This window comes from Choloepus didactylus, chromosome 3 (genome assembly GCF_015220235.1).
Source record: "Choloepus didactylus isolate mChoDid1 chromosome 3, mChoDid1.pri, whole genome shotgun sequence".
Classification (NCBI taxonomy): Eukaryota; Metazoa; Chordata; class Mammalia; order Pilosa; family Megalonychidae; genus Choloepus; species Choloepus didactylus.
Genome location: NC_051309.1, coordinates 94,712,698 through 94,773,256, shown reverse-complemented (window position 1 = coordinate 94,773,256; position 60,559 = coordinate 94,712,698). Strand labels below are relative to the sequence as shown.

At 38.2% G+C, this 60,559-nt stretch overlaps 1 protein-coding gene and 1 pseudogene across 1 annotated transcript; one reads left to right on the top strand and one right to left on the bottom strand.

The window, feature by feature from the left end:
- Positions 1-3,408: 3,408 nt before the first annotated feature.
- Positions 3,409-4,275, bottom strand: LOC119528719 (acidic leucine-rich nuclear phosphoprotein 32 family member B-like). The gene is given in 2 exon segments (XM_037829003.1): positions 3,409-3,740; positions 3,849-4,275. Coding segments are annotated over 2 exon segments (759 nt in total).
- Positions 4,276-23,402: 19,127 nt separating this feature from the next.
- Positions 23,403-40,307, top strand: LOC119530354 (annotated as a pseudogene).
- Positions 40,308-60,559: the final 20,252 nt, after the last annotated feature.

Below are 60,559 nucleotides of genomic sequence, written 5' to 3'. Positions count from 1 at the left end.
TCCCTGTAGTGTTATTTAACATATTCATCTGTTTCCTGTATTTCCTGTAAATTGGTAAAGATAAAGTCTTGATCAGATTCAAGTTCGACTTTTTGCAAGAATACTTCATAATGGTGGTATATACTTCCATCAGGAGATACATCATGTCTCTTTCTGTGATGTTAGGAGCCACTGATGATCATTAATTATTTAGGGGTAGCAAAATGGTGATATTCTATTCCTGTAATTCTTCCTTCATTTATTACCTGCAACAGATCTATAAAAACTTCTTCTCATCAACTCTTTGGTTACTTTGAGATCCAATTCATATAGGGAAAGGAAGTTAAATGGTTGACTGTTTCCATTTATTTAACAGCTTTTGAAATACTGAGTCGATTTCCTAATGCCCTCCAAAGATAACCAAGGAGAATCACTAGAAACTCATGTGATTGAACATAGTTGATATTGCAATCATTAGCCATTGTTATTGTTCCCAAGAGTGTTTTTGGTAAAACTGAAAAGGTGACTCTATGATGCATACGGAGTTGCTAAGGGTATAGAATAGACACTCATGAATGAAACTAGAGAGGAGGGACTTGCTTTAACAGATAAAAAGGCTTATTAGAAAGCTACAGAATTAAGACAAAGTGTTATTGGTGCAAGAGTTGACAAATGGACCAATGGAATGAATGCAGAACCCAAGCACAGACTCACACATGTATAGACATTTGATTTACAACAAAGATGGCATTAAAGGGAAAGACCAGTTTCCTTTTTCCTTTCCAAAAAATAATGCTACAATTGGATATCCATATAGAAAGCAAAATGATACTTGATCATATACCATACACAGAAATCTATTCCAGATGGATTGTAAATCTAAATGTGAAAGGCAAAACAGTAAAGTTTCTACATGACAGTGTAGAAGATTATCTTAATGACCTTGAGTAGGAAACAATTATTTGGATAAGATACAAAAACCTTGAAGGAAAAGTTTGATAAACTGAACTACATTAGAATTAAGAACTCTTATCACCAAAGACACCATTAAGAGCACTGAGGCAGCTTCAGAGTGGGAGATTTTTATAATGCATGCAATTGACTAAAGGTTCAATATAAAACAAATATAAAGAAATCTTAGAAATAAATAAGGAAAATAATGACAACCCAAAAGAAAAATTTGTAGTAGCCTTAAGTAGGCATTTACAAAAGAGCTATCCAAATGGAAACAAACAAATGAAAAGATATTCAACCAATCTGTATTCTGAAAATGCAAATCAAAACTGCAATAAGCCATCACTTCAAAATTGAAAAAGACTGACAGTACCATCAGTGAGTGAGAATGCAGAGGTGCTGGAACTCCTCTCATGCAATGCTGGTGTTGGTGTGCATTGGTACAATCACTTTGGAAAATACCATGGCATTATCTTTTATATTTGAAAAGATGCCTAGGGTGACAAAATAAATTTTTCTTCAAGCTAGAACATTTTGCAAAGAAAGGGGTGGGGGAGCTAAAAGTAATTATAATCATATAATGCTTGAAATATTTATTTCAATATTTATTGGCTAACAACTCGATTTTTATTATATTAGAAGATTTATGGGATACTTTTATTTGGAAACCATTTTCAAAAGTATTTTTTCCTAAGATATAAAAATAAGGTAAATTGTTTTTTTTGAAGCTTTCTGTGCCAACTTATTGTTTAGTAAGTGTGAAGCCATATGTATATTTGCTAATATATACTTTTTTTAAAAACAATTCTTCCAGTTTGTACTGAAATTTTAGTGAACTGTGTTTCTAGCAGATTTCAGAGAAAGAGAGGGAAAAAAAAAAAGGTTTTACTTCACTTGAACTTGTTAAAAAGGAAAAGACCAAGCTATATTCTTATACATTAAAATAAACATTTTAAAAAAGTGTTTATTAACCAACAATAGAGTATATAAATAGTTGTGGGTGTAAAGCATACAGTAAATTCCAAAACCACCAAAGGAAGAACTCTCAGAATATTCTATAGCAGGGTGGCTCAACTTCTAATTCCACAGATATTTCAGATCCAACAACAACATGCAGTTTCTCATATTCCTGTGGATTCTGCTTACTGGCTTCCTGCATCTCATAGCTGTATCACTGGCTGTAGCACAACTGCTCCTGACACCAGATGGCTGGTTGGAGCAGCATGTCAAATAATTCCCCTACCCTTCCCGAAGACTGGAAGGAGTTTGCTGTCTGTAGCTGCTAGTGTCCAAGGACACTTTGTTTCATCGTTGACTGCCCAGTATGCTTTCGTTGAAAGGAGCATGTTAGTTTTATTGTGTCTGAAAAGGGATGGAAAAAACAATTGGGTTATTGGTTAACATTCAGATTTAACCACATGTTAAAGGGAGAACTCTGTATATTGCACACATGTGTCACACAGTCCTGGATGAAACCATCTCAGCAGCTGGCAGAACAAAGTGGAGGTCTACTAAGTCCTCCCTGGCTTATTTTAATGCAAGTTATAATAATATTTCTTTGTATACATAAATAAATAAATAAATTAATTAATTAATTAAATAAATAAGGACAAATGCTAAATCAGCTAGGATGCTGGGATAAAAGACCTGGAGAGGACTGTCCCCAGAAAACTAGGTTAGATGGTCACCCTACTAATGACTTAGCTACTCTGCTCATTTGTATGTACACAAGAGAAATATAACACACAAGCACATTAACAGAAATGTACAAGAATGCTTATAGCAGCATTATTTGTGGAAGAGTGGAAATAGAATGGATAAATCTCAAAAGCATAATATTAATCAAAAGAGCCAGACACAAAAGAATACATACGTTGTGTTCCCACTAATATGAATAGAATAATAAATTATAATGTTAGATATAATAGTCACTTCTGAGGGGGAAGGGCAGATGTCTTTGATTAACAAGGCACAAGAAGTTTCTGAGCTGCTGGCGATATTTTGTTTCTTGACCAAGTTGGGTGGTTACATGGTATACTGGTTTGAGTCTGTTATGTACCTCACAGAAGCCATGTTCTTCTTCTTTTTTTAATGTTAAGATTTTATTACAAAGCTTTGTTGTACAGAAAGTAAAAATGCTGTTATAACCTCAGTGTGACTGGTAGCCACAGGTGGTTAGTAATCACTGGCCACAGCTAGCCATGCTACAGCAATTCTTACACAAAATCGTAACAATGCTTACAATTTTGTCAGGCTGAGGTCCCCAAGCTTGGTGGTAGATTTCCAAGAGGGTCTAAAAGGAGGAAAGAGGAATGTGTCAGGAACTGTTTTGGCTCTTCAGTTGGGTGGGTCTCCTGGAGTTTGTATCACAGCTATCTTTTTTTTTTTTTTTTTTTTTTTAAAAACAGCTACCGAATCCAAAGGAGCAGGCCAACCAATACTGAAAACTTCTTTTTTTGCAGGTTATTTGGGTTCTTAATCGTCTTCTCCTTCATCATCAGTTTCTCTCTTCCTCTTTTTGCCTTTTCCACTTTCTTCCTCCTCTTCATCTTCAGCTTCCTCCTCATTGTCTTTGTCTTCATCGACTTCTCCATTGTGGCCAAAATCTTTCTCCTCCCCACTGACTTCATCTTCATCTACTTCCCCTTCTACATCTTCGTCTTCATCTTCATCCTCTTCATCGTCAAACTCTTCATCCTCACTATTCTCATCCTCCTCATCCTCCTCATCTTCTCCTTCTTCATTGTCCTCCTCTTCATCCACACGGTCTACCTTGGCATCTGAGTCAGGGACTTCCCAGTCCTCTCAGTCATAGGAGCTAAGGGTTCTCACTTAGCTTCTCTGGGGCAAACTCTGTGATTCATCTCTTAGCTTAGCATCTCCAAACAACTTTCTGTCTGCATCTTCAAGCCTCTGGTCATAGCTGTCCAGGTAGGTCAGCTGGGGCAGGAGACTGAAGACGCTCTGGCTGCAGTTGAACAGGTCCAGGCTCTTCAGACAATCCAAATTTTTCAAAGGTTCCAAGGTGCTAATATCGTTCAGTTTTTTTCCACTGAAGTTTAGATGTGTGAGATTCGGAAGTTTTTCTGCTAACACGTCCAGACGTCCAAAGATACTATTGTCACTGAGCTCAAGCTTTTTCAACTTACGTAGTTTGAGGAGATTTGAAACTAAAATCAAGCCTACATTTATTAAGCTGAGGAACTAACCCCAAGTTCACAAATTCAGCTGTTTAACCCTCAGTTTTTCAATTTTTGATTTGCAATTGTCCAGGACAAGTTCTGGAACTGCCACTGGCATCTGGTTCCTCAGCTCCAGATGGATCCTCCTCTTCATGTCCATGGTTCCCTCTACCCCACCTCAAACAACTTTCCACGTGGGGGTGGAGTGGGGGGAGAGGCGTCCCAGCTGGGATTAGATTATTTTCATGGAGATATGACCCCGCCCATTAAAGGTGGGTCTTAATTCGTTTACTGAAGACTTTAAGGGTGCTCAGGGAGAGAGATTGCTCAGAGCTGACACAGACCCAGAGGCTTGAAGATGCAGACAGAAAGTTGTTTGGAGATGCCAAGCTAAGAGATGAATCCCAGAGTTTGCCCCAGAGAAGCTAAGTGAGAACCCTTAGCTCCTTAAAAAGAAAGCCACTGGAATCAGAAGCTGAAAGCAAGACAACCAGGGAACAAAAGACCAGCAGATGCCAGCCATGTGACAGAGGAGTTCCAGATGCCAGAAGTCTTTCTTCAAAGTTAAGGTATCTTTTTCTGGATGCCTTGATTTTGACACTTTTATGGCCTTAGAATGGTAAATTAGTGAACTAATAACCCCCCATTGTAAATCCAATCCATTTCTGGTATTTTGCATTTTAGCAGCTTTAGCAAACGGGAACACATGGTATTCATTTTGCAATTTTTCATTGAGTTCTACATTAACATACTACACATGTTGTACATATGTTAGAGACACAATAAAAACAAGTTTGAAAAACAAGTCCTTTCTGATTATCCCATCACCAGAGATTTCTTCATTTTTTTCTTCACCATGCAGTATCTATTGCCTGCCATCTTCCTAGATGCCCCTCTTTCTCCTCTTTTTTTTTTTTTTGCTTATGTCCTTTCTCCTTCAGAAACCTAGAAATAAAATTGGTCTCTCTTTGTTATTCAGAGCACTGATCTCTCCTTCGCCCCTGATACCAAATTTGAAAAAACAAATCCAACAAATCAAGGTGTTCGAGTAAAGAGTCCTCCATTTAATCAGTTCCACCTTCTTAGAAGGCTGTTTTAACCCTACATATACAAAATAAACTATTTGTCACATACAAAATCTTTCATTTCGGTACTTGTTGTTAATTGGTTCTGGGAGGCATGACGAGTACCAAAAATGATAAGTACTAAACAAATTTTTCCTATAAGGGATAATATACATAAATTTAATGCATTCTCAAACCAAAGACAATGACATTTTTAAGGCAATATGTAAAAAGATATGGCTGTATATCATTACTTTACCTGAGAAATAAACCTAAAAATCAATACATAGTTAGATTAAATAAAATAAAAACTTCACTTTACCTGTACTGAGAAGAGTCCGTGGCCTAATGGGATGGTGGGAGGAGAGTGGTGAGGAGGAGAGGGTACATGGAGTGTTGCTTGGAAGGAGAGTCCCCTCCAATAGAACATTGGGCACTTGTACTTCAGGTGTTCTTTCTCTTTTCTGCCTTTTTTTTTTCTTTTTTTAAACTTACACCACAGGGTCTGATACACTCTTTGTCACCTTCACTAAAAATTTATCCAGTGAGGACTCTTCTGCCTTTCTTTCAGAATTCCTCGAAAATGTGAAACTGGTCATTCAATAAATTCACATTTCTGCTTATCCGAGCTTTGTCCGGATAGTACTTCTCCACAAAATTTTGAACTTCTGCCCATTTTACACACATTTCTTTTATCAAGTAACTGGGGACATCCTCCCTTATCTCCTTCTCACCTGAAGAAATCTCTTCAGCCACGTCTTGTTGCTGCTCCTTCTGTAGTTCCTGAGGCTCCTCAGTGCTGAGTTCTTCACGATGTTCCTCCACTAACTCCTCAACATCAGACTTTTTTTTTTTTATCACTTGTTTATTCTTAGTAATGGTGGAGACCATTGTTCTAGGCATACTGTATTCCCTAGCAAGATCAGTAATGTGAATACTGCTTTCATATTTTCCTATTAATTCCTTTTTTTGCTCAATGGTGGTGTGAAGTAATTTTCTTTTCTGCTCAGTACTATCACTGCTCGTTTTCTTAAGACCCATCATGAGAAAAAAAGTGCAAAAATGCACAAAATGTCCACAGAAGCTAAGATAAGACCACAAGGGGCTGTGCACAGGGCAAGAGCTACTGCGTGACTAACACGTGACTCTTTGTTTCAGCTGGATAGGGTAGCAGGTCATGAGGCAACCAATGCCTGCATGTCAAGTACCAAACAAACGATGAGTACTGGGACAAAATTTTCATGTCAAAATGGATTGGATACCAAATATGATGAGTTTCAAAGTACTCATGTACCGAGGTGCCACTGTACTAATTTTTTATTGCAATTGTGTATAACCAAATGCACTACTAAAAATTACAGATACTTTAAAATCAATTTATCTAAATGAAAACGTCTATCAAGCAAGAAATGACTATTTTAATTTTTTCCAGTTTAGCCTAGACCATCAGCCAAAGTTAAGAACAGATCACAAGCAGAACTGTCAAGGAAATCCAGGAAAAATTTCAGAACACCGGACCTATTTTTGTTTGACTTGTTATTTTGTTTGTTTGCAATATAGTGTGATGGCTGTTCAATTTATTGAGCCACTTCCTTAGTCATCATGATGTTATTGCATTTATCAGGCTAAACCTCCAAAAAGCAGTTGTAATCAAATCATAAGTGCAAAATAAAATAGAGAACAGCTTTGGTATCATCCTAGTACTCATTCTTTTCAAGATTAAGTCTCCATTTTCCCGGATCATCCTTTTGAAGATCTTGGAGTGGAAATCCACTTCCCTCTTATTAACATCAGGAATTGAGAAGAAGTTCTGTTGCATTTTATGACAACAAATGAATAGCTGGTTGAAATGCTATAGTGTGGGAGAAAAAGGGCAGCTCTTCCTTACCCCCGGTTAATTATAGTTTAATACAGTTAATTAGTTATCTTAGAGGAGAGCAGCACTTTGAAGGATCTTCAAAGTTTCATTTTCCGGATTATTTACATAAGAACCACTTGATATGCCCAGAAGTTCTGAGGGAAAGTCCTATAAATTTCATTTCAACAGGTGCCTACAGTGATTCTTTCCTTTGCACTAGGGTTGGAGAATCTCGATGAGCTCTGGAGAATTATACGGTCTGTTAAGATTAATTCTTTTGGTTATTTGTGAGCAATCTTGGCAGCTCCTTGAGTGCCAGTAACTTAGAATAAATGCCTACCCCAACTTAATCTTAATAGGTTTTGAAGAATCAGACCCACGAATCATTGCACATACTCATTCTTCTAGCTATATTGGCTTCTGCTGTCTCATTAAAGGATTATCCATGGTATTTGCAGAGTTTTCTAAAGTCTCAGCTTCATGCTTATTTCCTTGCTGGAATGTGTGCTCCAGGAAGGCAGGAACATTTTCTGTTTTGTTCATGGGTGAATACTAACTACCTAGACTGGTTCCTGGCTCTTGGTAGGTGCTTGATAAATATTTGATCAGTGAATGAATAAATAAATGGGAGTTACCTACAGACTGAAAGTTGGTTTCTCATTTTGTTGATGCCCTAAGTGTATGCACAAAATTCAGAAGTTGTTCCTAGAATCTAAGCAAGGACAATGACTTTTTAAATAGAGCAGTTGTAGGCTTACAGAAAAATCCTGCAGGGGCTCCTGGAAATAGCAATTTCTCTGTTAGGGACCACATGCTCTCTACTCTAAGAGCAAGCACTTCAAATGCTTCAAGTACAGTTCGACTTCACTTCCAATGCCAGGGGTGAGCATGTGATTCAGTGCTGGCCAATCAGAGTAACATATTCCCCTGATTTCGTGATTGGTTCAGAGGCGGGCATGAAACATAATGGAGTTAGTGACAGACAACAAGCATTTTGCCAGGTCTGGTGGGATAAAACACTGGTGATTTCTTTGTAGGATTTGAACCTGGAGGGATGTAATTCTGGAGCTGCTGGCAACCATTTTGGGAGCTTACAAAGCCTAAAGGGGAAAAAGCTGTGGTTTTTATTTGTTATCCTTTTTGGCCACTTTTGAACAACGTTCCTATGTTGAAGAATTCCCCAATTTATGGGACCACCTCCCTCTGTAAAAGCTGAATTCTTACCTCCCTAGTTTATCTTGCCTTAGAATAGTGCATTCTAGGCTCTGCCGATCAGATCCACTTATGCCATGCTTTTAATCAGCGAGTCAAAGAAGGACTCCATTCTGGAAAGCCATGGCAGCTGAGTTCCATTTCTAGAAGCACCAATAGCAATGGTTGTAGCTGTTGCATCCAGTGCCTGGGGTTAAAAACGTTGAGATCAGTTTTGCTGGCTGTGGTCTCTGCAGTGAACTGGTTCTTTATGTGGTTTGGGGTTGTGTTTCTGACTGCAAGTCTCTAAATCTGATTCTCAAGCCCTCCCAAAGACGCTGTGAGCTAGCTAAAATTCATTAATAAATTGATTTTTCTTCTTAAACTAGGCATATCTGTTTTTTTTGCAACTGAAAACTTTGAGAAATGCAGAATTAAAAATCAAGATGAGCAGATTCAGGAGAGAGGGAGAGAAACCAAGTCCTGCTGACATCACATGGATTCATGGATCCAACCACAATTGAAGCCATCCCTCCCCTTGATTTTTCAGTTATATGAACCAATAATTTCTTCTTTTCCTTAAGCCAGTTTGGGTTGGTTTTTTTTTGAAACTTGCAGCCCTGATAATCCCAGCTATTACAATATATTGTACTTTTCTTCCCTACTGTATCATCCTATAGCTTTCTTTTTATGATTTTGTGAGGAACTTTAAAATGAATGCTACCTTAAAAAAACCACTGCAACACATAAACTTTGTGGAGGTTGTTCATTGCTTTGAGCTAAGATTCATTAACAGGGCCAGGCATTTCCTTGTTCTGTAACATCAAGTGAAGCCAGAACAGTATTTGACAGTATTAATTCAATTTTTTTCTCCCATAAATTCTTCAGTTGTTTTAGCTTTTTTTTTTTTTTTAAATTAACTCATGGGAAGTGAAATCAAATCCATAATTTTTTTCTATTTAATTTCTAAAGTTCCATTAACTTATAAACAAACTAGTTACTAACTTTACATATTTAAGCATTAAAAGCTCATGAAGTTGCATACACTTTTATAATAATCTGCTTATGTTGCATTATAAAAACACTAAGTACACATCCACTCAAACTGACATTCTCCTCCCAGTGGATATATATAAGTATTTTAGAGTGCAGCTTGTAATTTGCTAAAATGTTTATCATCAGATTCCTTTTTTTTTTAATCATCATAATTTCTGGCACATGCATTTTACATAAATGTTGGTCAAGGCATGTTCCTCCCCTCCTCCCCTAACACATGCAAAAGTTTGCTTCTAAAGTTTGTGAAACATAATTATAAACTTTATTTTTTTCAGAGCAGGGCCATGTGGATCAGTGAGTTTATTCACTGGCACGTGTATTTACATTTTCATTAAACCAGTCAAGCAAGATGAAACCAATATGGACATGTAACATTTCAATGACACATCAATGTTACTTAAAAAAAAAAAAGAAAAAAAACATATATGAGAGCATGTTGGCATAACACATTGAAACGAACATAATTATGGCCTTGTATTTATTCTTTGGATTGAAAAATGTAGTTGATACTTATGATTACAAAAGTATGTGCATGAACATTGATTAAAAAAAAGGGAAAATCCAAAAGGAAAAAACTATTTATAATACTGCCAGTGGACCTAAACATTGCTCATTTGGAATATTGTCTTTAAATCTTTTAATAGACGTATACAATCTATTTTTTTTTTTTTGAGATAATTTTGTCTTTGTAATTTCATATAATGCTTTTCAATTTGACATTATAATAATGTAATTTTTAAGCTTTGATTTTGCATCATTTGTTATTTTATCAAAACTTATTTTGATAAATCTTCCAAGTTACTATGAATGGTATATTTAAAAAAGTAGTAGTAGCTTAATTTTGGGGTTAAGCAGGTGCAGCGTAAGGAAAAACTTGGCTAATCATTGTCCTCAGTTCTTGGGGAAGCAACCTCTGAATCTGTGGAATTTCATTTGAAGGGAGTGTCTTTTTTTCCTCATGGTGGGCCCAGGAGAAGCCTTAGGGTGGGACTGGCCATACCAGAAAGACCAACCAATGTGATTAGGGGGTTGGGGGTTTGAGTCATGCCATATCAACCCACCTCCCTGAGCTCTGGGAAGGGAGAAGGACTGCAGATTGAGTTTGACAGTGTAAACATTGATTCCATCAATCATGCCCATGTAATGAGACCCGCACGTAAACTCAGGACATGCGAAGCCCCCAAAAGCTTCTGTGATTGATAAGATACATCCCTGTGCCAGGAAGCTGAATTGTCTTGACTCCACTTGGAGAGGACATGGAACTCTCCCAGACCTTGCCCTATGTGTCTTTTCTTTTGGTTTCTTCTTATTTGTATTCTGTTACCATAGTGAAACGATAACCATGAGTATAGCAAGTACTTCCAGTGAGTTCTCTGAGTTGTTCTAGCAAATTATCAAACCTGGAGTGGGGGAGGGTGGAACTCCTGAATTTCTAGCCAGTTGCTCAGAATTGTGGGTGGCATGGGCCCCCATACTTGCTACTAGTGCCTGAAGTGGAATCTTGTAGAGGATTACCCCTAACCTGTGGAGTCTGGCCTAACTCCAAGGAGTTGGAGTCAGGATTGAATTGGATTGAGTTACAGCAGTATGTACAGTTGGTGTCAGGAGCTGTGTTGCTGCAAACTGTAAAAGTTTTTGACACCTTTACAGTAGGATAGATTATACACTGCACAAAGTTAGAGGACCTGGCTTTTAACCCTGGCTCTACTCAAAATCGATGAACTCTATGACCGTAGTCAGGTGACCCTAATTTTAATTTCTTCAGCTCAAGGTTGGAGATTGAATTAGATGTGTGGTTCCCAAACTGTAGTATGTGGATCAATGTTCATTTTGGACAAAGTTCTGCCCAGTCTGTGACTAAAAAAGAAAACAAGTTGCTAAGTTTTTCAGGTAACCATATTTATTCAAATACATTTCTCTCTCTTTTCCCCTAAGATTAAAGACTTCTACTTTTTTTTGAGTTAAAATGTCCTTTCATTTATGAAACGATGCCAGTGGTTGGTAGTTGTTCATTCTGAATTTTTTTTTTTTTTCCGTATGTACCAAATGAAATACAAAGCTGGCAACTTTAAATCAGTTACCAAAAATTGGGATATTTTTACTATTTCAGACAATTTAAAAATTTGGGACCCATTGCATTAGATGATCATACCTGCTTCTAAAGCTCTAAGGTAAGATACAATGGACTCAGAGGTAAAACATGCACCTAATCAGATGGTCAGATAGATTAAAAAAATAAAAAAGGAAAATAAAGCACAAAACATATTATTAAGACAAAGAAATTGTGGATTTTTAGCCATTTTGGATTATTATGTCACCCAGCCCTCTGTGAACACCATAAAGGCAAGTTGACTGCAGATTCATAAAAAGCAGCTTCCTGTTTGGCTGGTAGACCTTACAGCCCCAGTTCTTGGCAGAAATTAACATTTAACATGACCTTAGTTGGGCCTACTGATTTCTCTCATGTTTAGGTAAGGTATCATCCAAACCAGCTTCACAAAACTCAACATATTGTTTAAATCTGATGGAGCAGGGTAAACAAAAAACCAGACCCTATGGAAGGAGTGAGGGGCCATTTTCTTTTTCCAAGCAGTTTTATGGCCCATAATTGAGCAGCACAAAAAGCTAAGGAAGGCTGGTTTTCCTTTTATTGTTGCTTTTTAAATTTGGCCTTGTGACTCATTAGGTAGTAAAAACAATCAGTAGCCCTTTGATAGAGTTTTTGGTGATTGTGTAGGTGAAATTATTACTGTAGTGACCTATTTGTAGGCAAGAGATGGGGTGAGCTTAAAGAGCTTTGCAACCACGGTTCAAATTAAAGCTTCAGTAAGGCTGCATTTGGGTAAATCAGTTACTTAACTGTCACCACTCCTTATGGATTATCCCCGTTCAGGGAGACTTCAAATTATTTCACTTAGATATAATATGTGTAATTCTTGAGGAGAATCCTTAAGAATTTCCCCCTTATTGCACATTAAAGAAAAGAGTTATAAACCTTAGAGTTTAAGATATTTTTCCAAACTAAAGTATATCTGCTTTCAGCTACAACATTATACTTTTGGGGTCTTCCAAAAATTTCCCTCTAATTGCAAACATGCTGAATCTCATTTTGGTTGATTGGATTCAATTCTGTATAAAAGGCACCATTAATCGTTATGTATCTAGATATATATTAATAAATATAACTGATATTTACTTAACAGTCCCAAGTTTCATTTTCTCATTCATCAGAAAATTCTCATCTTCTTATATAGCCTCTGTTTTTGCATATGTGCAACATAAACAGGTTTTGATTTTCTAGTTTCTCTCTCATTTTCTTCTTAAATATAGGTAACAGATACATATATTTAATCCTTTCTTGCCTGCATTCCCTTTTCCTGTACAGAGTTTCCATTCATGCTATTCACAAGCATTACAAGCACACGCTGCTTCAGGATATAGTTGTGTTCACTTTTGAGCTATAGAGATGACTTTCCTCTGAACTGGGATCGTAGACTCAATGGCTTTGGCTAAATGATGTCTTTGTCTGAGTCTTTCTGTTTAATATTTACCTCAGTTACTTTCCCATTAACTCTGGCTGAGTTGCAGGGCACCTTTGCCCAAGGCCACTTTCATAGAGGGAAACAAAGTTGGCTGGAGGGTAACTAAGAGACGTGATACCAAAGTGAGTCACACGTCTGGTTTTCCCACTGCAGTGGCTTTCACGAGGTAAATTCCCAGAATGAGTTAATTTTATCAGAGTTTAGGAGAATAAAGAAACATTGGAAGGCTATTAGAACCTAGCCAAAATCTATTTTCAATTTGCTTTGTTTATGACAAAGGGCGATGACAGTCAATTCAAGAAAAGGCAAGACAAGTAAGTGGTGAAGCAATCAACTATAAATAGAAGAGCCTCTGTTCATTCAAAGATAGTGTGTTCTCTAAAGAACTGTGACTATTTGGAATCTTGCAAAGAACTGTGTCTAGTTGAACTCAAATTTGCAAGTGCAGATGATAAAATAAAAGAAAAAGACTCAAGGAAACTTAGCACAACATGCTGGTGCTTTGTGTCCTTTTTTTTGTTTTGTCCTCATACAGTTCTAGTCACAGGATGGGAAATTACATTCCAGTGTGATGAGTGCTAGACACATAAGGTGATGTGGGAAGAAAGGTGAGGACTCAGGGTAACCAACTTGTCTCAATTTGCCTGGACCTTTTCCAGTTTTTGCACTGAAACTCCCATGCTCTGGGAACTCCCACATTCCCAGGCAAATCCAGATAGTTAGTTAGTTGCCTAGTTGGTAGCCAGTTCATTAGGACAGATGGGTTTAGTAATGGGAGGAAATAATACGGAGGTGAACTTCATCGAGAAGAGAAAATGTTTCAGCTCAGTCTGGAAGGGCCCAGGTAGAAAAAGTGGATATGTTAGGCTGAATAATGGCCTCCCAAAATATTCAAGTCTAATCCTCAGAAGTTGTGAAAATTACTTTATGTGGCAAAGGGGTTTAACAGATGGATCAAGTTAAGGATCTTAAGATGTGGAGATTATCCTGAATTATCTGGGTGGTCCCAAATGTAATCACAGATATTTTATAAAAGGGAGGCAGAGGGAGATTTAACAGCAGAAGAGGAGATGTGACAGTGGAAAGAAGTTGGAATGATGTGACGAAGGGCCCATGAACCAAGCAACGCATGTGATCTCCAGAAACCAGGAAAGTTAAGGAAATGGACTCTCCCGTAGAGCGTCTAGAAGGAACCGGCCCTACTGACACATTGACTTAGCCCAGTGAGACTAATTTTGGAATTCTGGCCTCCAGACATAAAGAGAATTGATTTGTATTGTTTGGCATCACTAAATTTGGGATAATGTGTTACAGCAGTAATAAGGAACTAATACAGTGGGGAATGCATAGAAGAGCATTCTAGGCTAAGGATAGAATGACAAAGACTATAAGAAAGCAAGGTATGTTCAAGATACCATAAGGAGTCAGTTTAGTTATTTTATTTGCAGCAAAGCATACATGGGAACATAGCAGGAGAAGAATCTCCAAAGATAGGCATAGGTTCATGAATGATATTGTAACGAAGGTTAAGGAGATTTTTTCTCCCTCTTGAAGACAATGAGGATACACCAATGATTTAAAGCAGAGCCATATGGTAATCACATTCACATTTTAGAAAAGTCATTTTGATAGAAAGATGTCAAGTGGATTATTGAAAGAGGAACCAAAGAAGCAGGAAAATCCAGTGAGAATGATTGTATTGCCCAGGCTAGAAAATATAAGAGTTTTGACTGCCAATGGTGACAGAAAGCTGGAGCAGTTTCTAGAGATACTAGAAGGTGGATAACACAGGGCTTGGCAACCACCACATAAGGCAAAGGAAAAGGGTGAAATTTTGACTTGGGTGCTGTGGAGGACACAGCTGTCCCTGACCGAGATGGGGGTGCAGGAGGAGCAGTGTGTACAGGGTGCAAGTGGAAGTGATAAGTTAGCTGTTAGACATGTTGCATTTGAGGAGCCAGTGATATATACAAGTAAAATGTTATAAGGACAGTGCAATCAAGAATTTTGAAAGAAGCATTGAAAATGGAAAGCTCTCATTTGGGACATGGGGAGCAAGAAAGGAGGTAGAAATGGACCAAAGACAAGGTCACTGATAATGTAGACTTAACCCTCATGCCTCATAGCTTTTTATCTCCCAGTATGTCCAGTCCATTTTTAGAGTACTAATATCCAGTGCATTATAGGTCATAGTTCAGATGAAAGCCTTAGTTGGGCTCCTATGTCTGGTTTCTTCATCTTTTACCTTGCTACTCTCCAGTTTGTCTTCATGTCTCCATTCCTTAAGCTCTGATTATGCCACACTTCCACTCAGAATTCTTCCATGGCTCCTCCTTGCAACTTTTCCAATCAGGTTCAACCCACCTTTTGGCTTCATTGCCACTATTCTCACCTTATATATTAAAATTATTACAATAAAGTATTGTTTAAAAATCCAACTATATATAAATGAAGGAAATAATTGTAAAATTCAAAATTACACATGTATTCCTTAAAAGTTACAATCTTTATTAATGCTGAGTACATTTATTACTGCTGAGTTTTTTGTGTAATGCTCTTTATGACCTTGCATTAGTGGGGAAATGGTGAGGCTCTAGTTATGTGCTAACTTCAAATAGAAGTTGTACATTAACTCCATCTTTGTTTGAATACTTTAAAGACACCTTTGTAAACAACTGTTGTATGTGCCAGAGTATGTGTCAGTATGTTTTTGAAGTTGTTCCAATTGATAACAAGCTCTAATTTTTGTTTCAAAGAAAGTGTTTAATTTCTTGGGCTACTCAGGCAAATACATGAAATGAGTCGGGTTAAACAATGGGAACAAACCCTCACAGTTTTGAGATTTGGAAAAATGTCCAAATCAAGGCATTATGAAAGTGATGCTTTATTCTGAAGGGCCGTGGTGTTCTGGGGCTGGCTGCTGGTGATTCTTGGTCCTTAGCGCCTCTGTCACATGGTAATGCACATGGCAGCCACTTCTGGCCTCTCCATTCACTTCTGGATTCTGTTTAATTTCAGCTTCTGGTTGCTCCCTGGGGCTTTCTTTGTCTATTTCTGAATTTCACTTAGCTTACAAAAGACTCCAGTAATAGGATTAAGACTCATTCTGATTGAGATGGACTACCCCTTAACTTAAGTAACTTCATCAAAAGGTCCTATTTACAATGGGTTCATGCTTACAGAAATGGATTAAATTTAATAACATGTTTTTCCGGGGTATACACAGCTTCAAGCCACCAGAAAAAAAGCCTTTATCTTCTTTAGTTCTTATGTGGAGACAGATTCTGATGCAAAATTGTGGATATCAGTTTAAATACTGCTATATTTATATTCCGGTTCTTCAACTAGAGTAAAAATATTCTTACAGTAGAAGCCTTGTTTTACCAATTGTGCCACTTTGTATGCATTGTGTCTCCCAAAATGCCATTTTATTTAATGCAAACTTGTGGGGGCAGACGTATTAGTGTTGATTATATTAGAATCCTTTGATTGAGTGTTTCCATGGAGATGTGACTCAATCAGCTATTAGTGAAACATTTAATTGGATTATTTCCATGAAGATATGGATCCTGCCCATTCAGGATGGGTCTTGATTTAATCACTGGAGCCCTATAAAAGAGCTCACAAACAGAAGGACCTCAGAGCAGCTCAGAGAGACATTTTGGAGATGGCCACTGAAAGGAGACTTTTGCTGACACTTTGGGGATGCTAGCCCAGTGTTTGCTCTGGAGAAGCTAAGAGAGGACAAAACACCCCAAGTGCAACATTTTGAAGAATGCACAGGAGCTGAGAGAAGAGCTGGAACACAACCCGGGATCAGCAGACACCAGCCATGTGTCTTTCCAGCTGACAGAGGTTTTCCGGACACCATTGGCCTTCCTTTGCTGAAGGTATATTTGTACTGATGCCTTAATTTGGACATTTTCCTGGCCCTCAGACTGTAACTGAATAAATCCCCTTTAAAAAAGCCAATCCATTTCTGGCATTTTGCATAATGCAGCATTAGCAAACCAGAACAGATTTTGATACCAGAGAAGTGGGATGCTGCTGAGTTTGTAAATACCAAACATGTTGGAATGGCTTTTTAAATGGATAAGGGGAAAATTCTGGAAGAATTGTTAGGAGCTTGATAGAAAAAGCTTAGATTGTTTTGAGGAGATTTGTTGGTAGAAATATGGACCCTGAAGGTACTTCTGATGAGGCTTTGAACAGAAATGTTGAATGTGTTGTTGCAAACTGGAAGGAAGGTGATCCTTGTTCTAAAGTGGCAGAGAATTTGGCAAAATTGAGTCCTGGTGTCAGATGGAAGGCAGAATTTGAAAGCAATGAGCTGGGATACTTATCTGAGGAGATCTCCAGACTACATGTGAAGGATGTAGCTTGGCTTCTACCTGCAGCTTATAGTACAATGCGACAGGACAGAAATAAGTTGAGAATTGAACTCTTGGGTATGAAGAAACCAGAAACTGATAGTTTGGAAAATTCCAGGCTTCCAGAAAGTGAGACCCCAGAGCCTACAGCCCCATGTGAGGATTTAACCATACATGGAACCCAACTGCTGTTTCAGTACAAGCCAGGATTGGAGATAAAGTTATCCAAAAAGGATTTGTGGAAAGTCCTATTATCTGATATTTTTGACCCTTGTAGGCTTCATGCCAAGTTAACAGATTTTTTGGCAAGATCTGTGTAAACAGAACCACTACCAGTCTGGACTGGAGGGGATGGAGAAGGAATAAATTGAAGGAAACACTTTTTCAAGGAAGAACGTTTTCATGTCCTTCAGACTGTAAATTTGTAACCAAATAAACCCCCTTTATAAAAGTCAATCCATTTCTGGTATTTTGCATAATGGCACCATTAGTAAACCAATTGTCAATTTTCTTTGTCCTCTTGAGGATCATGGATGAATGGAAATTCTTTCAAAATGAGTGTATCTTTGTTCAATCTAAAATTTTAATGCCACCTATAATTACTTGGGTACATCTCAAGACATGAAAGATAAAGATTTCATGAAAGATTAAGTGTAGAAATCAAAGTTATAGTATTATCCCACAAAAATACTACTGTTTCAATACTTAAAAATAGCATAGATGAATAAAATGTGGTATATACATATAATGGAATGTTATTCAGCCATAAAAAGGAATGAAGTTCTGATATATGCTACAACATGGAGGAAACTCAAAGCCATCATATTGAGTGAAATAAGCCAGGCACAAAGGGACAAATAACACATGATTTTGGTTACATGAAATACCTACAATAAGCAAATTCATAGAGACAGTATTACTAGGGATCAGGGAAGGAGGGAAAGGGGAGTTAATACTTAATGGATTGAGAGCTTCTGTTGGGGGTGATAGAAAAGTTTTGTAACGGATGGTGGTGGTGGTGGTGCAATATCATAAATGTAATTAAATCACAGAATTGTACACATGAAAGTGGTTAAAACATAAACACAATACAAAGTATCCTAAATAGCATGGTATACTTGAAACAGGCATTTCTATCTCCTGTTTTGACTGTTGGAAGAACACTTCTATTTCAAGGTTCTACTTCCCTAAATATTTCTCTTTTCCTCTACTGGAGTCAACCTACTCCTCCTCTGTTCTCTTAAGGTCTCCTGTGTTATAGATATTTTTATATTTATCTTATTTCTTCTTTTAGGGTGGTAGGCCCCTTAAAGGGAGGACCATGTTATATTCAACTTTGTATTCTCACACTGCCTATTACAAGTATCCACACATGGCTGCACTTGATAAACATTTGTTGAACTCAACTATTATTCATCCTCATAGCATAGTTGACTTCACATTTCCCAATAACCTGTTGTGCTTTTCTCATCTTATTTTTCTGCTGAAGTCACTTGGGTATAAAGGTATAAGGAACTACTTTGGTCGTGATAAGAATAAAAGTCTAGTTCTGTTCCCAAGTTTCTTTCTGACTTTTCCGCAGTTAAGTTCTTTTCAAAGTTATGGTAATTTCCATGAACTTTTTTTCATTTGACCCAAGAATTCTTTTATCTCTTCAGGAGTCTTCATGAAGGATGGAGAAAAACTACTGTCATGGAAAGATAATGCATATCCTCCCTTAATTTGTACACTGTGTTGAAAAATTCCTTAAAAACATACTGAAAAAAATGTGATTTTACACAATACAGGATGGCATGTTTCAATAAGTCCAGCTATTTAACACAGTCATTAATAAAGAATGTCATTTTGCTTGGGGACTTATATAATGTTTACTGGTACCACATCCTACTAAATCTTTCTTGATTTGAAAAATTTCAAAATGTTTTCCTGATTTGGACTGAGAAAGGATAAGATTGGCTCTTAAATGAATAATGATTCAAAAATAGTGGAAATTATTGCTATACAAAACTAGCAGTTGTGTTTGTGCCTATCATTACTTGACAATACCTATTAGAAATTTTATGGATGTGATTGGCAGTCATTAGATTCCATCTCAGAAGAAGCAATGAAATCTTTTTTAGATAAAGTGAAGAGACTTAAACTAAGATTACATATGGTCCCCTGTATGAAAAATAGATTTCCCTGTACTTCTACTTAATTATACTCCTTAAACTTGCAATTTGTTATTTCATATCTGTTCTCCCTGCAGTATTGTAAGTGCCAAGAGTTGAAGGACCACATCTGACTGTTCATGACTGTGTCCCACGGCAATGCGTATAGTAGGCATTCAATGATTATGGGAGAAGGGAATGGAAGAAAGGAGAAGGAAGAAGAGAGAGAAAGATAAAAATCTAATTTGGTCCTATTTTTATTTCAAATTTCCTTGTCATTCTACCATAATATTTGACCAGAGTTTTAATTCTGATTTCTTCTAAAAATAATATGGAGTCATATTGGAAAGTTTTCACCAATTTTTTAGAAATTAAGATACTTTCATTTGCTCAGTGTTTTGGTTTGCTAAAGCTGCAGAATGCAATATATCAGAAATGGGTTAACTTTTGACAATGGAGATTTATTAAATTGCAAGTTACAATTCTAAGTCCATGAAAATTTCCAAATTAAGGCATCAACAAGAGGATACCTTCTCTGAGGAAAGGCTGCTGGCATCCGGGGTTCCTCTGTCACATGGGAAGGCACATGGCAAAGTCTGCTGGTCCTTCTCTCCTGGGTTCTGTTTCAATGGCTTTCTCTCCCAGCTCCTGTGGGTGCTTGCTTGTTTTTCCTGGGGTGTTTCTCTCTCTTATCCTCATGAAGGAACCCAGTAAAAGGATTAAGACCCATCCTGAATGGACTGGGTCACATGTCAATTGAACCAAAGATCCCAACCACAATAGGTCTGCCCCCACAGGGATGGATTAAAAGAACATGGCCTTTGTGGGGTAAATAAAAGCTCCAAACCAGCACATTCAGAATGGGGTTAAAAGCCTGTAGTGTGATTTATCCATTTGAATATTGGCTATTCATCATGTCTTTTAATTTTATTTTCTGAACAATATATCCCCATCCCTATTCCTTTCTCTTGGCCACTATTAGGGGAATATGATGTGTGATGGTTTAAATCTATTATGTCTCCCCCAAAGCCATGTTCTTTAATGCAGACTGATTGGTCTGTTGATTAGGGTGGAACCTATGATTGAATTATTTCCATGGAGGTGTGGACCCTGCCCATTCAGGGTGGGTCTTGATTAGATCACTGGGATCTTTAAATAGAGCTCACATAGATTACAGAGAGGACAAAAACAATGCAAATGCTTGCTGACACTTAGAGATGGTTGGAGATGCAGATAGAGGACGTTTGGAGATGTTAAGCTAAGAGATGAACCCCAGAGTTTGCCCTGGAGAAGCTAAGAGAGACCCAGAGGCATTTTGGACAAAGTTATTTTGAAACACAACCTAGGAGCAAAGGACCAGCCACCACCAGCCACGTGCCTTCCTAGCTGACAGAGGTGTTCTGGATGCCATTGGCCACTCTTTGGTAAAGGTATCCTCTTGTTGATGCCTTAGTGTGGACACTTGTATGGCTTCAGAACACTAAATTTGTAACCAAATAAACCCCCTTTATAAAAGCCAATCCATTCCTGGTGTTTTACATAACAGCAGCATTAGCAAACCGGAACATGATGGAAAAAATAATTGTAAACAAATTTCTCACGGGTCAGTAGGATCTTTGTCATGTTTAAGGAACTGCATGCTACAGCAATGTATTTCAATTTGGGAAACAGGAAACCTATTGACATTCTGCCACTAACATGCTTTGACACTGAATAAAACTCTTCAGCACAGTTTTTTCTTTGGAATAAAATGCCTCAACTAAATATTTTACTTGGTAACTATTTTTAAATATATGGACATCTAGGAATAAAACGTTCTGTCTAGTTACAAAATACTATATTACTTACATTCTTTATAAAAGCTTATTTAGGAGATTAAAAGAATCAAACAGGCATCAAAATTCTCAGCTGAAGACTATGACTTTAATATAACAGAAGACCAGGTATTGTGTGATTCCATTTATATGAAATGTCTTGATAGGGAAAATCACTAGAGATGGAAAGCAGATTAGTGATTGCCAGGGGCTGGGGGCAGGCAGAATGGGGAATGATTGCTAAAGGGTGTGGAGTTTCTTTTTGGATTGGTGAAAATGGTCTAACATTAGCTAGTGGTGATGGTTGTACAACTTTATGAATACAATAAATCTACTGAATTGTACATTTTTAAAGGGTGAATTTTATGATATGTGGATTATATCTCGAACAAGTTCTACTAAAGAAAAAAAAAGAAAGAAAGAAAAGACCTGGAAAAATACACACTCACACCTAAAAAAAGTGTAGACTTTAAAAATTAGTATTTTCCTGTTTAAAATCAGTTCCAAGGCCTCACCGTGCCTTCATTCAAATGAAGTTAATATTGCTTACAAAGCAAATTTGAGCTCCTCCTTTTTAATTGTACTCAAAGCTGTTTCTCATTCTTTGAATAAACGCTTTGAGGGCAAGTTTTCATCCTGTTGGAATGAATTTGATATTGAAAATGGTCAAAAGTCATTGCAACCAAATGTAATTAATGAGGTGTAACTATAAAATAGCACTTTCTCTTGCGCTCATAAAATAGCTCTGAGTGTTACTTCTAAAAGTTATTCCAGAAAGAGTTTGAGCAAGGTCAGCATCTGTGAATTAAATGTAAAATCTCCCATGGTGACTCCTTGGAATTAAAACATTTACTTTTACTTCTATATTTTAATGTATTAGTTAAAATAAATCTTATTACTTTATAGTTATACCTCTTGTTCATGATAGATGATGTGACAACCCAGGAACATAATTAGAAAAATGTGCTGCTATGCAAAGTTTAAAGGTGCCCTCCACCTCCAGGCCTGCTGGGTTACAACAAATAAATTCCCTTCCTTTCTCCCATGAGAGAGGTGGTTTGGGATAAGCATAATGAGAGTCTTAGAAGAGCAGGCATGTGAGTTTCCAGGTTTTCCTCTATTGATGTTAAGGTGAGCTAACCAAAGAAAACTAGGTAGGTGACTCAGTGCCATAGGTGCATAGTCTCTAGCCCAAATCCTGCCCTGAGGCCTTCTATAGACTTAAAGCACCTGTATAGACTTAAAGCAGCTGTGGGATTGAGTTGTGTCAACTGGTGGTCAGTACTCTGCAATCGTAGATTGGACAATAGACTGAGAGCCCGTTTCTATACCACCTGCACTCCTTCCCTGTGAGAAAGCATATGTGGGTACCTCAGAGCCTGTAGGCCTAGTGCAATGCAGCAGCTGTGTCTGCTTATGTAACCTTCTTGAAGCTGGTTACATGTAGTTCAGTCTCAGAGTGACGCTGTGTTCATGGAGCATGGTTCTCACACAAACACATTATAAAAGGTAAATTTTGCATATCTTGAATGCATTAAAATGGATAAAATTTATGCCCTTCTTGAGTATTTCTTGATCCCTATTCTTCCTCACCCCATATTCTTTGACACCCCAGATTCTCATTTGCCGACTCTATTTCCCCCTTTCTTGCTAGGGAGATTCCAACTCCAATCTTCCCTCTCTTCTCTTCTTCCCTTCCTCTTGCCTCTTGGGTTCTTTAGTATTTTGTCTGCTCTCCAATTCTGCCTCCCAAAAGACTAGAAAAGAATTTGGCAGGGATAGACTGACTTCAGACATCAGGATTTAGATAGAAATTGCCCAATAAATTAGGACTCAATTTGACATTTTTGGGGAGAGGAGAACCTGTGAATACTCCCTTATCAAAAATGTTTATTGTGTTTAGTTTATAATTGTGACATCTCCCACCACAGGTTAAAGTGTCTGTGCTACTTTCTCTCTGTTGCTTGATACTTTCTTTCCATTTCCTGTGGTGTCCTAGCTACACCTCCACTTCCCAAAGTATTTTTTGGTTGTTCTTTAGATTACATCTTTTTAGTTCTCCACATCTCCGGCATACCTTTATTTCACTGCATTGTCTTTTTCTCCCATCACAGTTTAGTATATCTCCTCGGATTCAGATTATTGTATCCTCTGCACTAGCCTGCATTTCCCAAGTGCTGGGCAGGGATTGAACCAAAAGATAAGAGAGGGCAGAGAAGAGGCAGGGATAAAACAGGGGAAGATGCACCAGTACAGGAAAGGAACTGTCAGAACTCAAGGCCAGGAAGATGAAGATGCAGAGAACAGGAGGCAAGGATGGGAGATTCACTCCTGAGTAAGATATTCTAAAGACTGTGCCCCAGGCTCCTGAGTAATTCAAAGAGAAGAGTTCTAAAACATTGAAGAATGGAAGCATCACTGGAATAATCACCTTTCAAGGGGACTACTTTGAAGGTGAGAGAACCATTTACAGGTTATACCTTGTTTTGTTGCATTTTGCAGATTCTGTGTTTTGTTTATTTGTTTGTTTTTTACAAATTGAGAGTTTGTGGCAACCTTGCATTGAGCAAGTCTATTGGTGCCATTTTCCCAACAGCATGTGCTCACTTCATGACTCTGTGTCACATTTTAATTAAGGTATGTACATTATTTTCTTTTAGATATAATGCTATTGTCCATTTAATAGACTACAGAATAATGTAAACATAACTTTTATATGCACTTGGAAACCAAAAAAATTCATGTGACTTGCTTTATTGCAATATTCACTTTATTGCAGTGGTCTGGAACTGAACCTGAAATATTTCCAAGGTGTGCCTGTAAAGTTACCCATTTTCCCATGTATGCAACAAGGATCATTTCCATGACTTCATAGCCATATCTCCTACATTCTGTGCTATTGTCCTTCATATCTGAAATAAAGGCTGGCAGGCATCAGTAATCATGCAGTTAGGGCCATCTTTTTTCTTTTTTAACACAGTGCACATGAAAGATTAAACAATGGGCCAAGGCAATAACACATTTCCAAAATGTGTATTGGCTAGTGTTGTGGGTTGGATTGTGTCCCCAAAAGAGATATGCTAGAGTCCTACCCCTGATAGCTGTAAATGTGACCTTATTTGCAAATAGGGTCTCTGCAAATATAATTAGTTAAGGTGGGACCTAATCCAACTTAATGGTGTTCTTATAGAAAAAGGGAAATTTGGACACAGAGACACCTAGAAACACAGACAGGAAGGCCATGTGAGGACAGAGGCAGAGATTGGAATGAAGCACGTACATCTACAAGCCAAGGAACACTAAGCATTGCCACAGACACCGGAAGCTAGAAAAGGCAAGGAAGGATTCTCTCCTACAGCTTTCAGAGGGAGGATGGCCCTACAGACACTTTGACCGGTACTTCTAGCTGTTGTGCATTAAAATGGTATTAATGATCTTGAATCCCCAAAACATCATAAACCTGTTGACCACAAATTAGAACATAAAAAAATTGAGAAAAACATGTTTTTGGGTAACCACTGACAATCAGACATTGGTGCAGGGATAAAATATGGACTAACTTGATGTTTGCCAGGTGACACTCCCTCAATAAAGATATTAACAACCAGATCAGTGAGGCATAAAAACCCAGTGCAGATACCACTGCAGTGAGCATCGTGGGGAGGCAGTCTGACAGCCGGTCATTCTGACTGCCAGCTCTAATGCCCATGCCGTGCTGTGAGGCTTGTTGTCACCCTCGCTGCCACACTGTGACCAGCGCCTCCTGCCAATGGTGATTGATTGGACCTTCCACTGACACCACACTGACTCCAGAGACCTCTCGTTAAAAGTAACTGCCTGCCTTGGGTTGGCCCCTCGGTCTGATGTATTTAGAGACTGTGTTATCCTCTACCTTTGAATGTGTCATGTGCCCTTGACCAGTTTACTGCACATTGGTTGTGCTGGCAGCTTGTGATTAAGCAAGCACATAAATTGCATTGAACGTTCAAACTACTGTCACGCCAAATCTGATTTTGATTTGTGATATTTTCTCAGGTCATTTTATTACAATTATACAACATTAGCCTCCAGAACTGTGAGATGATAAATTTCTGTTGTTTTAAGTCACCTGGCTTGTGGTACTTTGTTATGGCAATCCTGGGAAACTAAGACAGCTAGTTACTATATAGGAAATCTAAATGCTCTTATTACTTTAATTCCTCATGCAGGGCTTTGAGAGTATTTCTTGCCCCACTGAAAAAACTGTGGAGGCTCCCCAGGAAGAGTCAACTGGCTAAAATATGTAACAAAAGAGCTTTCAGAAAGAAGGTTCCCAGGAACCTGAACAAGCTCCCCCTCATCTCTTCAGACCTGCTTCTCTTGGTTTCTCTGATACAACAAGCCTGTGCCAATTTGCTAATGCTGCCATTATGCCAAACATCAGAAATGGATTGACTTTTATAAAGGAGGTTTATTTGGTTACAAAGTTATAGTCTTAAGGCCATAAAGTGTCCAAGGCAAAGCATCAACAATAGGGTACCTTCACTGAAGGATGGTCAATGGCATTCGGAAAACCTGTTAGCTGGGAAGTCATGTGGCTGGCATCTTCTTCCTTTGCTCCCAGGTCGTGTTTCAAAACGGCATTCTCCAAAATATCAGTGTCAGCTTCCAATGACCATCGTCAAAATGTGATTTTCAGCCACAGCTCTGAAATCCTTTTGTTTGTGAGCTCTTTTCATAGGGCTCCAGTGATTTAATTCAGACCTACCCTGAATGGTTGGGGTAACACCTCCATGGAAATTATCCAATCAAAGGTCTTGCCAGTTGTTTCAGTCACAGCTCCATGGAAGCACTCAATCAATAGGTTCCAACCTAATCAACACTAATACATCTGCCTGCACAAGACTGCTTCAAAGAACATGGTGTTTTGGGGGCATAATACATCCAAACCAGCACAAAACCCATTTCTAGCTCTTTACTTTCATGTGTGAAGCAAATGTCCTTTAACCTCTTTTTTTTTTTTTAATTAAATTCAGTTTTATTGAAATACATTCACACACCATACAATCATCCATGATATGCAATCCACTGTCCACAGTATGATAACATAGTTATGCGTTCATCACCACAATCTATCTCTGAACATTTTCCTTACATCAGAAAGAACCAGAACAAGAATAAAAAATAAAAGTGAAAAAAAAACACCCAAATCATCCCCCCATCCCACCCCATTTGTCCTTTAGTTTTTATCCCCATTCCTCTACTCATCCATACACTAGATAAAGGGGCTGTGATCCACAAGGTCTTCACAATCACACCGTCACCCCTTGTAATCTACATTATTATATAATTGTCTTCAGGAGTCCAGACTGCTGGGTTGGAGTTTGGTAGTTTCAGGTATTTACTTCTACCTATTCCAATACAGTAAAGCCTAAGAGGTGTTATCTATATAGTGCATAAGAATGTCCATCAGAGTGACCTCTCGACTCCATTTGGAATCTCTCAGCCACTGAAACTATTTCGTCTCATTTTGCATCCCCCTTTTGGTCAAGAAGATACTCTCAGTCCCACGATGCCGGGTCCACACTCATCCCTGGGAGTCATACTCTGCGTTGCCAGGGAGATCCACAACCCTGGGAGTCGGGTCCCACGTAGTGGGGAGGGCAGCGAGTTCACCTGTCGAGATGGCTCAGTTAGAGAGAGAGAGGGCCACATCTGAGCAACAAAGAGGCACTCAGGGGGAGACTCTCAGGCACCATTACATACAACTTTAGACTTTCCTTTGTGGTAATGAGCTTCATAAGGGCAAGTCCCATGCTTGAGGGCTCAGCACATCAAACCACCAGTCCCAATGTCTGTGACAACATACGCTAGGGGATCAGCATCTTAAAGTTTAGAGATAGGCCTTACAATTCAGGGATAGAGTTAACTGCTGTAAGAGCTTACAATCTAGGGACTATTACAATTATTGTGTCCACGTTAGGCTATGTTCTAAGATTCAATTCTGAGTTTACACATTGTAGTTAGTCCATATTAGTGAGGCATCATCCCTCTCACCATGTTTTCTCCAACACTTTTACTCCTATATATATATTTTCCTACAATTTTATAGAGTTATATTCACATACCATACATTTATCCACAGTGTACAATCAGTTGTTCATGGTATCATCATAAAGTTGTACATTTATCACCACAATCAGCATTTGAACATACTGATTACTACAAGAAAAATTGTTTTTTTTTTTTTTTTAGCAATAAGAAAAAATGATAAAAAGAAAAATAACATGTCATACAATACAATATACTACTAAGGACAGCAAATAACACCACTACCAAGAATCCCGTATTACTCCCCTATATCCCCCTCTCATGTACATTTAGCATTGGCATATTGCCTTTGTCACATTTAATGGAGGTATATTACAATGTTACTGCTGACCATAGACTCAAGTTTGCTTTGATTATGTTTTTTCCTGAATACCATCCCTTTTTCAAATTTCTACATGGTTGACATTCATTTGCTTTCCCACATGCAAAAACATTTTTGTATTTGTATATTTAGTAACAGTCATTGGCCACTCCAGTTTTTGCCACGTTATACAGTCCCAGTCTTTATCATCTATCTTCTACATTCCCACCAACAATGAATAAGTGTGCCTTTCTCCACATCCTCTCCAGCACTTGTCATTTTCTGTTTTTTGGATAATGGCCATTCTGGTAGGTGTGAGATGATATCTCATTGTGGTTTTGATTTGCATTTCCTTAATAGCCAGTGAAGTTGAGCATTTTTTCATATGCTTTTGAGCCATTTGTATTTCCTCTTCAGAAAAATGTCTGTTCATGTCTTTTGCCCATTTTTTAATTGGATTGTTTGTCTTTCTGTTATTGAGATGCAGGATTCCTTTATATATTTGGGATATTAAACCCTTATCTGATACGTGGTTTCCAAATATCATCTCCCATTGTGTAGGTTGCCTTTTGACTTTTCTGACAAAGTTCTTTGATGTACAAAAGTGTTTAATTTTGAGGAGATCCCATTTGTCTATTTGTTCTTTGGTTGCTCGTGCCTTGGGTGTGAGGTCTAAGAAACCACCTCCTTTCACAAGATCTTTAAGATATTGCCCTACATTTTCTTCTAAGAGTTTTATGGTCTTGGTGCTAATGTTTAGGTCTTTGATCCACTTTGAGTTAATTTTGGTATAAGGTGTGAGATGGACATCCTCTTTCATTCTTTTGGAAATGGATATCCAGTTCTCCAAACACCATTTATTGAACAGACTGCTCTTTCCCAGTTGCTTCGGCTTCACTGCCTTATCAAAGATCAGTTGTCCATAGATGTGAGGGTCTACTTCTGAACACTCAATTCAATTCCATTGATCAGTATATCTGTCCTTATGCCAGTACCATGCTGTTTTGAGCACTGTAGCTTTGTAATATGCTTCAAAGTCAGGTAGTGTGAGACCTCCCACTTCACTCCTCTTTCTCAAGACATTTTTGGCTATTCGGGGCATCTTACCCTTCCAAGTAAATTTAGTTATTGGTTTTTCTATTTCTGTAAAGTAAGTTGTTGGGATTTGAATTGGTATTGCATTGAATCTGTAAATCAGTTTAGGTAAAATTGCCATCTTAACTATATTTAGTCTTCCAATCCATGAACATGGTATGTTCTTCCATTTTTTCAGGTCTTGTTCAATTTCTTTTTGCAGTTTCTTATAGTTTTCTATGTAAAGGTCTTTTGTGTCCTTGGTTAAGTTTATTCCTAAATACTTGATTCTTTTGGTTGCTATTGTAAATCGGATTTTTTTCTTGATTTCCTCCTCTTGTTGCACATTACTTGTGTATAGGAACACTACAGATTTTTGCGTGTTGATCTTGTAGCCTGCTACTTTGCTGTATTCATTGACTAGTTCTAGTAGCTTTGCTGTAGATTTTTCTGGATTTCCTACATATAGAATCATGTAATCTGCAAATAGTGAAAGTTTTACTTCTTCCTCTCCAATTTGGATGCCTTTTATTTCTTTTTCTTTCCTAATTTCTCTAGCTAGAACTTCCAGCACAATGTTGAATAGCAATGGTGATAGTGGGCATCCCTGTCTTGTTCCTGATCTTAGAGGAAAAGCTTTCAGTCTCTCCCCATTGAGTGTGATGTTAGCTGTGGGTTTTTTCATATATTGCCTTTATCATATTGAAAAAGTTCCCTTCTATTCCTATCCTTTGAAGTGTTTTCATCAGGAAAGGATGTTGAATTTTGTCAAATGCCTTTTCTGTATCAATCGAGATGATCATGTGGTTCTTCTGCTTTGATTTATTGATGTGGTGTATTACATTAATTGATTTTCTTGTGTTCAACCAGCCTTGCATACCTGGAATAAATCCCACCTGGTTGTGGTGTATAATTCTTTTAATGTGCTGCTGGATTCGATTTGCGAGTATTTTGTTGAGGATTTTTGCATCTATATTCATTAAAGAAATTGGTCTATAATTTTCTTTTTTTGTAGTATCTTTGCCTGGTTTTGGTATTAGGGTGATGATGGCTTCATAGAAAGAGTTAGGTAGCTTTCCCTCTTCTTCAATTTTTTTGAAGAGATTGAGCAGGATTGGTACTAATTCGGTCTTGAATGCTTGGTAGAATTCACATGTGAAACCATCTGGTCCTGGGCTTTTCCTTTTTGGGAGCTTTTTGATGACTGACTCAATCTCTTTACTTGTGATTGGTTTGTTGAGGTCATCTATTTCTTCTTGAGTTAATGTTGGTTGTTTATGCTTTTCTAGGAAGTTGTCCATTTCATTTAAGTTGTCTAGTTTATTAGCATATAGTTGCTCGTAGTATCTTCTCATTATCTCCTTAATTTCTGCAGGGTCGGTAGTTATATTTCCTTTCCCATTTCTGATTGCATTTATTTGCATCTGCTCTCTCTTTTTTTTTTGTTAGCCTAGCCAGTGGTCCATCGATTTTATTGATTTTCTCAAAGAACCAACTTCTGGTTTTGTTGATTCTCTCTATTGTTTTCCTGTTCTCAATTGCATTTATTTCTGCTCTAATCTTTGTTATTTCTTCCCTTCTGCTTGCTTTGGGGTTAGTTTGCTGTTCTTTCTCTAATTCCTCCAGGTGAGCAGTTAACTCTTCAATTTTTGCTCTCTCTTCTCTTTTAATATAGGCATTTAGGGCAATAAATTTCCCTCTCAGCACCACCTTTGCTGCATCCCATAAGTTTTGATAAGTTGTGTTTTCATTGTCATTTGCCTCAAGGTATTTACTAATTTCTCTTGTAATTTCTTCCTTTACCCACTGGTTTTCTAAGAGGGTGTTGTTTAGCCTCCATATGTTTGTGAGTTTTCTGACCTTCTGCCTTTTATTTATTTCCAACTTCATTCCATTGTGATCTGAGAAAGTGTTTTGTATAATAAAAATATTTTTAAATTTGTTGAGACTTGCTTTGTGACCCAACATGTGGTCTATCCTAGAGAATGTTCCATGAGCACTTGAGAAAAAAGTGTATCCTGCTGTTGTTGGATGTAGTGTTCTATAAATGTCTGTCAAGTCTAGTTCATTTATCATACAATTCAACATCTCTGTTTGTTTAGTGATCCTCTGTCTAGATGTTCTATCCATTGATGAGAGTGGTGTATTGAAGTCTCCAACTATTATTGTAGAGGTATCTATTTCTCCTTTCAGTGATCGCAGTGTTTGCCTCATGAATTTTGGGGCATTCTGGTTTGGTGCATAAATATTTATGACTGTTATGTTTTCTTGATGAATTGACCCTTTTATTAATATATAGTGCCCTTCTTTGTCTCTTTTAATTGTTTTGCTTTTGAAGTCTAACTTGTCTGATATTAATATAGCTACTCCCGCTTTTTTCTCATTATTGTTTGCATGAAATATCTTTTTCCAACCTTTCACTTTCAGTCTATGTTTGTCCTTGTGTCTAAAGTGAGTTTCTTGTAGACAGCATATAGATGGGTCCTGTTTTTTAATCCATTCTGCCAGTCTGTGTCTTTTTATTGGGGAGTTTAATCCATTTACATTTAGTGTTATTACCGTAAGGGCAGTACTTTCTGCTACCATTTTGTTTTTTGGAATTTATATGTCATATCTTATTTTTTCCTATCCTTTTACCTTTCCTGATAATCTTCATTTCTGCACTCTTCTCCAACTCTCTCTCTCCTGTCTTTTCCTATCAGCCTGTAGCGCTCCCTTTAGTATTTCTTGTAGTGCCGGTCTCTTATTCACAAACTCTCTCAGTGTTTGTTTGCCTGAAAATGTTTTAATCTCTCCCTCATTTTTGAAGGAAAGTTTTGCTGGATATAGAATTCTTGGTTGGCAGTTTTTCTCTTTCAGTATCTTAAATATATCATGCCACTGTCTTCTTGCCTCCATGGTTTCTGCAGAGAAATCTGTACATAGTCTTATTGACTTTCCCTTGTATGTGATGGATTGCTTTTCTCTTGCTGCTTTCAGAATCCTCTCTTTGTCTTTGACATTGGACAATCTGACCAGGAAGTGTCTTGGAGTAGGTCTATTGGGATCTATTCTATTTGGGGTACGTTGTACTTCTTGAATCTCTAATTTTCTGTCTTTTATAAGAGTTGGGAAATTTTCAGTGAATATGTCTTCTATTACTCTTTCTGCCCCTTTTCCCCTCTCTTCTCCTTCTGGGATACCCATAACACGTATATTTGTGCGTTTCATGTTGTCACTCAGCTCCCTAAGACCCTGCTCATATTTTTCCATTTTTTTTCACCATCTGTTCTTTTGTGTGCATGAATTCGAATGACCTGTCTTCCAGTTCACTGATCCTTTCTTCTGCCTGTTCAAATCTACTGCTGTGTCCCTCCATTGTGTTTTTCATCTCCTCCATTGTGGCCTTCATTCCCATGAGTTCTGCCATTTGTTTTTTTAAGTTTATGAATTCTTCTTTATGGTCAGCCAGTGTCTTCTTTATATCCTTCAGCTCTTTTGCTATATCTTCCTTCATTTCATCAAATTTATTTAGCATTAGTTGCCTCCACTCCTGTGTCTCAGCTGAGCTATTAGTTTGTTCCTTTGTCTGGTCCATGTTTTCGTGTTTCCTGGTATGGCTTGTTATCTTAAGTTGTCTAGGCATCTGATTCTCTTGATTAGTTTATTTTGGAGCTTGTTTTCTCTCTTTTACTTAGTGGTTTTCTTGTTGGTTGGCTTTGTTTTCTGGCCTCTGTTATTCAGTTCGACTTATTCTAGACCTCTAACTTAGGTTCTATTTAGTTGATCAGAATTTTTCCCCTCTTGTTTTTTCTGTTTCTTGCTCTGCCTCTATGTAACCTTTTCGTGAGTGGGTCTCCTCAGATGTGGTTGACCCTAGTCAGATTTTCCCAGTCTAGTGAGGCCCAGGTCTCATTGGGAGGGTATGGAGTTTTCCTGAGAATGAGACCCTCCTATGAGGCCTTTAGAATTGGTGCTTTTCCTCTCCTGTCCAGCAGGTGGCGCTGGCCAGCCCGCAGCTCCCCCACCAGTGTAAGGAGGTATGGAGCCTTTAGTTCTCCTGGTGACTCTGATCCTGTCAGGGGCATGGCTGACTGAAGCTGGAATTTGAATTCCAGCCCCTGGGGTCTGAATTCCCAGAAGGAGGACTGCCAGTTGAGCTGGGCCTCCCTCCACTCTCCCAATCCTCAGAATTCCAGTTGTCTCTCAGGGGCGCTATTCCCTTCTCCTCTCTCCTCTTTGGGGCCTCTCCAGGTAGATTCCTTGGTCAGCCTGAGTTGCCAATTAAAGATGGGGGTGGAGGCCTTCAGTAGTGAATAGGGAATTCAAAGACACTGTAGATACTCTGTCTCCCCTCAGGCCCAGCCTAGTCCCTCAACCTGGGCTTTCCGATAGAAAATAACCACATATATTACTTTTAGATTAAAAAAAAAAAAAGTAGAAAGGAAATCAAGAAAAAGAAAAAAGGAAAAAAAAAAAAAAAAAAAAAAAGAGTCTCTTTTAAACGTTTTTCCCCAGCCTGGAAGTTTTGTCAGTGTCAGAATAGAGCATTTAAAGATATGCTTTGGGCTATTGTCTGATAATTACTCTCCAACCGCTTCAGTTCCACCCCTGCCGGGGGTTATTGAAATGCAAAAAGATAAGGGATCAGCGAGAAGCCAGAAGGGACAAAATGTAAGGGAAAAAAAATATGGCTTTTTTGGAGTCTGGGAATGGGTGCCCGCTTTTACATGCCCCCACTTCTTGGAGCCCAGCCCTTCTTTAGCACCCCAGCTCCCAAAGTTAGTTAATTAATTTGTTAATTAATTCTGCAGTTAAGGCTGGTTTGAGCCTCCCTTCTTGCCCTCAGCAAATTGCTGTTTTTTGGTTTCTTTTTTCTCCCCTTTCAGGGAGCCGGCAGCAAGACAGTCTGTGAGGTCTGGGTGGGGAGGGGTACCAGACCCCTGGTCCGGGAAACTTACAATGTTCGCTGCGATCTCTGCTTTTCCTCCAATTCCAAACTTGTGTCCAATGTGTGACTGGTTACTGGAGATCCCGAAAACACTGTTTCATATAGTTCTTGGGTAACTGCCAGCTGCTCTACGGGAGAGACGAAATTCTGCTCCTCACCACTCCGCCATCTTGCCCTGCCTTCACTGGAGGATGGCCAACGGTGTCCGGAAAACCTCTGTTAGCTGGGAAGGCACGTGGCTGGCGTCTGCTCCAAAGTTCTGGTTTCAAAGTGGCTTTCTCCCAGGACGTTCCTCTCTAGGCTGCAGTTCCTCAAAAATGTCACTCTTAGTTGCACTTGGGATATTTGTCCTCGCTCAGCTTCTCCGGAGCAAGAGTCTGCTTTCAACAGCCGTCTTCCAACTGTCTCTCATCTGCAGCTTCTGTGCTTTCTTCAAAGTGTCCCTCTTGGTTGTAGCTCCTCTTCAGAATGTCACTCACAGCTGCACTCCTTCAACCTCTTTTTGCTCATCCAAATGCTTCCATTCTTTAAGGTCCAGATGAAATCCAAACTCCCCCAAGACTGTTTTTGACTGCCCAAGTTACATTAATACTGTTTTAGTTTCCTAGGCCACTTAAAGCAGATACCATGAAATGGGTTGGCTTAAATGATGGGAATTTATTAGTTCACAGCCTTGAGGCCATGAAAATGTTCTAATAAAGTCATCATCAAAACAATACTTTCTTCTTGAAGACTGGCTGCTGGTGATCCTTGGCTCCTCTGTCACATGGCAAAGCACATGACTGCACCTGCTGGTCTGCCCCTTCTCTTCTGGGTTTCATTGTATTCAGCTTCTTGCTTCCATGACTTTCTCTCTCTCTCTTTCTCTGTATTCATACCATCCTGAGTGAAGTGGGTCACACCTTATCTGAAGGAGCTTCATGAATAGGTCCTACTTATAATGAGTTTACACCACAGGAATGGATTAGATTGAAGAACATGTTTTTCTGGGGCACATAAAGCTTCAAACCACCATAAATATGTATTTTCTCTGAAATTCTATTGAATTTTGGTTCTTGCATCATTTGGAACTTGTCTCATAATTGCACCATAGATGGTAGTTTCATTTTCTTAACCACACTACAAAGATTTCTGAGGGCTGGAATTATAGTGCATCTTTTGTATTCACCACTCATCTAAAAATACTCAATGCATAATGGATCTTTGGAAAATACTAACCATGTATAGTTAAATCAACAAGCAAATATCCAAAAGCCCAGGATAACAGACTGTTCTTTGGTAAAGAAGAATTGATAAAGGCCAAAGTTGTGGGAGAACTATTCAAGATCTGGGCTTGAGAAAGCTAAATACTTTGTCAAATTCATGCTCATGCAATGTATATCTAGGTCAGAAAATATCAATCACAGTGTTTTGTTTTGTTTTTTAAATTTATTGTGGTAAAATATATATAACATAAAATTTGCCATTTTAACCTGTTTTTTTTGAGAGGATCTCTTTTTTCATTGTGGTAGCATATATAATTCAAAATTTCCTGTTATTAATAATTTCTAAGTGTACAATTCAATGGCATTAGTTGTATTCACAAAGTTGTGCAACTATCACCACTATTTATTTTCAAAAGTAATTACAGTCCTTTTTTTTAGAAAAAAAATTTTCCATTCATACTACATTCTGGGAAGTTGTTATCCAAATTATTGGTTGTTTTTCAACAAGAAAACAAATTTTGATATCTGTAGAGAATCAGTTATGAAAGATTTTACAAAATTAGATCTGGGGCCTGGAGTGAGCTCAGTTTGTAAAGTTCATTTTCCTCATGAGGAAAACAAAGACAATACTTTCAATCTGACAACTTGATCTTTTGACACACAGAATGTCAGTAAAATAAATGTGAGAAGATACAAATCTGGCATAATTGAAGAATGAAAGGAGTGAGTGAGACTTTGCCAACTTGTGTTGTTCATTTCTACATAATTTTATTCCATTTTTCTTATATTTAAGTGTAGACCTCTTCCAGTTTTTAGATCTAACCAGGGTTACCCCTTCTCTTAAGCAGTTAAGACATTACATTTATTCATAAAATGATCCTATGGAACATTAATTAGCTTAATGGGTACTGTGTGAAACTTAGTATAAGTACAAAACAGGCAAAGATCTGAAACACAACACAATGACAGGGTGAGGAACCAACAAAATTAATGTTGAATTAACACCAAAATTAAATATATATAAATATATGTATATATATATATATATATATATATATATATATATATATAAACTACATGGTTCATGTAAAAAAACTATTAAAAGCATATTGTAGGGGAGGAGAAAGAAGATGGCGGCATAGAGAAGAGTGGAAGTTAGTCCTCCTGGAACAACTAATAAACAACCAGGAACAACTAGTAACTAATCTAGAATAACTGCTGGGGGACAACCGTGACTGTCCACACATCATACACCAACCTGGATTGGGAAGAATGCCCGAGATAACAGCATAAAATCTGTAAGTAAAGACTGCAGACCTGAGCTGGGACGCCACTCCCCACTCCTCCCATGGCAGCCCAAACTGCAAAAACTCACCGCGCGAGAGAGCAGCCCTTTCAGAATAAGTGAATATATCTCAGTCCAGCTTCAACTGGGATTTTGATCAACAAAGTTGGACTGCTCAATACAAGCTACAAATCCCCAACACGCGGAGGCTTTTAGTGATGGCTGACCTTAAAGAGCTGGAGGAATTCTCTGTGCTGGGAGGGGGAGCCCAGAGGACCAGGTGCTGTCTCTAGCCAGCAGGTGAAGCCAGGAGACTGTCGGCTGCCCCTGAAGGGGTGCTTTCTGTTCCTTTTTCTCTCTCTCAACCTGGGCAGTTCAGTGGAGAAAGCCACAGGTGTTTTCAGTTCAGAGCTCTCTGACACAGACAAGGGTGGAGATAGCAGAATCAGAGAGACAAGGAATGTATTTAAATGCTGATGATGTCTCCCCAGGGGTTGTACCTTCCTGTTTTAGCTTGCTAATGCTGCTGGAATGCAAAACACCAGAAATGGATTGGCTTTTATAAAAGGGGGTTTATTTGGTTACACAGTTACAGTCTTAAGGCCATAAAGTGTCTAAGGTAACACCTCAACAAAGGTACCTTCACTGGAGAAAGGCCAATGGTGTCCAGAAAACTGCTATTAGCTGGAAAGGTACATGACTGTTGCCTGCTTGCCCCCAGGTTGCATTCCAAAATGGCGTTCTCCAAAATGTCTGCATCAGCTTCAAACGGCCATCTTCAAAACGTCTGTCTCAGTTCCAGCTAGCTATGAGCTCCTTCTGCCTGAGCTTATATGGTGCTCCAGTAAACTAAACAAGGCCCATGCTGAATGGGCAGGGCCATGCCTCCATGGAAATTATCCAATCAGAGTTATCATCTACAGTTGGTTGGGTCACATCTCCGTGGACACTGAACCAGTAGGTTCCAACCTGATTCACACTAATATGTCTGCCCCCACATGAATGCATTAAAGAATATGGCTTTTTCTGGGGGACATAAATATACAAACCAGCACACTTCCCTAAGAGGAAGGAGGTGGTGCCCAGCCCTACTACTGGCCTCCCATTCAGAACCAGACCCCAAAGCCTGGGGGAAAACAGCCAAAACAGAAATTAAGGACTAAGGGGGACAAATCTCCTTACCCCAGTCAGGAGTGACAGGCTGACAGGCGCCACCTGCTGGGCAGGTTAGGAAAAGCACAGTGGCTTGAGGTCTCACAAGGTGTGTCAATATTCTAAGACATACCCTCACAGAAACCTGATATTAACTATTGCCCCCTTCTGAGATCTGAGCCTGTTCTTGTCTGGGAATACCTGATTGGGGTAACCAAGGAAACCAGATGCCTATACAACAGAAAACTACAACCTACACTAAGAAAAATGAAGTTATGGCCCAGTCAAAGGAAAAAACTTACAATTCAACTGAGATACAGGAATTGAAACAACTAATGCTGAATCAATTCAAAAAGTTTAGGGAAGTTATGGCAAGAGTGATGAAGTGTATAATGAAAACACTGGGTGAATATAAGGTAGAAATTGAAAGTTTGAAAAAACAATTGGCAGAATCTACGGAAATGAAAGGCACAACACAAGAGATGAAAAACACAATGGAGACATACGACAGCAGATCTCAAGAGGCAGAAGAAAACACTCAGGAACTGGAGAACAAGACACCTGAAATCCTACACACAAAAGAACAGATAGGGAAAATAATGGAAAAATATGAGCAATGTCTCAGGGAATTGAATGACATGCATGAATGTCATGAATGTACATGTCATGGGTGTCCAAGAAGGAGAAGAGGAGGGAAAAGGGGCAGAAGCAATATTAGAGGAAATAATCAACAAAAATTTCCCATTTCTTATGAAAGACATAAAATTACAGATCCAAGAAGCTCAGTGTACCCCAAACAGAATAGATCTGAATAGGCCTATGCCAATACACTTAATAATCAGATTATCAAACATCAAAGACAAAGAGAGAATACTGAAAGCAGCAAGAGAAAAGCAATCCATCACATACAAAGGAAGCTTGATAAGACTATGTGTGGATTTCTCAGTAGAAACCATGGAGGCAAGAAGGAAGTGGGGTGATATATTTAAGATACTGAAAGAGAAAAACTGCCAATCAAGAATCCTGTTTCAGGCAAAACTGTCCTTCAAATATGAGGGAGAGTTCAAAATATTCTCTGACAGACAGTGACAGAGTTTGTGAACAAGATACCTGCTCTACAGGATATACTAAAGGGAGAACTACAGACAGATAGGAAAAGACAGATGTGAGAGGTTTGGAACACAATTTTGGGTGATGGTAGCATAGCAATGTAAGTACACTGAACAAAGATGACTGTGAGTACGGTTGAAAGAGGAAGGTTAGGACCATGTGGGACACCAGGATGAAAGAGGGAAGATAAAGACTGAGACTGTATAACTCAGTGAAACCTAGAGTGTTCAACAATCATGATAAAATGTACAAATATATTTTTACATGAGGGACAACAAATGAATGTCAACCTTGCAAGGTATCAAAAATAGGGTGGTTTTGGGGGAAAAATACAATCAATGTGAACTAGAGACTATAATTAAAGAATCATTGTATTATGCTTCCTTTAATGTAACAAAGGCAATATACCAAAGCTAAATGCATATAAGAGGGGGACATAAAGGAGGGGTATGGGATTCTTGGCATTGGTAATGTTGTCTGACTCTTTATTGTACTTTAGTTTAATGCTATCTTTCCTTTTGCTGCTTCCTAGCTATCATTTTTTTCTCTTTCTTTTTTTTTTCTTTTGTCTTGCTAACTTCTTTGACTTTTCCTCCTTCTTTGTGGAATAAATGGAGATGTTCTCATATAGATAGTGGCCATGGTGGTGAATGCATAAATACATGACTATACAGGGAACTATTGATTGTTTACTTAGGATGGAATGTATGGTGTGTGAACAAAACTGTGTTTAAAAAAATGGGTTGATGAAGAAAGCCTGAGGGCACCATATTGAGTGAAATAAGACAGACCCATAAAGGCAAATATTGCAGGGTCTCACTGATATGAACTAATTATAATATGTAAACTCATAGACATGAAATATAAGTTACCAGGATATAGAATGAGGCTAAAGAATGGGGAGCGGTTGCTTATTATGAGCAGAATGTTCAACTAGGTTGAACTTAAATGTTTGGAAATGGACAGAGGTGATGGTAGCACATTGTGAGAATAAATAACAGTGCTGACTGGTGTGTGAAGGTGGTGGAAAGGGTAAGCTCAGAGTCAGGTATGTCACCAGAAGGAAAGTTGGCAGTTAAAGGATGGGAATGTATAAAACAGTGAATCTTGTGGTGGACAATGTCTGTGATTAACTATACAAATATTAGAAATCTCTCTCATGAGCTAGAACTATAACTAGAAGTTCATAATAGAGGGGCATATAGGAAGAAAAGTATACCTATTGCAAACTATATACTACAGTTAGAGTATTTTAACATCATTTTGTCAACAGTAACAAATGTACAATACCAATACTATGTGTCAATAATGGAGGGGGGATGGTTAGGGGTATGGGAGGATTTGAGCTTCCTTTTTTTTTTTTTTTTTTTTTTTTTTATTTATTTCTTTTCTGGAGTAATGAAAATGTTGTAAAAATTGAAAAAAAATTAATTGTGGTGATGGATACACAGATGTATGATGGTACCGTGGGCAATTGATTGTATGCTTTAGATTTTTGGGTAATTGTATGGAATGTGAACAATCTCAATTTTTTAAAAAAAGCATATTGTGGGCTACTTGATGGCTGAAGAGGTGGCTGCAGCACCCAGGAGAGCCATGGGTCATGTGGCCAAGACCAAGTGTTTGTCTGAGGGACCCATTTCACATCCCTGGGAAGTGTACGAGACTCTAAAGGCAATCCTGAGCTACAGTCATTGAATGAGGTTTTACAGCTCTTTAACCCATTGCACGGGACCAGGAAACAAGTTTTTAAAAGTGTTGCCAGAGCATTAGAAGGAGCCAGAATTACGATAAATAAAGAATTCAAAAGTAATAAAGATGGGACTTCTCCTAAGAAAATACAAAAGCTAATGGAAAAAGGTTCTGATTTTAAATTGTTTCTCAGAACATGTGTCATACAAGGTATTCACACAGACCACAAAACACTGTAACTGGACCCTAGGAAGGACAATCTTGTAGAAAATGTGCCATATTGTGATGTTCCAACTCAGAAGCCATGAATTTTCTAGGATGAAATGAAATCTTTGTACTTTTTAATTTAAAAATATATCACTTTGACAAAAGTCTTGGAAAAGCAAATATTTTTCTCTGAACTAGCATACTGAAAATTAATGAATTAAAGTATAGCTTCATAATCAAATTTCAGGTTAAAAAGACATTATTGAGAACGACAGAATATAGTTAAGTTTCCAAAGGCCATTAGGTGAAAGGACTTTCCATTTTCATTGAAAATCAAACTTTATAAAGTGAAGTAAATGCTTAGGTATATCATAATAACATCTCTTTGACCCTGAAAATATTTCAAATATCTTCGTCTTACCATAACTTGTTGAGAAAGCATTTTTTGACAAGTTAGTAGGTTCTCCTCCAGTGTGAAATGAAACTATTAGATTAAATTGCTATTTACCAGGCCAAAGGGTAAAGGTTGAAACGGATTGCGTTTTAAAACTTCAACTTTCATATGAGACCAAGGGAATAGATATCTATTTGGTACAGGATCTAAATTTTCTAAACGGTACAACTCTACAGTCGATTTGTTCAAACACCACAATTGCATGGAACTTTGAATAGGAAGTGAGATACGGTAGGTTAGTATAGGCTGGAGTGAAATAGTGACACATCCTAGAGTAATTTGGCCAGATAATAAAAAATATATTTACAGCCTCCCCCTCCCCAGCCCCGAGGATCTGGGGGAAGGTGCGGATGTGTTGGACATCCTCACCTGGACTGGTGTTGATGTTGTCACAAACATTGGGACTGGCGGTTTGATGTGCTGTGCCCTTGAGCATGGGACTTGCCCTTATGAAGCTCATTACCACAAAGGAGAGTCTAAAGTTGTATGTAATGGTGCCTAAAAGTCTCCCCCTGAGTACCTCTTTGTTGCTCAGATGTGGCCCTCTCTCTCTCTAACTGAGCCATCTCGACAGGTGAACTCGCTGCCCTCCCCACTACGTGGGACCCAATTCCCAGGGGTGTAAATCTCCCTGGCAACGCAGAGTATGACTCCCGGGGATGAATGTGGACCCGGCATCGTGGGACTGGGAGTATCTTCTTGACCAAAAGGGGGATGCAAAATGAGACGAAATAGTTTCAGTGGCTGAGAGATTCCAAATGGAGTCGAGAGGTCACTCTGGTGGACATTCTTATGCACTATATAGATAACACCTCTTAGGCTTTAATGTATTGGAATAGCTAGAAGTAAATACCTGAAACTACCAAACTCCAACCCAGCAGTCTGGACTCCTGAAGACAATTATATAATAATGTAGATTACAAGGGGTGACAGTGTGATTGTGAAGTCCTTGTGGATCACACCCCCTTTATCTAGTGTATGGATGAGTGGAGGAATGGGGATAAAAACTAAAGGACAAATGGGGTGGGATGGGGGGATGATTTGGGTGTTCTTTTTTCACTTTTATTTTTTATTCTTGTTCTGGTTCTTTCTGATGTAAGGAAAATGTTTAGAGATAGATTGTGGTGATGAATGCATAACTATGTTATCATACTGTGGACAGTGGATTGTATATCATGGATGATTGTATGGTGTGTGAATGTATTTCAATAAAACTGAATTTAATTAAAAAAAAATTGCTATTTAGTCCCAGAAACATTAAATTGCTCAAATACATACCGTGTGTGTGCCAACTCTTCACAGAAGACAGACTTTGGTTCCTAAAGCACTGTAATTATTACTCTAGCTAACAAATAATTGAACTGTTTCTTTTTAAGTGGGAGAGAGTATCTCTGTGTTCTTACAAAGATATTTTTTAATCAGCCTTCTGCAGATAGATGAAGAAAATATAAAGATAAAAATGCATATTGTGGGTGATTGGTTAAATACATATCTGTGTGGAAAAGGCAAAAAAAATACTTCCCTTTTTCTTTCAATATGAAAGCCCAGGGATAAAAGGGGAGACTCTAAAGCACTGTGTTCATTTTTGTCTTGGTAGGTGGATTCTCTAACCAAAATGACAACAAACACTCGGAAATGGGGACTTACTCTATGTCATCTGTTCAAACCTCTTAAAAACAAGGGATGTTTTCCTGTCTGATGTATAAGCCAACCATGCACAAATTAAAAGCAGATGTCCATGGTTTGCCGGGAATATTTATAGCTCAGAGTCTCTACTTCCAGGTCATGTCTCTACAACAGAACATTCTGAAGAGGTAATGCACGTTTTGCAATAATGCACCAAATTTAGCAGATTTTGACTTCTCCATTTTGAAATTAGATGATACATTTTCTTTCCACAGTGGAAAAATATTTTTGCAAAAGGATCTTGAGGTATTTTCCATATGTCATATACCCTAATTACACGCTCACAAGATTTGGTATGTTAGCCAAAAGCAAGAGACAATTTTAGGTTTTTGTACTCAACTTCCGGCCTTGGTAAATTCATATATTTCAGCATAGTCTGTTTTTCAGAGTAATAGGTTGAAATGTGAAGGACCATACAGTGAAAAAATAGAATGTAAAATGTTAGGGTTTCCATTGAAGGAAATAAGCATGTCACTTGGATTTATAAATCTATTACACCAATATTTATTAGGTGAAATGGTCTAAGAGCAGGTATTATGGGAATTTAACAAAGAAGCACAATTGCTGCTCTTTGGCCTCTTTGGACTTGACATTGTTGTGGAGACAATGCTTCAGTGCATAAAAATTCACTAACAATAGAAAATAATGCAAACTATGTTGCCTGTATGTATACAGAAAATAGTAATTCAGGAGAGAGATTTTAATTTAGCCTGAAGTTGTCATTTTAATATTAAACACAAATTATATTAAACACAGAAAATTATGACAATAGAAATAGATTAATCAGAAAATGGCAATATCCTAAAATGGATAAGGCCCTGGACAGGAGTAGAGAACCAGAGGAGGAATGAGACACCAGCAGATAGAGGATGTGCCCATATACAATGGGTCAACCACTTTGTTTTCCAAAGTAATAGCTCCTTTTCTAGAAAATAATAGTCCTCTATGTTCTTGGCACCTTTTTTTCTAGGAGACATTTCATTCCTTGAGTAGATTTCTCTTAATTCTTCCTTTCCTTCCTTAAACTCCACCTCCTACATGAAGCCATTCCTACCAAACAAAGAAGAGCTGATAATGTTACCATCTCCCCTACAAGTGACCTGCTGGAATAAGCATTTCTTCAATTTGCTTCACTCTACCATCCAAAATGCTCTTACCACTTTGCTATTTCTGTTAGGTTGCCTTTCTCCTTTTTCAGTCTATATTAGTGTTCCTATTCAGGAGAATCACGGGCTCTTTATAGTGTTTAACACAGCACCCATTAAACGGATTAAGGCATCGGATAATGATTGAGGTAATGGGTATATATAATGCCTCAGACATTTAAAAGGGAAGGTTATTTTAAAATGTATAAGTCACAGCAGTGCTTATTCAGAAAATTTTCAACCCTGAAGTAAAATACAGGTATTGTCTTTTTTTTTAAAAATGAGACAGTTTCAGTCTTTTCTCTTGGCCAACTCAAGCAACTCAGAAATTTTTGAATGTATTAGTGAAAATAATTCAGTAGAAGTGAAAATTTGGGGGAAAGTAGGGGCACCATGGGGTTATGGACTGTGCAGATGTGACAACAGGATGATAAAATATCACAAATTATCTACTGTTTTCAGTGACCCCCAAAGCCTCCTTCCTCAACCATGAGCTGTGTGCATTCTGTTTTTTCCCCTCAGAAATTTAGGTTACAGTGGGAGGCAGGGTAGAAGCTACTCCTGCACCTCCTTCTGCAGCTCTCCATTTCCTGTTGGCCAGCAAAGTGTAACCCAGAGAAGTCCACAGCAAGGATAGTCCCTGAGGTAAGTGTCCCCTCTTAGTTTCACTGTAGTCTGAAGTTGTTTGAGGAGTTTCTTAATTAATTTATTTTTTCGCTGGTTTCAATATGCTGAAAGTTACTTGTAAGAACTCCCTCACCCCACCCCAATCCTGTGAAGAAAATTTAATGTGCTTGCTCTTAGTGTTGGGATTTCATAGGCTTTGGATTCAAGCTTGTGGATTTATATCCTGTCTTTACATCTTTCCAGATATTTGATTGTAAGCAACTGACTTTGCTTGTGGTGGTGTGTTAGTTAGTGTTCTTTAGGGAAACAGAATCGACAGTAAGATTTTATAAAAGTGTCTCACGCAACTGTGGGGATGCACAAGTCCAAATTTTGTAGGGCAGGCACAAACTAGCAACTCCAATGAAGATGTTTGATGAACTCCTCAGGCAGTGAACTGGCAACTCCAACGAAGGTGTTCAATGAACTCCTCAGGAAACACTTCACTGGCCAGCTGAAGAAGAAGTGAAGGTCCTCTAACTTTGTCGCTTAAAAGTTGTCAACAGATTGGGTTAAACCCAGTTTATTGAATTCTCTCATTGTGGAAGACATACCCTTCAGTGATGTATTCAGTCAGAGCTGCAGCCAATGACTGATGATTTAATAAACCAGCCTTCCGGTTTGTTAACAGCCACAAATGTCTTTGCAGTAATGGTTAGTCCAGTGCTTACTTGACCAGACACCTGGACACCATCACCTGGTCAAATTGACACAGGAACCTAACCATCACAGGTAGTGTCAGTTTATTTAATGAAAATTGTTAGTAAAATGGGGACAAAATAATAAAACAAGGAATTATTTTCTTTGCCTCAGACACTGACCCCTACCTAGCCTGTCTCTTTTCTTAACTTCTTACTTGTCTTCAGGAAGAATGGATTGCTCTGGAAAGACTTTATTTAAGTTAGTGTTAGAGAGGATGTTTTCCTGAGGTAATTAGTCTCCATGGGTGAACTTGAAAAAGAGTCTCAAGAAACAAAGTTGGAATCAGAATGAATTACTAGAGATCACTATCTGGCCCTTTTACAAAGGGTAGCTCCTCTAATTAGTGAGATACGAGGGCTCACAAAGATGCCCATTGGGAATCATGAATTCACCTGGGAAACTGGTAGCCATGTGCAAGTCCCCTGATACTCCTGGCCTCTTTTATTGTCCACACTTGGTTGAAACCACTGGTACTTTTCGGTTCACTATTGTGTATTGAAATGATACCAATAATTTTAAATCCCCCCGAAAGTATTGCAAACATGTTCTCCACAAATAGAATGTAAATAAATTGAGAAAAACATATTTTGTAGCAAGTGATAACCAGACATTTGTGCAAAGAAATGATATGGACTGACTTGACAGCAGGCAAACAGGGACTTATAAAAATCCAGTGCAGATGCCACTTTGGTGAGCATCAGATTGAGGTAAATTGACATCCAATCACTCACACTCCCGGCTTAAATGCCTGTGCTGTGAAGAAGCTCACGGCAGCTCTCAGGGCAGCGCTGGCACTGTAACCAGCCCCCAACTCTGCCCAGGGCTTTGGAACTGGCACTAAACGCCTCATCAGACCTGGCTCCCAGGACCTCTTTAAGGTATCTGCCTTCATTCCACTGGCTCCCAGGCCGATGACTTTAGAAACCCTGGAATCCTCCACCGTTCATTGTATTCTGTGCCCTTGACCTGGCTATTGTGTGTTGGGTGTATTGGCAGCTGTGGCTAACCAAGCAAATACCTTGCATTGAGCATTCAGACTAGAGTTGTGTCAGATCTGCTCTCAGGTGCTACATTTACTTTCAATTTCGATCTGCGTTCAGTTTGTTACCGCTACATTTACACAACTATCCCGCCTCTGTAGAATTTTCTTTCTTATTGGGAATAATCCTTCTTAAATATTTCTCAGTTAATCTCCTTTAGTCTTTTCTTCGTCTATCAGGACTTCATATACACAAAAATGATAGCGTTCTGTTAATGATATTAGTCATAGTAGTTCTTAGTATGTAATAATAGCAGTACCATAAGTAGCTGAGACTTATATATTACTTACTGTGCCAGATACTCTGCTTCATATATATCAACTTTTTCAATCCTCCCAACAAACATCTGAGGAAGGTACCATTCAAATCACCATTTACAGAAAAGTTAGGGCAGTGGAACTGGGATTTGAATCCAGGCAGACTGGTTCTCAAATCCTTACTCTTAGCCTCTATGATGTACAACTTCTTTATTAATAATAACAGCTACTATTTATTATGTGCTTCCTTTGGGCCCACCACTATATCTAAGTAATTTGTATGCAGTATTCTTTACAACAAACCTGTGGGAATGTTTTGCTTCTATTTTTCAATGAGGAAATTAAAGCTTAGAAAAGTTCAATGTCTTACCCAAGGTTACATAGCTAGGAAGTGGCAGAACCAGTATTCTGCAAAATCCTTTACCTCAAGCTGTGCAAACTGTCCCAAATGTATGTTCTTAGTTTTCTTAAAACTGAATGGAAAATTCCATTTAAGTCATTTATGTTACTTTTTATAACCTCTCCATAAAATCATTTCAGAAAGATATCTTTAAAATAATCTAAGGCAAACAATATTTTTGAATTCAAATGTTTATTCATAATTTATAATTGGAGAAAATGCTTTCTGAGTAGGAAGGGATTGGTATGTTCATAAACAAAAGTTTGGGGAATGTGTGTTTTGACTGGAGACTGTGGAGGGCAATACATCTTGAAATTAGACAAGAGATAAGTCTGGAGAGGTAGGATGTGGGCAAACCGTGGAGGGCCTTAAAACTCTGGTTTGCATTTGTAATCAATTCTATAGACAGTGAGGGGCCCACTGAGAACTGTGAGGGTAGCCAGGACCCAAGCTGACATAGAGAGCTTCCTTGGATGGTGATGTGTATGTCAGATTGAAACAGAGAAGTAAAATAGGAAGATTAGGTAAGATTATTGCATAGTTCTTGTACATGCACCAGTAGCACTTCATTCATGATATCAGCTTTATTCATAAAATCCATAGAATAGAATAATATATAGCAACAAAAAGTTCCTGTGCATGCACCAAAAGACATGCAATTGTGTTTATAGCACTTCATTCATAATATCAGCTTTATGCATAAAATCCATAGCAACAAAAAGCAATTAACTGCTGCTGTACACATCAATATGACTGAATCTCATAGACAAGGCTAGTGAAAGAAGCCAGCATAAGAGATTGCAAACTATTTTCCAAAAAACATGAAGTTCAAGAAGAGGGAAAACAAATCAGTGGTGAAAGAAGTCAGAATAGTTATTTCTGTGGGAGCAGGTGGTATTTATTGACTGGGAAGGGACATGAGGGAGCCTTCTGGGGATTGTAAATGCTTTATATTTTGATCTGGGCGGGGCTACATGGTTTTATACACAAACGCACACATATGCATATGTGCGTACATATGTATGCAAGAATTCATTGAGTTGCTCACTTAACAATGTATGTACTTTACAGTATGTATGTTATACCTCAATAAGAACATTCTCAAAAAGATTATTGCATAGTTCAATCCATTCTATCAATAATAATAGAAACTTCCCAGGGGCAAGTCCCCTTTTATTTTTCTCTAATTAAAAAAAAAAATAAAAAGAAGGACATGTCTTCTTCTCCAACCCAAGTTAAGATTTTTTCCTGACTGGGGGGCGACTGCATCCAGTCAGTGATTCACTGACTCGGTGGTAAGGACAGTGGGATTCGGTGAGAGGTGGAGAAATGAGAGAAGGCTTCCCAGGCGACTGGAGAGAGGGAGGAAATGAATCAACCTCTTGGGGCGTGATGCAGTGCAGGCTGTACCACTTGGAGGATGGTGGTTTCTCCTCCTCTTATGATGATTTCAACATAGTTTCCCTGTTTTCATTTCCCTCCACCAATGCCACTGTTTTTTGTGAATGAAAACAAGGCAGGTCACTGTGAGTAACTCATTTTCACACCCGAAAAACAAGTGCCCAACTTTTTTTTTTAACTGGATGCTGATTGGTAATTCATATGCAGAGCATAAAAAGGGGTTGGTAAAATTAGGTCATATGAATGCCTAAAAATGTGTAACTGGAAAACAAGATGAGATTTCTTGCAAGGGTACCTATATATGGATATTCATGGACCTGAAATAAGTACATGCTTTTGTAAAGAAGCTGGTGCTAGCAGACTCAGGTAAATTTAAGTTTTTTATAATGAGTGGATTTGAAAATTCTTTAGTATACAACCAACATTTACATCTTTGTGTAAGACAGGGCACTGTTGTGGGGAAACCAAGAAAAATGAGGCATAGTTCCTCTCCCCAAGGAACATGCAGTCTAGCAGAGAAGATCAGTCTAGTTCCAAATAGCTGGCTGACAAGACAGTCCATGACAACTACCACTTGAAAAATAGGGCTCTTAGCTGTTCAGAGACAGGCGGGTAGAATTTCAAGAGACAAAGATGTTAGTAGCTACTATTTCTATATGCTCCACTGTAGAAGACACTACCACATGATTTCTCATTTAGTCCTTAGAACAACTCTGCAAAATAGCTATTTAACGTTAGTCTCTGTCTTGATGAGCAAATTGAAGTACGGAGAGGTAGTGATTTATCCAAATCACAAGAGCCAGGATGTAAATCTACATCTCCCTGGACCCATGGTCCTTGTTTTTTAAAAGCAGGCAATATGCCCCAAATAGTGGTAAGTATGGATGCTTGAGTCAGACTACTTGGCTTCAGATCACGACACCCCTCCTTCCTGGTGTGGGGACTTTTTGCAAGTTAACTTTTCGGTGTGTCATTTTCCTCATCTGTAAACTGGAATAAAAACTCAAAAACATACCTCAGTAGGATTCAATGAGCTTATCTATGTAAAGCATTTAGAACTGTACTTGCTACTACTATTTTTTGAAAAAAATCATTATACAAATAGTATATATTCTATACAAAACTGGCAAAAGACTTAATAAAAGATTTTAGCATACCTGTTAGAGGCAAGATAAACTCCCCCAAATAAATAATTTTCCTTTATCTGGCATTGATGAATTTGAAAATGTATTAGGGAAAAAAACATACAATCCAAAATAGCAAAAAAACTATAAGGTATTAAGGAATAAAGCTGATAAAAATATGCAAAATGTTGATAGAAAGCACTTGGAAACTACAGAAAAAAGTCAATAGGAATCCACTGGGGGAAGGAAATGCATTATAGAGCAAGGGAATAATAAAAGTAAAGACAGAAAGTAGGTGTTTCCAGGAAATGGTTTGGTACAGGGTGGGATACATATATCAGAGAGTGAGGTTAAGGCAGAAAAATTCATTTTGAGCAAGGTCATGGATACCTTTGAATGTCAGATTAAAGACTTTGCAATTGGTTTAGAAGGTATCAGGGAACAATTACAGATTTGTGAATGGAGTATGGGACTGACCTCAGCACAGAAAGATACTTCAGGAGAAAATAATTTAAATAATCATCTGGGAATTGCCTAGATGTCAGAAAAAGACTAAAATGTATTGATTACAGAATGGTTAAAAAGGAAAAATGAACCCTTTAAAAATAATTCTAAATAATAACTCAATCTTTTTGACTTTTTAGTCTTATCTGTGAATTACCTACTGCTTTTAGAAGTGTATTGAATATGAGTAATCTGAGTAAATTCTTACTTGGTTTATCGACTAAATATCTTTTTGGTGATTAGGAAATATAAACTTTGGGGTTTGCATTTATTTTGGTGTATCTAGAGAATATGGTGATGCAATTGATGCATTTTCATGTTTTCTGTATGAAATTATGAATAGTTCTACTAAAAAAAAATTCCTTAGAAAAATTGTAGCCATTCAGAGGTAGCAATGCTAAAGAGTAATATTAGTAATTTTTATCTGATGATCTGGAGTATGAAAGGTAGTGTTTACATAAGGGAAGGAAAATGAAAATTTATTGAATGATTACTACATGCTACATGTTACAGGATTGGCTAACTTAATTTTGACAACAATATGGTAAGGCAGGAATTATTATCTCCATTTCACAGACAAGGAGTTAAACAGATTGGCTTTAAATTCCCCCTTTACTATTTATTAACTGTGTGATCTTGGACAAGTTATTTAACCTCTTTAAACTTCAGATGACTTCTTGATTAAAATGTGGAAATAATGGTACCCAAATCCCAGGGTTTTTGTCTGGATTAAATACAACAGCACACATTGCATCATTAGCCCAGTACCTGGCCTGTAGTAGCTAGACCTACTGTGCCAGTTTGAATATATTGTGTCCCCCAAATGCCATTATCTTTGATGTAATCTTGTGTGGGCAGATGTTATCAGTGTTGATTAGATTGTAATTCTTTGAGTGTTTCTTTGGAATGTGCCCCACCCAGCTGTGGGTGATGACTCTGATTGGATAATTTCCATGGAGGTGTTGCTCCGCCCATTCGGGGTGGGTCTAAGTTGATCAGTGGAGCCATATAAATGAGCTGACATAACAGAATGAACTCAGTGCAGCTGTGAGTGATGTTTTGAAGAGGAGCTACAGCCAAGATGGATACTTTGAAGAAAGCACAGGAGCTGCAGATGAGAGACAGTTTGAAGATGGCTGTTGAAAGCAGACTCTTGCTCTGGAGAAGCTAAGAGAGGACAAATACCCCAAGTGCAACTAAGAGTGACATTTTTGAGGAACTACAGCCTAGAGAAAAGCATCCTGGGAGAGAGCCATTTTGAAACCAGAACTTCAGAGCAGACACCAGCCACATGCCTTCCCAGCTAACAGAGGTTTTCTGGACACCATTGGCCATCCTCCAGTGAAGGTACCCGATTGCTGATGTGTTACCTTGGACACTTTATGGCCTTAAGACTGTAACTGTGTAACCAAATAAACCCCCTTTTATAAAAGCCAATCCATTTCTGGTGTTTTGCATTGAAGCAGTATTAGCAAACTAGAACACCTACCATCTTCTAGGTGCTGGGCTAAGAAGTTTAAACAAATCATTTCATTAAGTCTTCACTCCCACTTTGTGGTAAGCTCTCAATTATCATTGTTCTTCTAAGTAACAATTATTATTATTATTTTATTGTAGCTCAAAGAGATTATACAAGTTCAACATCAAGAAATTTGCAAGTGGCAAAACTGGAATTCAAATTTGGCTTTGTATGAAGCCCAAACCGAGAGACTTTAAAAAATAATCTATATCAGAAAATGATAGGGTTACTCATAAATGACTTAAATTCTTATTTTTCCTCTATAGAGATTTGGATTCTGATAAGAGAATAAGCATTTAAGTACAGTATCACATTTTGTATTTAAAAATTTACTAAAAGGGAAATGTTATATAGAGTGGAAGAATGTGTATATGAAAACAATCAAGGTTGTAGTTGAAGAAAGGACTCTAACAGCAATGGTTCTTGAGTATCTACCATTGTACTTATCTTTTCAGGAAGGTATTACAGCAGTTTGAAGCTGTATATACCTCAGAAAAACATGTTTTTAAACTTAATCCACTTGTGTGGGTGTGAACCCATGGTAAGTAGGACCTTTTGATGAGGCTACTTCAGTTGTGTTCCATTTCATTCAGGATGGGTCTTAATCCCATTATTGGAGTCCTTTATAGGTGAGTGAAATTCAGATGAAGAGAGAGACAGCCACAGAGAGCAAGAAGCTGAAAAGGAACCCAGAAGAGAAGGAAGAGATGAGCAGATGCTGTCATGTGTCTTGCCATGTGACAGAGGAACCAAGGATCATCAGTTGCCAGTTTTTGGGAAGAAAGTATCACCTTGATGTCTTGATTTGGACATTTTCCCAGTCTCAAAACCATAAGTGAATAAATTCCCATTGTTTACCTGACTCATTTCATGGTATTTGCCTTGAGCAGCCTAGGAAACTAAAACAGGCATTAATACAGAACAATGAGTGTGTGTGCCATCGTAGGAAGGAGATAAAGGGAGGTGGTGAGAAGATACATTCACCTTACTGATTCAAAATCCCACAACAAAGCAATAAACCACATCTCCCCAATTATGTCCATTTTACGTGATTGTAAATATACAGACAGCATGTAATTTATTTTTATCAGGTGTTCCTGTTGATAAACCCAGTATTGTGGGGGTGAAGACTTTGAAAATCTGCCTGGGATGGAGGGATGGGGAAAAGAACCTCTGAGAGCATGAAAGAGCAGTGGATGTTTGCCCCAGCTACCACCGGGTTCATCTTAGGATTTCATTTTCCTGATTAGATTTGCAAGTTTAGGGACAGAGCTAATATGCTAGAAGAGATTTTGAAGACTGTCAGGGAAAGAAAGGAAAAAGACAGAGACAGATACCTGAACCTGGTGACTCACAAGGAATTGGTAGGAAAACAGACATGTTGAGTGGAGATTTCTGTTATGCTTTTCGCTGTGTGATATGGGATCTAAACTTCCTCCATTGTCTTCCATGGAATATTCAGTAAAATTTAAATATTTTGGCTGATGCTTGCTTGAAAAAGAGTTTCTTTTTGGTTGTTTTTGTTTGGGGGAGCATAAAGAGCTGGGTCCTACTTCAAAGTGGGGAGAACATACTTGCCAACACTACAACTGTTTTGTTAGCCTACGAAAATGATGGCTTCGAACTTCAATTACCTGTAGCACTCTCAGTTCATAATTCTTTTCCCTTAAGTAATTATTTCTGTTTAAACAATGCCTTCTTATCTCTGTGACTATGAGAGCTCCCTGGTCTGGTCAGGGCAGAGTGGTGAAGGGCTGGGTCAGTCTTCCTCCCTACTTCCTTTCCCTTCCATCAAGTGAAAATTCACATTTTTCTTCATATTTCATCTTTCCTATTCCAACCTTACTTTTCAGCTTTGAAAGTATATGGTTTACAGGAGAGGAAGCTAGCTTAGTAATAGAAGAACTTACATTAGATAAAGTTTCAAGAATATACTGTACCTGTTTCATGTTCAAAGCACCATGTTAGGTTCTATGGGAGAACTAAAGCACAAGAAGAGAGAGATTTCTCATTGTCACAGATTTTACAATCTAGTAGGGAAGATGCATTCAGCTAACACTCAGAAAGAAGATAAGTGATATAATAGAAATATGAAATGTTTGGAAAGGAAAATGTCTATTGTGATTGAAAGGAGGTGGGGTTGGGGAGACTTCCGGGAGAAGGAAGAAGAGGATGTGGAGAGCAGATGCAACAGAGAGGGGGGTGAAGTTGAAAGAAAAGAAAGACCTGGTGACAGCAAGGTCGGGGAGAATGACTGGAGTGTGCAGTCTGTGGTTGTGCAACACCGTGTGGTAGGAGACAAGCCTGGAAGCATCTGAGCCCAAGCTCTCTGGTCTCTATATTGACTTCCTATTAGAAGAAAAAAAGTAGACAACTTTTTATCCACCTGGACAGAGTTTCTCTGCTGGTCTCTTATCTCTTTCAAGTAAACTCTATTTACTTGTCTAATTAAAAATTCCCACCCTCAACTGGCATAGCTGGATAGTTAGAACATTTCTCTTATGACTCATGAGTGAGTGAAAAATCATAATTTAGCTGATTTTTATAGAGCTATTTGTGGAACTGTCTGGTTTGGCTGAGTATAATGACTCTTTTCTTTCTTTCTTTCTCACCACCCAGTGTGGTTTGTGATTTAATAGCCAAGAAGAACATGAAACTAATACTGGTAGTATTTTAAGCTTGAACAAGGAAAAGGGAGGTAGGAATTTTAAGTTGTTAGTTTTTTTGTGTGTGTGGGTAGCTTACTGTCTCTTTTGGATAGAGTTTAGACCAGGCAGGATTTTGCCATCAGTTGAAAATAATTAGTCTGAAGAAGGAAGCTCCCCTGTTCCTACTTTATTTTTCCTCTAAACACAATTCAATTCCTAGATGAGAAGATCAGGTTTAAAAAATAGTTTTTTACCATTCTGTATCCTCTAGGATGTATCCAGTATGAAGTGATGGCTTATGGAGATTAATTTACTAGAAAAAAATGGCATTGATTGTGGTTTTGTGTGTGTGTGTGTGTGTTTGTGTGTGAACAATCTTATGTTTTCTTTAAAAGTTATAGCAGTGGAATATAAATGTGCTCCTTTATGCATGTGAGTGGTGTTGAGGAATTCAGGTAAAGAAATGAGTGTGAAAAATAAGGCTTACATAAGATATCTAAGCAGGAAAGACTCACAGACATCTTATTTCCCCCTTTCCAGAATTCCTTTGAAGGGAACCATTTTTTTTCCCTAAAAGAGAATGCTTCTACCAATTGCACTGGTCAAACAAATAAGAAAGGAGGCTTGACCATTCTTTATTTTGGGAAAGCTATAGCAATATAACCAAATATTCATAGGCTACAGAATAGACATTTTGGAAAAATGTGGGGCTGCACTAGCCAGTCCCGGTTAAAGAAAATGAAGGCCTTCCTGCTATTGTTTTTGGTGATATTATATTATATATAATCATGTGAATAGACTTGCTAAAGAACTGAATGAATGATTGTAAGGAATACCTTGGCTAAATGCTTCTTTTTAAAACATTTATTTATTTCTTTGGTAGTTGTTTAGATTTTTTTCTTTCATTTCTACCTTAAAAAATATTCTCTGTCACTTGATATACATTCCCAAAATTTCCCTTAACACACATGTAAAACTGGATTTGATTATCCTCATTGTACTGGTGATGAAATCAAGATTCAAGCGAGCGAAATAAAGCAAAGGATGGAACTGGGGTTTGAATTAAGGGTTTTCTAACTCTGAAACTCATGCTTGTACAGTATCTTATACCCTTGTTTTTTCCATATAGTAGCGATTGAATCATATCCCCCACAAAGACATATCCTATGGGTGAGAGTTAATCCAGTGTGACTGGAGTCCTCATAAGCAAAGGAAACTTGAACTATGCGGCAGGAGTGAGGAGAAGATAGGAGACAGAAGGCCATGTGACAGAGGCTGAGCTTGAGTTATGGATTGCTGAGAAGCCAGCACCAGAACCTACAGACTACAGAGAAAGCATGGCCTGCTGATGCCTTGATTTTGGACTTCCAGCTTCCAAAACAGTGAGAAAAATAAACTCCTGTTGCTTGAGCCAACAGGTCTGTGGTATTTGTTATGTCAGCTCTGGCAAAGTAAGGCACCATGGCAACTATTTGTATATAGTAGAATCATCAGTGACTCATTATAAAAGAAAAACAAATTGGAACCTTTTAAAATAGGGGGGGGGAAAGTAACCAAATCTGCCAAACTGCCTTCAGAATCATCTGTTCGCTACCCAAATGGTTCACACTACCATCAAGCCTGACTGTAGGAATCCAGTCATTTTATCATATTCTTGTTTATTTTTTATTTCTTTTTTCCTGTTGGTGTCCTTGGCCACTTTCCATCAGTCAATTCTTAGCCATCTGAAAACTGATTTGCCAGTTTTCTCCTCTTCTCCCCTTACACATTTTTTTCAAGTGTGGACTTGAGCCTCTTCCTTACTTCCCCAAAGTAGAGTTACCACCAGGCAGTAGCATTCGGAAAAACCTTTGAAGAGGCTCAGGAATCACAGAAGGAAATGATAATGTAGGAAAGAAAGAGAATCATGAAACTCTATATTAGACATCAGTGAATACAATCTAAGATGTTTCTAACATCTGTCAGCCTCACACCTTCTCAGAGGGCCATGTATCTCTCTGCCCCACCGCAGACAGGTGGTAGACTAGCTATATTACAGATGGGCGTGCCCCTTCACCTGGGTTCCTGGGCCCCTACTCCCCTTTCCTTCTAGAATAAGAGAAATTGACTCTCCATGCCCTCCCCAAAGTCAGTAGCCTCCTCATAATCATCATAATCATTGTTGAGACATAGGATCCCCCAGTGAAGACTGCTTTTCAGCATCTCATTTCCCCACTTTTCCCTCCAGCAGAGGACTTGGCACTCATATTTGCATAACCAAAAGACCCATTAAGTTTTATGCCAAATTCAGTCTTTCCCCAAATATAGTCTAACATCCCCATCAAACAATAGAAAACTACTGGTGCATTTAAACATTTCTCTCCCTATCATCTTTAAGATTATAGAGATATTGAGCTTCAAGCTCCAAGCATCTCACTACCCAAACACAATTGGAAGTCTCTTTTTCTTTGTTACTCCTTTAGGCAAGATTAATACCTTAGCTGTATTAAATTATGAAATATCCAAGTTATAGTGTTTTGCCTATGCCTGTATTTTTAATTAAAAAGCAAATTACTGTGTGGGATATGATGTGTGGGAGGGGGAGATGTGAAAAATTTGCCATCAGTAGATTCTTTTAGAGGTCTTGGGACTGGACCACATGTAGAACACTGAAATATTACTGTTGAAATATTTCGTATGTGATTTTCATGAGATATGTCAAGAGCTAGTTCTCTGAGCTGGTTAGAGCACAATACTCTTGAAATTAATGTTTGAATGTCTTTTGGCTGGGTATGTTTGGTTATGGCCACAGATCCTCTTAAAATTTGTGTCCAATTTTTTTTTCTTTGATAGCACCATAGTAGATAAAACTTTCAAAAGGCTCAGAAATTACAGAAGGAAACTATAATAATGCAGGAAAGAAAGAAAATCATGAATTTTCAAGCCAGTAGTTTACTGTGTGATCTTGAGCAAGTTTCTGAATCTCTCTGTACCTCAAATCTTTTGTTTGCTAATTGACCAACATAAAGTTATTTCAAGGATTACATGGAATACTAGGTGTAAAGCCTTAACCCAGTTTGGCGAAGACAAAAGCCTCAATCAATGTCAATTATGATTATTAATATTAGTGATACTAGTAGTAGTTTTCCCTGATGGGGTTGCTATGTGTCCCTCAGTAAGCAGGTAACTATGAGTTGATTAAGTGATGTTACAGGCAGCAAAGTTAAAATTTTGAATCTCTGGAGTCAGAACACACTGCTTCAAGTATTGGTTCTGCCAATTGCTAGCTGGGTGACTTTTGGGAAATTACCCATCCTCTCTAAGCCTGAGTTTCCTCATCTGCAAAATGGGAATGATAATGGCACTTACTACCCAGGATGAATGAGACATTAGCTCCTTCTGTGTCCATTTACATCATTTTATTTTTCTTGCATTATTATTGTTATTTCCTGAATTTTTAAAATTCAGTTTTATTGAGTATTCACATACCATACAATCATCCACAGTGTACAATCAATTGTTCACAGTTCCATCATATAGTTGTGCATTCATTGCCACAATCCATTTTTGGACATTTTCCTTACTGCCCACCCCCAAAACAAAAATAAGTATAAAAACAAAAGTAAACAAGAACACCCAAAGCATTCCTTCCCCCCCATCCACCCTATTATTCATTTAATTTTTCTCCTCATTTTTCTACTCATCTGTCCAATATACTGGGTAAAGGAAGTGTGAGCCATAAGGTTTTCATAATCACACAGTCACCCATGTAAGCTACATAGTTAGTTATACAATTGTCTTCAAGAATCAAGGATGCTGGGTTGCAGTTCAACAATTTCAGGTATTTTCTTCTAGCTATTCCAATACACTAAAAACTAAAAAGGGATATCTATGTAGCACATAAGAAAGCCCTCTCTAGAGTGACCTCTCGACTCCATTTGAAATCTCTCAGCCACTGAAACTTTATTTTGTTTCGTTTTACTTCTCCCTTTTGGTCAAAAAGATTTTCTCAATCCCATGATGCCAGGTCCAGGCTCATCCCCGGGAGTCATGTCCCACATTGCCAGGGAGATTTATACCCCTGGGAATCATGTTCCACGTAGGTGGGCTTAGAGGGGGTGGGAGAGCACATCTGAGCAACAAAGAAGTTCTCTGGGGGAGACTCTTAGGCACAATTATAAGTAGGCTTAGCCTCTCCTTTGCAGTACAAACTTCATAAGGGTAAACCCCAAGATCGAGGGCTCAGCCTACTAAATTGGTAGTCCTCAATGTTTGTGAGAGTATTAGTAATAACCCAGGTGGGGAAGTCCAACATTCCTGCATTTTCCCCAGTTTCCTCGGGGGGTGGGGGCTGCAAATACATTTTTATTCTCTGCCCAAATTACTTTGGGAGGTATTGGGATTTCACACTAACCTGTACAAACCTACCAGATTTCAATTCCTATTCAAAGTTCCACGTAATTTTGTTGGTTGAATAAACTGATTGTACAAGTTAAACTATTTAGTGTGCTACAGAAAATATAGATCCTGCACCAAATAAAAGTCTCTTCCCTTGGTCTCACACAGAAGTTGAAGTTTTAAAACACATTCAATGTCATCCTTTACCCTATGGCCTGATTTGCCTTAGTCCTAACCAGATCCACTTCATTCATATCTCTAATTGAAGTCTGAACTCTTTTTCAGCTTTTTTAGCAGTTGCTGTATGAGGTAATACTGACATTCATAGCTGCCGAGCTGTAGCTCTGAGTTCCAGGTGTCATGCAGAGACCTAAAGTTCCAGAGACAGACCAGGCTATACATAAAAAGCTCAGCATCTCAGAATTTGGAGATAACCATTACAACTCAGGAACAGATGTGACTGCTGTTTGAGCTTACAATCTAGGAACCATTACAATAAGTGTTCCCCTGATAACCTCTGCTCTGATTCAATTCACAGAGTTTACACTTTATAGTTAGTCCATATTAGTGAGGCATTACAATGTTTGTTTTTTGTTTCTGGAGTACTTCATTCAAAATGCTGTCCTCAAGATCCATTTACCTAGTTGCGTGGCTTTTTAAAATTCACCTTATTACTTTTTAAAATTCTTTTTTTTTTTCTTTATTAGAGGAGTTGTGGGCCTACAGAACAATTGTGCATAAAATACAGGATTCCTATACACCACCCCTCCACCAACATCTTGTCATGATGTGGAACATTTGTTACAATGGATGACAGCACATTTCTATAATTGTGCTGTTAAAGTCCATGGCTTAAATTAGGATTCACTGTGCAGTGTAGTTCTATGAATTTTTTTAAAAAATTTATTGTGGTACCATATATACAGTCTAACATTTCCTCTTTTAATCTTTTTCAGATATATATTTCAGTGCTGTTAATTTCATTCACAATGTTGTGCTATCAACACCACCATCCATAACCAAAACTTTTCTGTCATTCCAAATAGGAACCCTGTACATTTTAAGCCTTGATTTTCCATTTCCTGTCCCCACCCTGTCCTATATTCTAGATTCTGATTCTATGAGTTTGCTTATTCTAGTTGCTTCAGATCAGTGAGATCATACAATATTTGTCCTTTTGTGTCTGGCTTATTTCACTCAACATGTTGTCTTTCAGGTTCATACATGCTGTGGCATGTATCAGGACTTCATTCCTTCTTATGGCTGAATAATATTCCATTGTGTGTGTGTGTGTGCGTGTGCGTGTGTGTATGTGTATAGATCACATTTATTTTATCCCATTCATTGGTTGGTGGACACTTGGGTTGCTTCCATCTCTTTTGGCAATTGTGAATAATGTCTCTATGAACATCACTCTGCAAATATCTGTTTGAGTCCCTGGTTTCAATTCTTTTGGGTGTATACCTAGTAGAGGAATTGTAGGGTCGTTTGGTAGTTCTATACTTAGCTTTCGGAGGAATTCCAAACTGTCTTCCATAGCAGCTGCACCATTTTACAAAATGAGTGTTCCTATTTCTCTGCATCCTCTGTAAACTTGTTATTTTTTGTTTTTTAAATAGCAGCCATTCCAATGGATGTGAAATGGTATCTCAATGTGGTTTTGATTTGCATTTCCCAGATGGCTAATGATGTTGAGCATCTTTTCATGTGCTTTCTGGCCATTTGTATATCTTCTTTGGAGAGATGTATGTTCAAGTTTTTTTGTCCATTTTTTAAGTGGGTTTTTTTCTTTTGGTAGTTAAGTTGAAGGATTTCTTTATATATACTGTATATATTACCTGACTTTTACTACCATGAATATTTTCAGCATCTTGAAAGGACTGTCTCCACCAGGGTGCAGAGGGACATCTAAAAAAGTCCAAGACTGAGAAACACTTGCAGGGCAAGGAGTCAAGAAAAGGGTATCTACTTAAAAATTCCCAGAAAAATATTGTGCTTTGACCAAAAATGACACATTTAGGTCAAAGACAAATTCTTGTGGCAGGGACTAGGGAAACTCTTCTAAATGTTCACACAAATGGTCAAGGATGTGGCTTGTTGCCTCACCTGAAGGATGGATTTCCCTGCTCTCCTGGGCTCTAGTCATTTCCGACTCACTGCCATGACACCCCCTCTTCCCTGCCCAATGCCACTTCCCAAGGCTGGTGAGGATTTTCCTCTGACAACGCCTGGTGTTAAAATGACTTTGCTATTTTATAGGTTCACAAGAGGCATATTGTGAAAAACAGGAATTTTTTCTCCAGTTGGGGATTCAGCTTCTTGCCCTGACTTTAGCCCCGACTTGGTAGCTGACCTTGGGCAAATCATTAACTTTTTGCAGCGTCAGTACGTTAACCATAAAGAAGAGAAAATGTCTACTTACTCCTAACT